This window comes from Cornus florida, unplaced genomic scaffold (assembly GCF_030987335.1).
Source record: "Cornus florida cultivar Cherokee Brave unplaced genomic scaffold, ASM3098733v1 CherokeeBrave_3.0.0_Hap2_Chr06, whole genome shotgun sequence".
NCBI lineage: Eukaryota > Viridiplantae > Streptophyta > Magnoliopsida > Cornales > Cornaceae > Cornus > Cornus florida.
Window position 1 is genome coordinate 90,188,544 of NW_026775576.1, and position 72,089 is coordinate 90,260,632.

The window sequence follows — 72,089 nt, forward strand, 5'->3', positions numbered from 1 at the left end:
TGTCATTATTTCATCAATGATATAAGACTCCAACGGTCACTGATACTAACAAACTCAACTCCAACGTCACATATATATTACATGTACATCTATTCAATACAATATTCATGCCATGCATCGGTCCTACCGTGTCTCAATAAGGACACATCGTGTCTCAAAACTGGACACTTAAGTCACAAATTTTCCATACACATGTGCACTAATATGAAAAATCTAGTAAATGAGGATAATAACTGTGATCACAAAATAAAATTGTCTTTACCTGAGCCAAATACAACCTCCCATTAACTAAGTAAATTAATGTTGTTAAAGAGAAATTTGCATGCTTACTATATAACATTAGCGGCAAACCTTTAGTTATGGGATCGACAATCTTTTGTTGGGCATCAATGTGCTCAATCAGACACTACCTGATTCTGTATCCTCTATTTTACAACAAGATATTAACGGTCATATTGTTAGACCAACTTGAACTCTTGTTGTTTCTTTAAGACAAAAAACTATAGCGGAATTATTAACTTGAAGTCCAAAACTGATATTTTATAAAACATGAAATGTGGCCTTCTAACATACAAATAAACTCCGCTTCTATCACTTATCATAATAGTAAAACAATACTTGAAATGAATTTGTATATTGTCCTGACAACCAGTAAAGTCAGTTTTCATCACTCCTATAAAGATATGGTTCTTAACTGTTTGCAGATACCTTATAAATTTCTTTGCCGCGTACTATAGATCCAAACTAGGATCACTGTGATATCTGCTTAACTAGCAAATGCTATATTATAGTTAACCATATGCAAAACTTGAGCATACATTAGGTTCACAAAGGCGTAGAAAATGTCTTTTACCTAATACTACTATAGATATTTTCTTAGTAATTAGATTACCAAATTTCTCAACTTTTATAATGAGTACAATTCTACCTCTATAGTGTTATATGTCAAATACTTTCAGAACTCTATCAAAGTAGGTTCTTTAATTGTGACAATCCAAAATTTCACGAGATTTATTTAGGTGAAACTTAATGCCAATAAAAAGGCTTCACCAACACCTTCATCTCAAATGTTTAAGAAGTTAAATTATTTAATCTCATGTACAATAATGTCACTGTCATCCACATTTAACTCTAAAGATGAATTTTACTCCCATTGACTTTAAGAATAACTAAAGCCACACATTTACAGTATAATTGATGGGAATATCAACTAAACTTTTCAGAGTTAATTAAATCATGCCTCAAAACAATTAACTCTGAATCGGATCAACATAACATATAATAATCTTTCCTTTGGGCCAAAATTATCATATATTAGTCTCCCACCGGTGAAATAACTTTCACCTTTGAAGCTAATTAATTATAGAAAACACAATAACAATGTATACTCCTTTGGGCGTAGTGAGTCATCAGTTGTGTCTTCTACATTAATTATCTCAATCCGCTTAGTTGGACAAATTCAATAACCCACCTTTGGGCTTGATCATTGAAACTCAATAGCCATGATATATATATAGACTGAACATTTGTAACCCAAACTGAATTTTGGGCCCTACCAGAGTATAACAGTTGTTTTAAGAATGTCTTGATAACAATGTAACGTGAATGTCAATTTGGGTATTCATGTCTCTACAAGAGTATAACAGTTGTTTTAAGAATTGTGATGACACTTTTATAAAGGTATAAATACCCAAAATGACATTCACGTTACATGGTTGTCAACACATTCTTAAAACAACTGTATACTCTTGTAGAGACATGATACCCAAAATGACATTCACGTTACATTATTATTAACACAAATTTAAAACAACTGTTATACTCTGGTAGGGCCCAAAATTCAGTTTGGGTTACAAATGTTCAGTCTATATATATATCATCGCTATTGAGTTTCAATCAAAATTCTCAAAAGTCGTGACTTTTGGAGTACACTCAATATGTATTTCATTTTAATATAAACTTGAGTTCAAAATTAATACTTCTCTTATCTATATGACATATATTATCATATATATGTCGTACTTAACAAGTATTAGTGTCCTTCTCCATAAAAAAAAAATAAAAAATGCAGTGTGTATGTAGTAACACAAATAATATAGATGTATTGAAACAAAATAGAATAAAGTCTTTGCCCATGGTGACACAGTGTAAACTTAAACATTATAATGTTCAGATAATTGCTCTTTGTTCCATCTATTACAGATCATATATAAATGTGTGCTATTTACATTTATCCAAAGTAGATCTAGAACCGTATGTGTATATGAAAATTTGTATTTCCCACTTCAACCAGTGTTCTTTTCTATTAGAAATTTCTAAACACAATCACATAGGAATATATTATATGTAAAATATTCAGAATTTATGCACTAGAGCCATGTTGGCTCTGATACCATATGTAAGCAAATTTCTACACAAATAGAATTCATGGTCTAATGCATAAATTGAAAGAAGAGACATACCCGATATAGAAACTATGTTTGAAGAGAACACTAGAGCGGAAATGATCTTTAACCCTCTCCTATGTATGCAAAACTGGATCATGGACTCCAAGACTATTACGCATATATATAGTGAGGGTTGGGGTCGTTTCATTCATACGTGAAGAGATGTGTTGGTTCCATCAACCGACACAACTCTTAATACGTAACTATTCATTCTAAGGGTGCAACCTTTCTTATATGAATATATAAACAATATATTTATTTAATTATTGATAGACTACTATTTTTCTTACATCCTCAGCCCACTACCCATTTTGTCTTTGTGCTTCTGTTACCTCTATTCTCTCTATCAAAATATGCATACTTGTGCCTTGCGGTAGTATAAGCTTGTAGACAAGCCCAACAACAATTGACAGTATAAGGGCTCGTTCGGCATGCGTTTTGTTTTTGGTGTTTTGTTTTTGGCTAAAATAGAAACAATGTTCTTGTTGTACAGTGTTTTGGAAAAAAATTCGAAAGCACGTTTGGGAACTATGCTTTACTATGAAAATGTTAGAAATGTAAAACATGTTTAGGCACACAAATATATATACATATATATATATTTTAATTTTTGCAATAAGCTTGTTTGGAGGTTTGCCGACTGAGAGAGAAACGGTGAGAGTGACATTGTGGTGGAAAGGAAGCTTGTTTGGAGGTCTTGAGAGGGACCCGGATGGGATTAGTTGGGTTTTGAGGGGGCAAAACCAGCATTTGGGTTGTGGAAGAGAAGCAGAGTTTGGTTTGAAGAAGAAGACAAAGAAAGCATAAGACTTTCATGGCTTTCTGATAGATGGATCAGAAAAGTTTAGTTGGGAAATAGAAATGCAGAGAACATAAAGATCTGTTTAAACCTGGTGATTATTCTGTAAAAGAAGAGAGAGAGCGTGCATGTGTTGAGATGTGCTGCTGGTTTTGGGAACAGAAGCTGTAAGTGAGGGAGAGTGAGAATATTTTATTTTTTATTTTTTATTTTTCTAAACCAAACAACGCCTCCTCTCATCGGATTCAAAACCCATGTACAAAGAAATTTTGAAAAGCATGTGCGTAGTTGCTTTGTTAGGAACCTCTCTCTCATGAACCCCCTTTTTTGCATAGTCGATTTTTTCGTGTTGACATTGCAAGTCTTTTCGACCTAGTTGTAGAGAGAGAGAGAGAGGGCAAGTTCAGGTCTGAGAATGAGAATAGAGATGGAGGCATTATTTATAGGTAACAATAGGTTTTGATTCTTGCAGACAAATAGATAAACTGAAATAAATGGGTTTTGAACTTCTGATTCTTGTAGATTTTGTAGTTTGCAGTTGCAGAGACAGAGAGAGGGCAAGTTTAGAGTCGAGAACGAGAATAGAGAGAGTATTGGGAGAGGAGAGAGAAAATTTGTGCAAAAATGACCTAAAATGTTTATATACCTAAAACAAGTTGGACCGGCTGTTTCTTCTGCTACAGTGAAAATTTGCCCAAACAGTGCTGAAACAAGATAAAACACCATTTTGGTGTTTCAAGTTTTAGGCCTCTTTAGTAAAATGTTTTACAACTGTGCAAAACAAAACATAACCAACCAAACATGTTTTGAGCATCATTTGGGCTACTGTAGCGGACCTGAAACAAAAACAACAAAAACAAAGTAAATGCCAAACAACCCCTAAATTAAAAGGCAACAAACTTGGCAAGTCATATTTTTTCTCAGTTCCAACTTCCATTCGGTGCCCCCAAGGGCTTGGTGATGGTGGTAAGGTAAGGGGCTGGGTTCCAATATGTCCCGGTTTCGAACCCCAACATTCCTATTATAATCCCTGATTTAATCAGTGCTATCGTTGTGGGGCCTGTTGCAGCACTCTCGGTTTGTGACTTGGGATGGGTCCAAAAAATCTTGCCCAAAGGAGTTCTGAGTTCCAAAAAAAAAAAACTTCCATTCGGTTTGTTTTTTGGGCTGAGTTTGAATATTTGGGCTTAAAAGTTCATGTGGTATTGAACTGAGATATTCTATTAAATTTCAATTTCAATTTTTAATTTAACAAATGTCAGGGCTGAAGCCCATGCCCAGCAGATGCGTAGCCCAAGTAAAGGCCCGGCCTAAGCTCTGAAATTGCCGTTTGTTGGGTATCGAAACTCGAAAGGGATTTGCCATTTTGACTTCGTGACTCGTCTCTTCTACCGGCTCGCCCGAGTCGACTCACTTGAGTTGGGCTCCGAATCCCCGCAGAGTCCATTTTCCCCACCATCAACCTCTACGGTGCGATCCTGCTTCGATCAGGTAGGTCTTTGTTTGTTTGGTTGCTGATAAAATGTAGAAAAATAAACAAATAGTGAAAATTTCAATCTTATACTTCTTTGCTTGGAAACCCACCGAAAAAAAAAAAAACAGCCATACACAAAAGTTAGAAATTATATTTTCTTAATTTTTGTAGTTTACTTGGGAACAAAATGGTAGTGTTAATGTTTTTGCCTTTGATTGATCACACGAGAATATAGTCATGAAAAGCCCTTTGATTAGTTGGTATACAACTTGTTATGTATATATGATAGAACTATTTTATAATGTAATTAAATTATATAATGGACTGACAGTGACCCAAAATTCTCCAGGAAGAAAGATACCAAAGAAAATTAAGAGCTTCCGGCCACTATTTGCAAGCAAGTGTTTGAACATTTGGTTCCTAAACACCTATTTTTTTTGTATATTTGGGCTGTTTAGCCCGAGTTTGAGTTCCTGTATTACAGACATATTATTGTTCCTAGTTTTTTTTTTTTTTATTTAATGATTTTCATGATATTGAATTGCATTAAAATTCTTTTCTTTTCTTTTCTTTTCTTTTTTTTTTTTTTTTTTTGGTAATTTTTTAACATAATTGAATATTCTGTTAGGAATTTCAATGTAGTTAGTGCTCACTTCGACCTCTTACAGGAGCAAAATACATATGCAGCTGCAGATGCACACTGTTTGCTTAAAATACTTGCTGTTCTCAAAGAAGGTTTGTGATGCTTAATGTTTCATACCTCTTAACAAAAAAATTGAACATGGCGCCGTAGGGTATTTGAGACCCAAAATAATAATAATAAATCACATTTGAACTCATAAAACTGTCATGAATAAAGAGGACAGTGCTGAATTTTAGATTCTTTAGTTAATAATTTATTTGATCTCGTGCAATTTGAGTATGACTGGTTGCGATACTCTATGTTAGTAATATGAGTATTACTTGCTCAATCACCCAACTACGGATGTGGTACAAGTTAAACCAGAACAAATATTTTCTGGTATAAAAGATTGTGTTTGTATTGTTAGCATTAGGCTTATAAAACATTCACACAGAAAAAAACGATTGGCGAAAAGCATTTACAACGTGTTGGGATGATTGCTATAGTTCAATATTCAAAAAGAAGAAGTTTTGGGACCAAACGCTCCGTTTCCGAGCTTGGATGAAAAGAAAGATTGCGAATGAACAACAAAAGGATCAGGTGTTGTTCTCATTATTGATCTTGATATATTGCTATCATGTTTATAAAATTTAGAGTTTGAAACATAATTTTTGTGTATATGTGCTATTAGAATGTAACATCATCTATAATTTGTTTTTATTGACATTAGGGTTTAATAGACTAAGCACAGAAAGAGAAGAGGATGCTCCTCACACAAACTGCCAAGCTCTTCATATGTGAATATCTATCTGATAAAATATACAAAGCACATATACATATAGCATGGATTAAAGTGTCTTGTGAAAAATGAACAGCTGCTTGAGGTATAAATATAATCAAATACTTTATTGATTGTACTGCTGATGTCTAAGTGTTGACCAAATCCCCCACTCCCAACACAAACTCCTAGAAATAAAATTAACAAGTCTTGATTCATTATTATCTTGAGAAATAGTGAACCTAAGCAATATTCTGGATAGAAGATTTCCACAGTGTGGGGACATTGGACATTAAAATTCTTGCCTCCATCATTTTGTATCATGCTCCTTACAGTGTCAACTTCACATGATATACTTCTCAAAGTCATTGGTGGACTTTAATTTTGTACCAATATGCCTTTACTCTTGTTGATAATAGTTATCCAACTGTATTTGGAAGTTAAACATTGAGGAATTCTTGCAGGTAATCTGAAATTTCCCATAGAAGCCGAAAATGGAGGCTACATTGATGCCGAAAATGGATTCATGTGATACCCAACTGCTTGCTTGACAAGAATTTGGAGTTGTGGCAGTGCAGAGCATTCACAGGTATCTTCTGATCTAGTAGTTTCAAGCATGACCGTGGAGAAGATCCATAAACTTTTTTTCTTTATCGAGTTAATAAATTAGAGAGTAGTGCTACTTATGCCAAAGTGTTAAATAGAGTTGCTTGACCGAACTGTTTTGATTGGTCATGTATGCACTCATGACCAATCAAAACGGTTCGGTCAAGCCATTCACTTCAATTCATTGACCTTAAAAGCATTTTCCTATATTAAAAGGAATCCTTCTGGTGCTTGAAATGTTGGAGAATGACAAGCTTGCCATGTGGCAATCACCTAACCAAAATCCGTGGACACATCAGGTATGTAAATGAGGACCAAAAATCATTTCTTGAGAATAATGGCTAGGGGGGCATAGATAGTGTTTACAAGCTTTCATTTGTTGAGCAATAGAGAGATGACGTCCATTTGCAATATGAGGTTCATTTTTATGACTAGCAATACAAGTGGATAGCAGATTGGGGTGCCTTCAATAAAGGCATATATTATTGACAGCATTTCAATTTGGCTGAGGGATAGCATTACTATAGGAGAGTCTACGCTTTCCTACAATAACATGTTCTTTTGACATTGCACATTGGAATAGTGGGCGAATTTTTTCTGCCAAGTAGAATGTTCTAAAGCAATTTTAAGGGAATGTTACTGTGAGGGATATGATCCTGTTTGATGGGATCTTCTACGTCAGTAGTCGATCCTTGCTGTCCCGACATGTTGTCAGTATGCAGAAATCAACGTGATTCTGAGTTTGGCGAGAACACGTGTCACCTTGAAAAACTTGTGCATTCTCCTTCACTAGAAGTGCCACTCACCTCCCATCTTTCACTTGTCAAGGAATCCATCAAGTGTAATAGAGAGAAATGGAGTTGTTGGGACCTTGGGCGTTAGATTTGGTGTGTTTTAGTCAGATGTTAGAAACAACTAACCACTTATCTAGAAATTGAATATCATCAAACATGACATTTAACACATTTATCTTGTGAATGAACATTATTATGTAGGGAAAGAGAAATGATTCAGTATATGGTTTATTGATTTCTTGCCTCTCTATCGGATAAGACATGCATCCCTCACATTATGGGGTAAGTGGTGGCTATGGTTTGACATCTTATGAATGGATGAGATGAGGCTTCCTTAGGGCCCCGCCTTGAGTAAGTGGTCATCTTTGGGAAACATGAGCCCTGAACCCACCTTCACGTATTATTGTATCAAATACCCCTCATTTAATTCTGCAACTAATGCCTCTACCAAGTCAAATAAGTCCTCACTTCAAGAATTTTGTTTGTTTCCTGCTATGTATTTAGCCGCATGAGACTCCAGCCATTGCGAAGTCTGGTACCTCCATGCCTCCGTATGGATAGGCAGTTTTCAGTTTCGAATTCGTGACTTTCAGGTCAAAATGGAGCAACTTTACTGTTACGTCAAAACCCACTCTCGTTCTCCTATTTACTTGCTTCGATTGAAATCTCACTTCAAACTTGGTACAACTTGTCGATATTATTATTACTAGGAAACACTGCTGAAGTGTGTGTTCTGTTCATCACAGGGAACCCAACACCTTAATTCAGTGCAGAAGTTCATGAATGTTTGCAAGCGAATAAATGAGTGACTTGATGCCAATATGTTTGACAATCTTATTTTCCCTTTTGATTCAATAATGATTAATTATTGGTGTTATATAAAATAATGCGACAATTAGATCAAATAGATGGTTTGTTTTGTTTAATGCAGGGATGGATCAAATTGCTGTGATTGCTTCAATTATAAATTGGAGGAGTTTGGTCATCAAAGCACTAACCTTTTTTATTTTATATTACTGACTGGATTGACTAAAATTTGTTGGTAGGCAAGCACTTTACAGAGGCTAATGGGTTGGAAGTTTCAAGCTTGAGGCTCGTTTGCAATAGACAAAAGTTGAAATCAACTTTATTATTTTGTGGGCCCCACACGTTAATTCTACTTAGTGGGTGGGTCCATCTGTGTAGGACTAAAAGTCGTACCTTTGTCAAGAAGTAAATTCCTTTTATTAGTTAAGCCTTACGAAACTATAAATACGTTATATACCTTTGTCGAAGGTCAAAGAAGATTTCCTTTGTAGGGTCATGTAAGAATACCATATTTTTTTTTTTTTTCCAGTAATTTAGAGAAATACTTGTATATAAGAGTTTTTGGATGTACAATGTGTTTTTATTATAGATGTTTTGCTTAATTTAGGCCAGTTTGGTTGTAAAGAAATGGAAGAAAAAGAGAAAATGGAGGGATATATATTAAAAAATTGATGATTTGGTTTTGTTAATCGCTTAAAAATAAGAGGTAAAAATAAGAGGGAATGGAAAGAAAGACTAGTATTTTTAATAAAACTTTGACAATGTCAAATTTGGCTTTTTTTTTTTTTTTTTTTCAAAAAAAAAAAAAATATATATGAAAAAAGGTATGTTGATAAATTTATTAAAATAATTTCAAAATTTTTCTTTTTCTAAATATGATTAATATTATTATTCCCCTTCATAAATCAATTAAACACCATAAATATTTAAGTATGACAGCATTATCTAAGTCATAAATAGACAAACCTTAAATGCCCTTACCTTATGCTCCTAGATTCTAATCACGTCTGTAACTTCCACTAACTCTTCAACCATTGATTCTAGGTTTCATTCCCTTTTAAGCAAACACTATCCTCTCTTTTGCCTCTTTTTTTTTATTTTTTATTTTTTATTTTTTTATTTCATAATTAATATTATACGTAGTACTTTTTTTCTTTTTTTCTTTCCACTGTACCAACCAAAAGTATAATAAGAGTGTCAAAGTACTGTCAAAGTAGAGACCTGTCTATTGTGGTTTAGAAATTGGAGTATTGGTAAAACCAAAATGGATTTAATTTGTTTGGGTACTTAGTAATATGGTATTTACTTTTTAACATCTAATTAAAGTTATCACTACGTATATAAAAAAGACATAAATGTAATTGTAGACACTGGTGCTAACTAAAACAATGAAAACGACTTCCACCCATTTCTATAAAAAGAAAAGGGTGTACGACATATTCACTTTAAAATTTGGCATGATGGGATGCACCTTGCCGTGAAACAAACAACATTCAGTAGCTACCATGACTTTATTAGGGTTTATTATTGACGACTTATCTGCACATATTATATACATATATTATATACACACACACCAACACACGTAGATGTGAAAGTGAAAGAAGAAACCTTTAAGACATGCGTCCAAGAAAAGACGAAAAGGGTAGTTTTAACTAAAATTGTAGTTCCCTCTTTTAAAAAGTTGAAAGTTAGGTCATTTGGTTAATGTGGGAATCAGAAATGAAACATTTTAATCTTTCTTCTTTATAAATATTTATGTGGTGCATGTAAGAATCTGATGACCGAATTTGCAAATGAGTTGATCCTTCATGCATGAACGCTCGAACTCGGTTTGATGAGCTCGTCGTGGGATGAAATTGAAGCTCTATTGGAGTCTTCTAGAGTATTTAATGAGGATCTTAAAATCGAAATTAAAATAAAAAAAAAAATTAATTCAAAATTAAATGAAGAGTCCATTAATAAATGAATCGAATCCAAAGAATGACTTTTCAATTCGGTTTATTTACAAATTTACAATGCTACCCATTATCACAAAAATAAATGTAAAAACAGTTTGGTTCTTAGTGAGCTTTGTCTTATGTGCTTCCAATTAGTGTTGCATCATGTTTTTAAGCATGAAAAATATGAGAAAAATAAATATTTTATTTATTTATTTTAATTAAATAATAAATCTATCCACCACTCGTTTTGAACTTTAAAATAATAAATAAATTTTTGAATATGCCGAATTATCCGCATATTACGTCAAATTATAATTTATCATAACAATCAGTTCGTAATTCTTTTTCAAAGGTCCGATATTGTTACATACATTCATGAATCGACCGATTTACACATATTTGTTCGACTTTTTTACAGTACTATCGCGACTCATACCACAATTACAAATTATACGTCAAACACAACTTTTGTGAAATTACAAGTATTATTTATCTTAATAGTTATTACTAGTATTAAATAGTGACATTTTTTTTTAGGGAAAAAAAATATATTTTTGGACCCGATGACGTGACACCAATGTCGTCTATTCCTATTAAATCACATCCCTACTACCCATTGCAATCATATAATTGAGGCATGCAACGGAGTTGTGCCAGTCTGCATTGTTGCCCACTCTCTGGTGCTTTCACTCTCTTTCTCTATAACACACGCACACACGCATTTGCTTTTTTTTTTTTTTTGAAAGGACACGCACACTTTGCTAACAATTCTGCCACTAGTGGCAAATTCCTCATTTCCGCCGAGGTCCTGCCTTGCTTATAGTAGGAAAGGGAATTCTTTTAGCTAAACAGGAATGGGGATGGGAGCAAGTTATGAATCCCTGTCGGGACGAGAGCGAGGATGGGATAAACCCGCCCCGATTAAGTGTGAAGTTACTAATATACTCATATATATAATAATTTATTACTAAATTAGATTCATTATATATATGAAAATAAGAAAAAAAAAATATGTTTTTTTTTTTAATAAAAAAAATTATGAGGCGGGGGCCGGGGCTGGGATAAGGAGTCGGAGGCAAAGGCGGGTATGGGAATGGTGGCGAAATTTTAAGTGGGAATGAGAATTAAAAAATTCATCAGGAACGGAATCATGGAGATGGGGAATGGAATTCCCACCCCGTCCCGTTATCATCTCTATCTGCGACTCCTTTCTAAATTACCCGCTTGGGCAAGAGAGAGAGAATAAAAATTATTGGAGGCCATATCTAATCTTGTCAAAGGGTTACAGTGCTTTCTTGTCGGTGCTTTAGAGAGAAAAGCTTAATTGAAATCTTTTTTTTTTTTTTTTTTTTTTCCCCAAAAGTTTAATTGAATTCATTGGTTCAATTTCTCTTGTTTTAATTTAATTTATTTTAAGTTTCATACTTCAAATATGTGCTTTAAATATTTATTTATTGATTATTATTGTCAAAAATCTTAATGAAAGTCAAGTGGAAAGTAAAATTAGTTTTGTATTTTATATATATATATATTTATTATTTCAAATACGAGCATAACAATTAAGCCACTAAATATTGGTCATAATTATTAAAATGTTTAAGTGAGACGAATTTAACAAAATAGAATGGATTGGACTATACCATAAATTGGATTGAAATCCAACTTGATTTGTAATGCCAAAACCCAAACAGTGTTCAGAGTCGTTAAAAAAATGAGTGACGTGTGATGCACCAGCACCAAGTTGAGGCACGTTCATAAGAAGGCATCATGTGACGTCGTCGACCAGACCCCCACAACCGTTCATTCATCAATCTACGGTCGCTGACGATTCCTTATGCTTGGACGGGTAAAACTGGACACATGCACCACCCTCAGATGGGATGGGACCCACACTGACTCCACGACCTAAATATTCACTCTTAAAGGACACGTTTCGCTCTCTTATTCGCTTTTGTGGGTCCCAGTGCTCCCCGGGTAACTTATTCCTCCTACTCTCATGTCAAAGCCGCTTACATTTTCAGCCGCCACCGCCACCGCCACCGCCACTAACCGATTAGGCTCCTTTCCGACCGACATGTCTCTTCACTCATGTAAATAGCTTCACTTATAACCAGTGGCTTAACTCAGCTAAAACCTTCAGGATGGGAGGATTTGGGGATAGGAAAAGAAAAGAAAAGAGATATATATATATATACACACACACACATATATATGTTGAATTGAAGAGGAGGAATCCTTGTGTACTTACTTTTTCAACGCACTGACCACGGTTCGAAACGAAACTTGGAATTACAACATAAACTGCAAGTGCCATGACTTTAGTGTGCCAAAATCCTACTAATAAATAGAAGGAAAAGACAAGAAAAGATTGCATCTATCAAAAAAATAAAAAAGAAGTGCGTTGGATATACATACATACATACATATATATATATATATTCCCTTCAGACTTGGATCACACTATTCAGAGAGTCTCAGCTTGGGGTATTTTCCAATCAATTTAATGTCTCCATCACAGAACTTTCACACTTTAGCCATTACCAACCCACTCCATATTTTAGTGGAGCCCACCTACAGTTTACTCTCCACCTCTTTCATGGAAAAGGGGGAAGTACTTCCAGTTTCAGGATGAGTGGTTTCATGGAATTTTCATGGAATTTATATAGGTCATATTCAAGAGCCGTGAATTATTAGTGAAATGCATAGATATATGCCTCCAAGGTCTATATATATCGATCACTATGGTACTATTACTTGACAACCAAGAAACATTAGAAATTGCTAAACTTTTGTCTTCTATATCAAATTAAATCTTATGTTTGTTGTCTGTATATTGTCCTCCTAATATTTTGTACTACTACCAAACTACCGAAAGTGATTAGCAATCACATTCCATAAAGTTATGCTATCTCCACATCTCATGTGAATGCATACCTAGTCTTTTTAGTGTCTTTATTTTACTTTTTTATTGGAAGCATTTTTAATCAGTCAAGCCCAGCTTTGACATGCTTTTTTTTAACATAAAAGAGACAGATCAATAGAGCTTTCTTTGAAATTTGGTTTTTTTAATCCTATTTTAAGAAATTTTTAAAAGATAATCAACCAACAAATTTGGAAATTATTTTCTAAAAACATAAAATTATTCTTAGTTTAAAAATCAAACAAATCTTAAGTTTTTTTTAAAAAAATTAGAGAAAGAAACTACTGTGCAATAGTACAAATTTTAGAACTTTTTTGTTTTTTTCACTTTAAGAGAGTAAACTGTTGTGAGAAAACAAAATTTCAATATAACATGGAGTTCTTAATTAATTATATATTTATCTCTTAAGTTCCCTATATTTTAATATAATTTCATCTGAATTTATAATATAAATTACATTATAACATGGAGTTCTTAATTAATTATATATTTAAACGCCAATTCTCTAATTATCTACCCATCATCAGTCATAACCAAATCAATGAAGAAAATATTAGATTTTTTAGTCATAGAGACGCAGACTCACAATTTCACCATCCCTTCCTTTCAGGTACAAGTGTCACCTCTTGCCTCAGGTTCCATGAAAATTCATGAGACTGTAGGTCAGTGCATCATGGACATACACACATACATATATATATATATATATGATGAAAAAATATTCAAAACTGTATCACAAATTATAAATATTATGTCGTATTTCTCCACCCGCGTCACTCTCTTCTCAATCTTATCTTTCCAAAATATAAAGTTCCATAACCTTCCTCTAGATCAACATTAAAGCCCATCAAATAAGAGATACAAACAAAATCTTAAATTTTGGAATTATATTTTCAGACCAATACATAAGAATTAGGTTAATACTTGCTTACTTATAGCTGAGTAGGTCATCTCTATTCACCGCTGATGTGGTCTAATAACAAGTGCACAACTAGTCTATAATTATTATCATTATTTATCACTTTCTTAATTTTGTAATTATAGACTATTTGTGTACTTGTTATTCAACCACATCAGCAGTGAATAGAGATGACTTACCCACTGGTGGGTAGACAAGTCTTGTCCAATTACACCACACACACTGTGATTAAGCCAAAATTTAGAACTAAGCGACTATGGTTGCCTCCCGTAACTTCTAAAAGGAAATCTAAGAACGATTCAGGAAAAAGAAAATTTGCTCCCAAAAAAAAATTTCAGTGAGAATTCTCTCTTCCGCTCCTAAAAGGAAAACTTAGGAGCAAAACTAATTACGGCATACCTATGATAAAATCATGAAATATATTGTATCATTTTCCATAATATATATAGATATATATTACATAGGCTAAATTCAGTTATATGTGTAGATAGACATGGAACATAACCAAACCAGACTATCAGACTCCTCCTGCCAAGCAGAGTGAAAGAAAAAAAAGCAGGAGAGAGAGAGAGAGAGACACATAGAAAAGAGAGAGCAAGAGAAAAAAGAATCATCCTGACAACACTCATTCTCTAGTCAGAAAAGAATCCACTACAGTCCACAGTACACAGACGCAAGCACAATCCCACTCGGAAAGAATATGATTGACTAATGAAAAATATGTATATATGTATAGATATATAATGGACCTGTCTATACAGTTATACACACATATACAACATTCTCAATTAGAGGATACTAACTTAATGGCATTAAAATATTATTACCCTAGTAGACCAAATTACCCTCTCTCTCATTCATATAGTAAAGGCAACACATGGAACCACCAAACATACCATATTCTCAAAGTGCCTTTCTTTCTTTCTTGCTTTAAGACCAGCTGCAACAAAGTGTGTCATTTTCCTCTCTTTGAAGACTCCATAGCTTTTTTCTTTTCCTTTTTACCTCCTCTTGATCTATGGATGCTGCTCAGTGGCCACAGGTAAAGAAAGAAACCATTTTTTCTCTCAATGAAATCATGATTTCTGCTTTCTTGAGTTGGGGTTTTCAAGGCTAATTCAGAATACCTTTTTTATTTTTATTTTTTTGGGGGTTCTGAAATTTTCTAGTTTAAAGGTAAATACTTTTTCTATGAGATGATGTTTGTTTCAACCCCCCCACTAATCTTTGAATTTGTGTTGCTGTCTTTGAGATCTTTCTGTTTGTTCATGAAAGTACTGCACTTTTTCTCTTTCTCATTCTCTTTCTCTTTCCACCATCTGATAAAAAGGGTACCCAAAAAAGCTATTGTAATTTGTTTTTATTGTTGTTCTCATCCTTTTCCTCAAAGAGAGTGAACCAATTCCTTTGTTTTCTGTGTCATGTTTGTTTGCTATTTGTTTTCTCTCCATGTATAAAATTAAATTTTCTGTGACAATTAATTCTTCTTGTGTTTGGATATTCATATAGTTAGTTAACTAGTCATGGCCTTCTCTTGTCCTTGTTTTTCTTCTTTTTCAGGGGATTGGGGTGGTGAAACCCTCACCCATGGAGGGCTCAAGGCCTAATAATCTGAGTAGTACTGGAGAGAGGAAGCCAAGGCCACAAAAAGAACAAGCTTTGAACTGTCCAAGGTGCAATTCTACTAATACCAAGTTTTGTTACTACAACAATTACAGTCTGACACAGCCAAGATACTTTTGCAAGACTTGTAGAAGGTACTGGACTGAGGGTGGATCTCTTAGGAATGTTCCTGTGGGAGGAGGTTCAAGGAAGAACAAGAGATCCTCAACTACTTCCTCATCATCACCATCTTCATCATCAAAGAAGCTTCCTGAACTTCATCATCATCTGAACCCTAATTTCTCTCAGTCTGCTTCTCAAAACCCTAAAATCCATGAAGGCCAAGACCTCAACCTAGCTTACCCACCCACTAGTGGTGATTACAATAACATCTCTGGTTTTGTTGAGTTGCCCTACAATAATGGCAATAAGACCACCCACCATCAAAACCCTAACTCTTCTACTACTTCATCTCATCATCTATCAGCCATGGAACTTCTCAAAAGCACTGGAATTACTTCAAGGGGGCTGAGTTCTTTTGTTCCGATGCCAGTCGGCGCCGATGCCAACACAATCTACTCATCTGGATTTCCTATGCCAGAATTCAAACCAACCCTTAATTTTTCTCTGGATGGGTTTGAGAGTGGGTATGGAAGTCTTCAACCCGGGGTTCAAGACACTACTACAAGTTCAAGGCTGTTTTTTCCATTTGAGGACTTGAAGCAGGTTTCAAACACAAGTGAATTTGACCAGAACAGAGGTCAGGGAGGGTCTACTGGTTACTGGAATGGTATGTTAGGTGGAGGATCATGGTAAGTAATCATAAAAGGAAAAAAAAAAAAAAGTGATGATGAAGAAACAAGGAGAGTTTGGCATTTATGATCCTTCTTTTTCTTTCAGATGATGGGTGACTTGTTTGAAGTTTGATTTGAACTAACAGATAGGGTACATCAGCACATGAGTTCCTTTTTCTCTTTCATTTTTTAGGCTTTTCCTACTCTTTACCTTCTTTTCTTTTTTTTTTTTTTTGCTTGGCTTTCTTTTCCCTTTTATCAATGTGAATGTTTTAAGCTTATTTTAGGCTGGATCAAAGTGTCACGCATGTGGGATATTGTCCCAAAAAAAAAAAAAAAAAAAAAAAAACCCTAATCTTGTTTCTTCAGGGCTTCATGTAGCAGAATAGCAAACTGACCTTTCTTGGCCCAATGGTCTATTGGTTCATATGTTTCTTTTATAACAGCACCCTGACCCTAAGGTCTGTTTTAATGTTATGTTGCTGAAACTAATTATGTTCCAGATTTGAGGTGGCAAGAGTTAGTGATATATATGTTGAATGTTTGTAACTAATTAGACTTATTAACATTGTAATTTATTTCAATTTTAGAAGTGATTTGGTGGGTTTATTGGTAAATTTTCTTTTCATTTCTTAAATTCACCCAATGTGGTTGAAATGATGCCTTGCAATTCCTTTCCACTAGGCCGGCTTCTTTTTCTCTTTTTTATTTTTTATTTTTTATTTTTTTTATTTTTTTTATTTTTTCCTTTTCTTTTTGTTTGCCAAACAGGTCAGGATTGTGTCTTAATCACCACCATCTCTGTCTTGAGATTCTTCCAGCCATTAAAGCAACTTCATGAAGCAAGTAGGGATATCTGGAGATCAATTTAAGAATAACCAGGCAGAAGTAGCTAGGTATGATCGATGATTTATACTACTTCACATGGTAAACCACTTTTAGGGAATGATTTTATGTATTATATTAATTTAAATACAATTAATTAAGCTCTACTTTTTCTAAACACTTGAATCTATATATATAATTTAGAAATTAATAAAGTCAATAGTAATATCTTACTGAAAACCAGTTCACCTGTCTCAACCAATAGCTCACCTAAAAAGATTTATTTTTATACCACTACTCAATTCTTGTGACCCATCCATTCACATTGTGTGGACTTGTGTCCCATTTCCATGAATGGTCATTGCTTTTCCTTCCATGCCATATTCCTTCTCTATTATATATATATAGATATAGTATTATATAAAAGACATAGAAACCCTAGCTAGACTGGCAGCCATTCTCTCTTTAGCTTGTGGTGGACCCACAAAACATTCCCCTCGGCAACCGTGTTGAAGAATTATCTGCTCCACTCAGCAAAATCCTCTTAGATAAAGACCCTCCTGCTTTTATAATTATATACCACTACTACTAGCTACTTAGTCTATATATATTGGTGTTAACCACTAACTCTAGGTTTTTGAGTGGTAGATAGAGAATGTACCACCCAACAATGGCGGGTCCTTTTCTTGCCAAACTTTACTTGGGCATCTCCTTCATTAATCTCTCTATGAATTTTTTTTACCCTTGCATTAGTCTCTTCTATATTAAGAAGCCGTCTCGAATTGGTGTTTTAAATTTGAAATTAAAAGAAATTCAGTTTAAATTTTGAATTAAATTTTCTCTAATTCTAATTTAAAAAATGCCAATTTGGTACCTCCAAATGAAACATTAGAGGTTTTGGGAGAGTTAGTTGTCAACGGTGGTGTTGAATTTATATAGTTCTAAGATAAGTTAGTATCCATTTTACCGCATCAATTTTAGATTTGGACATTCAAGTTATTGTTATGATTTTTACCTCTTAGTGAAGCTAGCTTATAGTTTACATGTTCTCTAGTTTTACCTCTTAGTGAAGCTAGCTTATATAGTTTACATGTTCTCTAGTCATTGCCTTGATATGAGCTTTCTCTATTAGCCTTAAAGGTATTGAGTTTCATTCCAAGTTAAGGTCGGTCACAATTTAAGGGTCCTTTGCTTAGATGGAAAAATAGTAAGAAAACAAATGAAATAATGATATTTATAAATAAATAAACACATTTTAAGAGTTTGAATAGTTAGAAAAGAAAATTTTTGTGAGAAAATAACTTTCCAGATTAAGAAAATTTTTGCTTTCTTGATAAAGTTATGTAAACTTATAATTATTCCCATTTTTTTATCACTTTAAAATGAAATGTGTTTGTTATAACGTTTGATAAGAATAGGACAATAGTCTCCATCTTCCTCTAATTCTCTCACAAAACCATTTATTTAGATCTTTTAACCTATTTAATAAAAATAAGTACAATTCACATAAACCATTATATTTTTTTATAACTTTCATGTTATTCGAACTGTAATTTTTCTAATATTTTTTCATGCTAAGTAACTAAATGCATGGTAAAAATTTGATTTTTTTTTTTTTTTTTTTATCGTTTTCACTATTAATTTCCATCTAAGGACTTAAAAAGGTTTCTTAGTAGGATTGTTACCCACCAACTTCATATTCACTTGGGATTGTCTAGAATATATGTTATTTTCACAAGCTGCATGAAGAAATTGTTTATGATCATACACTTAGTAAGCTTGCAAAGAAAGCTTTAGCTTGCTTAAATGATAATGATGGTGATCTTCTTCTACTAGACACACCTAAAATGACTTCTTTTGGAAAATGTCTTAAATATGTAACGGCATTATATTATTGTTTTCCATAATGTCACTATCAATAGAACTTACCTCTCAAGACTCAATTTAACCATAAAATTTTGTTTTTTTTTTAAAACAAATTATGGTTGGATCTCAACTATTATCATTCACGGTCTTCAAAACACGTATACAATTTATATACTAAGGAGGCGTATAAGTGCCAACAACTTCTTCTTCACGCAATGTGGGACATCACAATTATGGTAATGGGTTTGTATTTATATCCTTAATTTTGAATTGCCTCAAATTATTTAGGAAGTGATGTGAAACGTCACAATTATAATAGAAATGGGTGTGTATATATATCCTTATTTTTGAATTGCCTCTAATAATTTATTAGGATGCACAATTTACCGAAAAAGAAATTATTAGGACGCAGAATTGCCCAAGTTGCAGCTATTCCAAATCAAAGAACACAATGGAAAATAACTTAAGAGATTGGCCTAGTTGAAAAAAAACTTGAGTCCTGGTGTGTCGTGAAACATCAGGTCTTGGGATCGATTCTTCCTAAATGCAAACAATTCCTTAGGGACCACGCTCGCGGATATAATTTGAGTTTTATTCTATCCGTGTAAGGGAACTCTTACATGAGTTCCGTGAATTAGTCGGGACAAAGCCCTGAACATTCCGATTATCGAAGAAAAAAGAAAACAATGGAAAATGACATTTATAAACTGTCATGCTCCAGATGGACGATGAGAAAGCAAGTTGAGTTGTGTACCACACTATTACGACCAAAAGGCCATCAGCATCACTAACAGATATACTATTAAAACAAACAGTTGAATGAATGCAACATGAACATGATCAAAATGACAGACAAGCCATGCTTGACATGGAACAGATCCAACATTAAAGGGAAAAACACTCTGGGGGAATAAAACAAAACGATGATCGTTATGCCAATTTGCAATCCAGAAAACATAATTTGAAAAGGAAAAATATGGTCACAAGGCGTTAGCAGGAAACGGAAGGCTGCAGCGCGCGCCCCGACACAGAGAGGTCCAGTTGTTTGGAGATGAGTTTGGGTCTGAGGAAGGAGGCACTTGCATTATAAGCAGATAAAACAAGCCTGAAAGAAAACTGACCAGAGATTTTAATGAGAACATATAATGTGAAACATATTGGTCCTTTTTGTTTAGTATTGTCTAGTTGTGTCAAGTATTTCAGTTTGAATGAAATCACTCTTGGTAGATATGGTGAAGTAAATGCCATGACCTAGAAGCTGCTCCGTTGGCTTTTGATGAAATAATTGAATGGAATGTAGCAACATAGTTGATAGGACAATTTTCCTGCCTGCTCATGTTTGGCAACAGTTGAATGGCGCAAGCAGATTCATGTACAATCAGATGTGGATGTGATTCGCATGTCTACAATGAGCAAACCTAATGGACATGTATACAAAATGTGGTATTGTAAAGCACCCACTGCTGGCTAATTATGGTTCTAACCCTAATTTTAAAAATAAGGACAAACTCAATGCACGAAGCTCTCGTCATTGCAGAGTCTAAAAAGGGTTAAATGTAAGTAAGCAGTAAATACCATGGAGTCTGAAGAGGGTTGGATGTAAGCTGCCTTGGGATAACTTCTCATATAGACGTGATAAGAGTTCTTCAGTTGATGGTGTTTTAACAGGGCAGCTTTATGACGCTTACCAATTTATTTAGAAATTGGTTGCTTGGAGACGGTGTTGTCTATGGTAATGCTGTTTTGGGATAATTTGCAGCAGAAATGGAATCAGAAATAGAGAACACCACATATTATGTCTGTTGGCAAACTAACAAACTCTGCAGGGAGATCGTTCCATCTAGCTAAAAAAACAAACAGGTAATCAAGCATACAAGAATGCACATGAACCCAGGATACAGTTGGATTCAAGATAGAGATGAGATGAGAAATTATTACATGGTCCCGGCTAATAACAAACTATCACGCAAGCAAACAGGACTATCATAACATTTCCAAGTCTCTATTATATTTGTACAATTCACATAATAATACAATCCTCCAGTTTAGATTTCTCAAGTACTTCCACCCGATAGGTTTGAGTTACTAGAAAAGAGCAGGTGAAAACTACATGAGGCACTTCTGTTTAAATTCTTTGGAAATGCACATATGAGTGACAACAACGCTTGGTGGAACACTATTATTTTGTACTCAATAAAAGTCCAGTGACTCAAGAACCCTGCGTGCTTGGATGTGCAGAGCTGTTAGTCTCTGCTCCGGATCAAGGGTTGAGCCAAACTGACTGGCTGCCCATATCAAAGAGGCAGATTTCTCGCCCAGAAGCCGCCTTATGTCATCGTGTATTGTTGCTACGGTAGACCTTTCTCTTCCATTCACATGCCCAATGAGTAGCAGCAAAAATTCTCCACACTTGAGTCTGATCAGAGGAGAAACATCAGTTTCCTAACAGTAAATGTTGAACATGACAGAAATACGGACCAATGTATTACGTCTGTCTCATAAAGTCAACAGAAGTAAAACTATGTCCAGAACACCAAACAATTTCAATTTACGGAAACTAGCTAATCAAATAGATTAGGAAAAGACCAAGAGGAAAAAGAAATGGAGATGGTAGAGTGTTGGGATTAAAAGGCTGCAATCATGTGTCATTTAGCCAAGCAATTTGTAGGAATGTAAACTTATATGGATCTTCCAAAAGTTATGAAGTTCAAATTAGATGTAGGACAAAATTCTGAATAGTTCGACAAGCAAATTAACAAGTCCGTTTCCGACCCGAGAGTGTCTTTTGGGTGGAAACAATGCATTGAGAAAGACTCATTAGCTTTAGCCTGTGGGCCATGTTAGTTTTCGGCTTAAAACCATCGTTTAGGACTCCGAAATCGCCTTTTACTTTGTTATACGAGGCTTGCTAATTATTTCGGGACTTTTATTCAAGGCCTTAATGAACTCAGATTGCTCTAAGATTTTGGATTTAGTATTTTTTATTTATTAGGTTTCTTATTCTATTTTTTCAAATTTTTTAGAGAGAGTTTATTTTTAGGCTTATTTTTATTTTAATTTTCCTTTTACTATTAGGTTTCTTTATGTTTTTAGATTTTTTTTAGCGTTAGGATTTCTTTTATTATAAATACATGTACTGCAAAGTAAAGAATTAACTTTTATTCATTCAATTATCAATAATACATCAGATTTATCTGAATTATCTCTTTGTTTTGTGGATTTAAAGTAAATTGTTCCTTGTAAACAAATTTATCGCTTCCGCTTACGTTAGTTGGTATCAGAGCCTTGTCTTTTCCAGGTCTGATGACAGGTGATCGTTTTCGTGGCAACCTCGCTGGCGACAAATCGATAGAGAGTGGCTTTTTCTAAAGTCGAATTTCAAGACTGTCAACGTAAAACCCAGCAAACGTTGCAAGATATTCAAGCAATGCTTACTAGGCTTGAGTTGGAGCAGAATAACGCGATAACAACAGGTTTCGTAATAACGACGTAAATCGTGTTCGTCCTGTTCGTAATCGCAACCCCTACCCTCCGCATAGTCAGTCAGCCTATGAAGAGAAGGTGTTTGGGAATTATAGAAATGCACGAAGATATCATGATTATGGGGATTATGATTCTAGGAATTTTCCTCCTACAAGTTTTGATGGTCTCTTTCATGTTGAAGATTTTCTAGATTGGCTAGAAGATTTTGAAAGGTTCTTTGATTACATGGGGATTCCAGAGAATAAGAAAGTGGCACTTGTTGCATACAAATTGAAGGGAAGAGCTTCTGTTTGGTGGGATCAATTGCGGGTCACTCGTGCACGACAAAGGAAGGCACCAGTACGATCGTGGTTGAAGATGAAACGCCTTTTAAAATCCAATTTTCTTCCACCTTACTATGAGGAGATCCAATTTCAATCGTATCATGATTGTTGGGAATAGAATCGGTATGTCGATTATTCAAATAAGTTTTACAATAGAGATAGTCACATCAAGTTTAATGATACTTTTGTAGAACCAACCCATGTTTCTCAAGAGTTTGTTCATGAACAAATTTTTGATGCTTCACCTATTGTAATTAAAGAAGTTAATGATGTGAAAACATCAATTCCTTTGCACAAGTTGGTAGAAGAGGAGAAAGAATAAATAAATCACAAGACTGAAGATTAAAAGAATTTTATTGAAGCAACAAGTAATTTTATTGATATTGATCACGAGGGAAAATTTGTTGTTTCACCTCTTGTTGTTGAAGTTGGTGCAGTTAAGGAATTTGAGATAACAAAAGAAGAAGACGGTGACAAGAAGTTCGATGTTGAAATTGAGTTGCAAGAATTAATCGATGATGGGGTCAAAGAAAGTTTTAAATTGCATGTCCAAGATAGTTTTGATGAATTCGGGTTTCAAATTGGCTATCATAGCAGTAAACAATATGATTTTGTGGTAGCCAATACTTTATGTTATCAACGGACCAGTGGCCTAACGATATCAGCCTCTTACTTCCCAAAGGGAGGTCAGCGGTTCAAGTCTCAGAAGAGACAAGTGTGTGAATACCAACTAGGAAAAAAAAAATTAATAAAAAAAAATACTTAATGTTATTCGCAACCAAACTCGAGGACGAGTTTTTTCGAAGTAGAGGGGGACTGATGTAAGACAGAATTCTGAATAGTTCGACAAGCAGTTTGACAAGTCCATTTCCGACCCAAGAGGAGTGTTTTTTGGGTGGAAACAATGCATTGAGAAAGACCCACTAGCTTTAACTTATGGGCCATGTTGGTTTTCGGCTGAAAATTTTCGTTCAGAATTCCGAAATCGCGTTTTATTGTGTTATACGAGGCTTGCTAATTATTTCGGGATTTTTCTTCAAGACCTTAACGAACTCGGATTGCTCTAAAATTTTAGATGTAGTATTTTTTATTTATTAGGTTTCTTATTCTATTTTTTCGGATGTTTTAGAGAAACTTTATTTTTAGGCTTATTTTTAGTTTAATTTTCCATTTACTATTAGGTTTCTTTATGTTTTTAGTTTCTTTTAGTGTTAAGATTTCTTTTATTATAAATACATGTACTACAAAGTATAGAATTAACTTTTATTCATTCAATTATCAATAATACATCAGATTTATCAGATTTATCTTTTCGTTTTGTGGCTTCAAAATACCTACTTTGTGGATTCAAAGTAAACTGTTCCTTGTGAACAAATTTATCGCTTCCGCTTACGTCAAAATCAGGAAAAATAACTTGGATGTGATGGCCAATTAAATTGAGACACATATATCCATGAACTACTTTTGGATGGTTAGTCCTCGTTAATCAAGGGTGCTAGGAGAGGCAGATCAAAGATTACCCCAAAAAAATATAACAGGCAGCAGTAAAAACTACCTTAACAGAGAGAGGGAAAAAAAAAAAAAAAAAAAAAAACTACCTTAGATTTTCATCCACTTGTTTGTCTCTTATGAGAACTGCAACTTCCTCAACACCATTGCATGCCTCAAAATCCTGGTACATTTAACCAATATCATGTCAACAGAAGAAATCTACTTAGACTTCATTACTAAAAAATCAAATATAATTATGTCATAAACACCCAATACATAAAAAATAAAATCCAGTAAAAAGGATGCTTGAATCCACTTTGGTATCTTATTGAACAAAAATGGTGATATGCAAGTCCACAATGATATCAAGAGTTAAAACTAAATCAATTGAGTGCATCTAGGGTTGTGAATGAGCTGAGCTGTGTCACAAACACCCAATACATCAAAAATAAGATCTAGGAAAAAAGACGCTTAAAACGCAAGTCCACAATGCCATCATGATTTAAGCTAAATAAATTGAGTGCATCTAGGGCTGTAAATGAGCCGAGCTGTCGGGCTCGGTTTCTGTTTGTTTGTCAAGTAAACGAACCAAGCTCAAACAAAATTCTTGGGCTCGTTTATTAAACAAACACTGTTCTGCTCGTCTTGTTTGTTTAAACGAACCAAGCTCAAACAAAATTCTGTTCACAAACAAACAAGACGAGCAGAACAGTGTTTGTTTAATAAACGAGCCCAAGAATTTTGTTTGAGCTTGGTTCGTTTAAACAAACAAGACGAGCAGAACAGTGTTTGTTTAATAAACGAGCCAGTCGTGTTCACAAACAAACAAGACGAGCAGAACAGTGTTTGTTTAATAAAAACAAGCTCACTTAAAGGCTCGTTTTGAGCTCGTGAACACGCAAGTATATAAATATATAACATATATATACACACACAATATCATATTCCTGTAAATCTGTGTCATTTTTATCCATAGATAAAGTCCAAGATAAATCTGTGTCATATTTCGCGAACAGCTCGTCTCATTTACAACCCTGACTACTGACATAACTAGCAGCCAAACAAAAAACATACAATTTGGAGCCGATAAATTTTACTATATTTGTAAATCCATTATATCAATATCAAAAAGCATACCAGCTGATTGGCTGAGGAATCCAACATTAATGAGATTAAGGCATCTAAACAGGCACCTTGCTCAAGTACCCCGCGAGTTGATAATATATTCATCAAAACCTGCATGTCAGCAAACTGCTTAATTTGACATTTCAAAAATGGCTATAACAAGTTAAATTTCAGCAGGGAAACTTCAACAAGTTGAAAGAATAAATTCCTCAAAGCAATTTATGCAATTTTTTAAAGGCAGCCGAAGTAATTGAATTAGAAGAACATAGATTTCTCTATTATGACAAGAAACAAAATATTATATGTTTCATCCAATCTAAAGCTGACAATGCATAAATGATAACTATCCAACCGCAACTAAGCACAGTAGCTTCCATCATCCATTTAGTTCCCCCCTCCTTTCTTCATTGTGCAAATAAATTATAGTTCTTTACTATTAGGCTTGGTTCCAACCAAGAGTCCCATAATGTGAAGGTTAAAATTTTGTGCATCAATGTGATTTCTATAGAATCAAGATCATGATACATTTTACGTGGCTGAATGGGTGGGAAGTGTCAAGACTCACTCATCAATTTAACAGGACTCCATAACATACAGTTTCTACGGATTCACAAGTTCTGTATCGAGTGTCATGTTACATTAGTCCTAGGGTTGTCAATTTTCGGACAAGATATATTCCACAGTTCCAATTTCAGCTTGCACTAAGAGTTCAATATTTCATCCTTTTCTTGAATCATTCTCAGCAATTTATAGGTTTTGAATCAATATTACATCATTCTAATAGTCACAAAAGCATGTCAAAACGAGAGAGGTCAGACAAGATATAAAAACAAACCTGTATTGCCTTGTAATTATGGGCCAAAACAGTGCTTTCTGTGTGGAGAAGACAACATCCTTCCAAAACTCGAAGAGCTAGTGCAATTTCATCATCGGTTGAAGGGCTAGTTATTTTCATAGGTTCGACACTGAATATATGATCCAAATTCGCAACTCTCTGATCCTCTGGCTCTTTTAATGAATGTTGAAACAGAACTGGTACAACTGTTACAGATCAAAACAACACCGCATTACACCCATTTTTTTTCCTATTCAGGATTTCCTATTAATATAGTTTGAATCAAATAGTTTTCATTACTTGGCAACGAACAAAACGCCCACCAGTCAACTGAGCCTACTAAACTATATTCCTTGCTTGAACCGATTTCGCATTTTTCAGACCAGAACATAATATCATCCATTTCAAAAAATTAATTTCTTTATGTTTCCTCAATTTATCTCGGCAAACAACCAGAGAGTAAATTGGAGAAAAGACAATTTAGGCCTATCAGTAACATGATTAGAAACCGTATGAGAAAATGGAAGAAAAAAATTAACAATTTTTTTTTTTAACTTTTCCACCATTTCTCAGAAACCAAACAAACCGATCCAGCCACAACGCAAAGTGGTGAAAAAAGATCACACGCATATATATATGGGTGTGAGTGTAAATATATATATTGATTTCTGTTTTACGTAAGATTCAGATCATAGGAAGTGAAGAGGAAGATTGGAAGGGGAAAAAGGGGTACCTTGGAGCTCGGGAATGGATTGACTGTGGCAAAAGAGGTTGATGGTTGAATCGGAGCCGGCGACGGATCGGAGAAATTTGAGAATGCTGCGAAGGCCACGGTCTCGGAGGAACGAGAACTCGGCACGTGCGTCCCTGAGCCCAGTTCGGAGTGCGAGTGTTACCTCTCTGTATAGTCTCTGGTCGTCGAGCGAGTTCACCAGTTCTCCGACCGCCGACGGTGACTGAGTCTGCGATTCCGAGTTCAATCCCTCGCTCCAAAACGGCTTCTTCAGGTACATCTCTCTAGATCAAAAAAAAAAAAAGAAGGTGCATCTCTCTCTCCTCCTCCTCCTCTCTCTGTCTCTCCCCTCTGTTGCGACTCTTGCAGGCTTGCGTAATAGGATAACTAATTTGGGCCAGGCCTTTCGGTATTTGGGCTAGGGCCCCAATTTTTTTACTGGACTGAGCATGATAGAATCAAGTGTAACAATAACCAATGAGGTTTGGTCTAAGTGTAAATAAATCTGAACTTTGTCATTTTTTATCACATTTTATAATGAATATATTTATCAACCTTCATTATTATAAAAAAATGATCAAAAATATCTAAAAATAGCAAATGACTTTTTTTCCCACTAACACTTATCAAATATATATATATATATATATATATATATATATATTTTTGGGAAAACTACACTTAAATAGTACTTAGGAGTCCTAAATAACAAATCAGCCTATTTTAAAAGTTGAGTTTTCAATTTGATTGAGTTAAGCAAAATAATTACATATGCATTGAAAACTATTATTTAGGTCCAAAATACCGCCCAATTATTATTTCAAAATATATCCTTCCTAAATCAATAGTTCTTTCATTCAAGAAATTTAGAAAGACAAGATTTTTGAGTTGATGTTCAACTTTGAGGATATTTTTGCATGTGATGTATATATTACCAAATAAAAAATAAAAAATAATAACATATATATATAGTAAAAAGAAATTGTGTACTTAACTTTAACCGTATCTCCTAATTTATATTGGTTCAAACCTGCAAATGTTAATTTAGAAATGTACAAATAATTTAGTGAAAATTCGTTTTATATATATATAGAGAAAAAATTTTGTGCTAACTTTAATCATATCTTCTAATTCATACCAATATAAACCTTGCAAATGCAAAAACTTTCCTGTACAAAATATATATATATATACACACACACACTTTAAGTACAGACACTAAATTAGCTGCTCACACACACTGGAGATGGAATCATTCTCTCACACGCGGGGGGATGGAATCATGAAACTAATTAAGTGATTGTTGAGTAAATGGTACATCAACAATTATTTTTTAATTTATATATAAAAAAAAGTGTAAATTGAGTCAAATGATGATTATCTCAAGACATACATCAAACCAAATAAGATTTATTCTTCGCATAAAAGAGTTCAATTATTATTTTTTATTGGGAACTATTCTTTAATTGCCGGATTTTTTACATGAATTTTTATTGTTTATATAAATTCTCGTGTGTGTATAATATATATACACACACACACACACACACACACACACACACACACGGAGTATAAAGTTGCAGCAATATGTTTTAAAATTAAAGAAAATATCTTATTTTCCTAATTTTTTAAAGTAAATAATTATATCAAGAAAGTACTTTAAGGAAAATAATTTACGGACTAGCACTTTGGAATAAAAGTTTGGAGGGTATTTTAGACTTGACCAATAATTATTGATGCATATGTAAATATTTTACTTAATCTAACTAAAGTAAAAAATAAACTTTTAAAATGGACAATTTTATTATTTAAGACTCCTAACTCTATGTTAGTGTAATTTTCTCTATTTTTTTCTTCATTCCTCCCTCCTCTCCATCCCCACCAGTACCATCCTGTTGGGTCTTGCTCCGCCCCGCGTGGGTTTGACGAAGTATTGAATAAATGGGCCCAGCCCACAAGTTATTACAATGAATCAAAGCATGGGTTTGGTTACTCGTCTGAAGCGGTGAAGATAGAGAAGAACAAAAAGCACATAACAGTGTGTGCGCGCCCACCGTGGGTCGCCCAAGAGATAGAAAGGTAGAGAGAGAAAGTTTGACCGAAAGATCGGACGGTGCTCGTTATTTCGATTTAAACCTTTTTTTTTTTCATAATTAAAACCTTCTTGTTGAGTTTATTGTTGAAATCCACCTTTGTTGGTGAATATATTATTGTTGTGGGTCAAGAGCATACTTGTCTTGATGATTATATTTCTCTAGTGGTGACTAAAGAATAAACTTGTGTACCCCATTACTTTTGCATAATAAAAGTTGAGATCAAACTGTTGGAAACGGGAGCATTAAAAACATAAATTTTAGATGAGATATGGAATAGATTCCGCTAATAATTTTTGCGAATCTCTAGACGAGCGCATTTCTCTCCGTAAGGAAATGAACGTAGTATATTTACTTTCTCAAATCCGTTTCCGGGTGAATGAAAAATTAGCTCCAAAGTGTGGTGTTTTGATAAGCTTAAATGGGTATGCAAAATATGAGAAGTGTTAAAACAAATTGAAATTTAAATAAACTGAGTTTAAGATTTAGGCTTGGGCTTGGGCCTAATTGTAAAGTCCAGATTATTTTTTTTTAGAATTTTGAATTGGGCCTAATTTTAGGCTGGGCTTATTTAAATGGGTTTCACAAATGGGTTGATTTTTTGGGTGGTTGGTTCTTTGAATTAAAAAAAAAAAAAACTACTTTTTAGTTTTTCTAAAAGGTTACACCTTTTAAATTAAAAAACCACTTTTTAATTTTTTCAAAGGGTTACACCTTTTTCCGAACCATCATAACCCATGGTTGCACCCACTCGAAAAGGCACATTGCAACCTATTGGAATGGATGTGTGTATTGGTGAACAGACACCATGTGAACCATTGCAACCTATTGGAATAGATGTGTTTAGTGGTGAACAGACACCATGTGAACCATTGCAACCTATTGCAATGGTTGTGTCCAATAACGAAGAGATACACCCTATCCGAAAAGACATTTCTGTTTCTATAAATACCCCCCTTTGGATCATTTGCAAGTTATTCATTTTCATTTTCTTCTATCTCCCTCTCTAGACTTGAACCCAACCCAAGTGGGTTCAAACCATAGGTTAAGTGGTCCGAACCACTTAGACCTTAATCCAATTTCATCGAGCCATATTAAGATTGGTCCGAACCATTTGGTTCGGATTACACCCAATTCAGCATTTGTATAGTATATAGATGCATTTTTGAGTCAGAAAGAGTATTACATGGAGGAAGTTTGCCGTATCCACGAGTTTGTAGTGCTGCTACTGGTGGATGTAGACCGTTGTATCCTGGGAGATAGACGTCACTGAGTCCGTTAGCACCATAGCGGGACGAATCTGTCTTAAAGACATAGTATCCAATACTAGCCTCGGTCCAGGTTCATTCCTTACATATTATTATTATTTTATTGCTTTATTTTGCATATTTAATTAAATATAGAGTTGCATATTTAATTAATGATTTATTAACATATTGTTAATTATCTCATGACATATTAGTACAAGGGTTGTTATATCTTAAATGTCACGTGAAGCATATATATTTACCAACACCGGTCATTGTGGTTTTTTTCCTTGGCGGTATTCCGCTAATGGTGAATAGAGAAGAAAATTGTATACCCCATTATTGTTGCACAGTAAAAATTGAAATCAGACTTCGAATTTTATTTCTTTGTGGGTTTTTTCCACATATATCTTGCTGTCACTTTATGGATGATTCTCATTGCTTATTTTATTTGTACTTAGTTGATTGAACACACATCCTATTTTAATCACACAAAGACGCAAAAAGATTAATTCGACATTCATTGTTCTTTCCACTTCTTTTCCCAACAACCATCACTAGAACCATCCAACCATCATCCCACCAACCATTCATCTCTCCTCTCCATCCCACAAACCATCACCACTACCATCCACACAACCATCCTCCAGTCGTAGAACGGTATATGCATATATATGTGTGTGTGTGTGTGTGCATAGTATATACATAATTTCTCCATAATATTGGGGATCATCACTGATCAGTCTTGCAATTTTGTAATCTCCCTCTTTCTCTTTCAAAAACCCTACCTTTACAAATATCTTCTTTGTCTCTCGCCATGCTTTTATCTTCAGGCCACTCACATCGACACCTCTTCACCATCACATTCTCTCTGAAAAACTCTTACAAACCCTAACCATCATTTCTTCAACCCAACCTGCAAAAAACCCTAGCAAAACCCACGCCGTCCTCGATGAGGACTCCTACGTCACCTGTGATACCCCCAATTTTCATGTGTAGGTTGGTCAAGTCCATATCCGAAAACTGGGAATATCAAAAGTCAATCAATAGTAAACAAGCACGTAATACAAAAAGATGAATAAAAATGAATAATAAATAGGGTGAATGAAAAACTAATTAATAAATAATAAAATTTTCATTAACAAATATTCTTTAATCAAATTAATCTCCAAAGTGTACAACTTGGGAATCCATAATCAAGGACCCATAATTAAATCAATAATCTTAAATAATAAATGATTAGTCTAAACCAGTATAGACATGAAGTAGTATCATATGTCGATAAATTCAGAAGAGTGATGAAAAATGTCTCTGCTCAGTACGAACTCAACTCTAGAACTGGAACTAATAAAAACCTAAAAATAAATGTGGGTCATGTAATAAGTATATAGTCAATACATACATATACTCTAATGCCTTGGATTTTTCTGGATTTTGTTTTTATTTTATTTTATTTATTTCTCACGCCTCGTTTTGCGTGCCATGCAGGTCCCAAAGGCCTTTTAGGTTATTTTCTTGAACGAGGGTTTTGTAAAGGTATTTTTAATTATTTTAAATCAATGTGAGGTGATGGGATCATTTTTAGAAATTTTCGGAAGTCATGACGATTTCCGGGCTCGAGAACTTCTCCCGATTTTGCCATCTTAAGTAATGGGCATTGTGGTCTTTTTGCACATATATAGGGGAGATATTTTGGGAACCTTGTTGGCATTGCAAGAGTTGTAGATGGGCAAAAGGGTAAACCAACCAAAAAGGGAAATCAACCACATTTTGACAAGTGGCAAGCTATGGACCACAAGTCAACTTTTGATTAAATACACCCACTATGTACAAGTTGACTTTTGATCACAAGTCAACTTTTATGCCTATGTGTTAAACTTTCGTTGAAAGAAGCTCAGTATTTGGAGAGTCAGTCACTGCTAAAGAAATCAAATCAGTTGTGACAGATTAGGCCCTCGCAAGAGACCAGGCCTGATGGGTTTTCCACCAAGATTCTTACAACAAGTTCAGAGCATTGTGGAACATGATGTGGTAAATGCTGTTGAATGTTCCTTCTCAAATACTAAGCTGTTATCTGCCTCATTCCCAAAACAAGCAATTGTGTTGAAGCTGCTTACAGACCAATCTCATTGTGCTCTAACAGTTTACAGGATTACTGCTAAGCTAATGGATACAAGGTTGAGTTCAGTGCTAAGGAGAATTGTAGGTTGTGAGCAATCAGCTTTTGTGAAAGGCGGGAAAATCCATGAGAAATGCCATTATGGTGAAAGAAATTATAAGAGGGTTTCAGACTACAAAGTTTCATCAGCCAATGGCCTTTAAAATAGACGTCAAAAAGGCATATGACTGTTTGTTGGGACTTGTTTCATGTTCTAAAAGCTTTTGGATTTGGTAATAAATGGATTGAATGGATAACAGAATGCATATCTAACTCATAATTTCCTGTGGTAATAAATGGCACTCCTGCAGGGTATTTCAGCCGAAAAAGGGTTTGAGGCAAGGTTGCCCTTTCTCTCCCCTTCTTTTCACACATATTACAGAATTCTTCTCCTCTATGGTTCAGGCTGAAAGGAATAATGGGGGGTTCACACTAAGGATGTATGCAGATGATCTATTTCTGATTCCTAAAGCAAGTGTGAGGTCAGCTAAATATATCTTGAATATCAATAAGTTCAAAACCCTCTCGGGTCTGGAAGTGAGTTTTGAAAAAAGTAAGGTCTTCTTCTCTAATGCTTCGTTCGGTAGAAAAGAAAAAAATTGGATGGAAGGGAGAGAAAAAGGGATGGGTGAGACATCCCTAGAAAAGAGATTGTGGCCTTCCCTCTTTTTGTTCTGTTGGATGGAAGAGAAGAGAATAAGCTCACAATTTATTATATTCGTTAGGAGAGAAGGAGAAAGAGAAATTTAAATTATTTTTACCATTATACCCATCAGTATCTATAATATTATAACTTATAGAGGATACTATCGTAATTTAAAACTTGTATAATTTAGGATAATATTATAATCAAAAACTTCTATAATAGTCCCACTTGCCATCTTGCCCCTCTTCCGCCTATATTTGGAGGGATGAAAGTTTGTAGAGGAAGAAGGATGGCTCATCCCTCCTATTATCCTTTCTTTCCTTGCCTCCTCTCTACGGAATGAAGGAAGTTTGCTCCTTCCTTCCTATCTTTCCTCTACACCTCTTCCTTCCTTCCTACCGAACAAAGCATAAAACAGTTAGAAGGAAAAAAATTTCTCTGCAGAATCTCAAAGGTAAACTGAGGTTCCTTGCCTCTTCAATATTTGGGGCTTCCTATGATTGATAAAGGCTTGAAAAAGAAGAATTGTAAAGCTCAGACCGACAAGATTGCTGCAAAACTCAATGGGTGGAGCTCTCTTAATCTATCACTTGCTGGTAAGGTTGAGTTGATAAGATCTGTGATCTATTCTATCATCCATTATTGGTGCGCAGTAAGCTTGCTTGTGCAAAATCTGAAGGAGGGTTTGGTTTAAGAAGAGTTGCAGAAATAGACAACGCCAAATGCAGTTTATTTTGGGACAAAGAAAGGGTATAAAGCAGATTCCATGGTTGAAGAATCTTTACCTTAAGCATGATTCTATTTCATCTTGTTCATTGATGTATAATAACTCCACCTTCTGGAAGATTCCGTAAGGGGTCAGGGAATTTATGTCAGCAAACGTCCAATTTCAGATTGGGGATGAGCTAAGATCAGTTACACAAGAATTCATGGTGAACGAGGTTACAGAAATTTGGAATCTTACTACTTATGTTCCTATCAATCAAGGCTTTGATTCCATTAGATGAAAATATGGTCAAGCTAGTTTTAAGTCTTTCTGAAAATACTATAGAAATGAAACCCCCAAGAGGTACTGGTCCGAATTGTTTGGAATGGTGGAAGACTGACGGCAAGTGTGACCTCTTGTTTGGCCATCCAAGACAAGCTGCCTACTTTGAACAATTTGCAGCAAAGAGGTATATGTGTTATTCCAATATGCCATCATTGCATGTTGAATGCTGATTCAAGAGATCATATGTTTTTTAATTGTAGCTTTGCTCAAGTTATACAGAGGTGGTAGGTTGATCTGTTCAATTGGGATTGGAGCAGGGTGAATAACTATGATCAGTTGGTGGAAACGCTCGTTTCTCAGTTCAGGACCAGAATGCAGCAAGCTTTTAAAGTTAACTATCACTTTAACATTCTGGAATATGTGATGGTATAGGAACTTGAAACCTCGTGACAATGTCTTTGTTAATCCTCAGCAAACTACTACTCAAATTATTTGGAATGTAGCTGACACTTCAGTTATTCAGCTGCAAAAGCTGGTGAGAATGTTTTGAGAATGTTCAGTTTTTAATGACTCGAGTACTGTGATTGAATTGGTTAATGTAAAGTGGTTAAGGTGCTACATTTTTCCTTTGCAAGATTATTTCTTGGTAATCTCCCTGCTTGCCAATTTCTGGAAGCGGGTGTATTTTAATTGTTTTGTAATGGGGAGGTCTTCCTCTCCTCCTTTTGCGGTTGTGGCTCCTTAATAGGGGGAAAAAAAGATAGATCACTCACTGTTTCAGCCATTAATGACTTCAATCAAGATAAAAACAAAGAAAAAAAGTGCTAGTATAGGATGGAAGATCAAAAGTCACAAGATATAGTCAGGAAGTGCATATCAAATATAAAATTGGTTGAAAGAGAAAAAGATAGAAACTCTACAGAACTCAGACCCAAATCAAACACAGACCTCTTAAAAAATAATAATAAATATATAAAATAAAATAAAATAAAATAAAACTTCAGTTAATTAATATCTGAACAACAGAATGAAACAACACACAATTAAGACAGGGAAAGTAAGGTGGAGATAGAATTAATGGACACGGTTAGCAAGCAACGACAATTTGCTATCTGTTTACACACTATATTATTCATCATTTCAAAATTATTTTACAAATTTCTGAACGATTTCACAAATTTCTTAACGATTCAAAGATGAACTTGATGAAGCTAAAACTGAAATGAGTTTAGTGAATTCATAGAACTCATGGCAATAATATGTATGTGTGTGCACATATAGAGAGAGATAGTGAGTAGAAAACCTGATTGAGCCAACAATACTTGATGCACGCGATTGAATATCGAAGTTGTAGTTGATCCAAGAACTGATTTGATCAGTTGGGAAAGAGCAAAGAAGTGATTTGATTGCCCAAACATACCGCGATCTAAGAGGCAAGAGCACCAACATGAGAAAGTGGGTTCTGCTCAGAGCACCCTAGATCTTCTCCTGCCAAGAGAGTACAAGAGGGTTCTGTGTAAGAACTCTAAGACCTTGACATAAGCAATACATAATATTTGATTGTCCAAACATACGGCTTTATTTGTTGGGCACTCTAAACTGCAGGGCAAAACTATAGAATAACATTAATTCAGGCACTTCTAGAACTTCTGGTGAAAAACTGCCGGTGTAGCATAAAATTCTGGTAGTGTACACGGACGGACAGGAGTAAAATACATAACAAAATTAACATTTGAACAGGGGATACTGATTACAAAAATAAAAAAATGACAACTAGTGCAACTTAGGCATAAAATTGGAAGAGCTTTATTCAATCACATTTTTATATATCTTATACATTTGAATTCATCTTTCAAATTCGATTTATATATCTTATAAATTTCAGCTCATCAATTCACAATGCAGTATTTGGGGCATATCATGTCTTCTAATAATTTAAATATAACACACTTGGTGTTGTTACGAGGAAGCAACACACTGAAAGGCAGACTTAATTTCAGTACGATACCAAGAGCATAGTATAAAAATAACAAGATTTTCTAAGCATGTCATTATAACTGCAAACTCCATAAATCAATCAATTTCATAAATATTAAGATAGAAATTGAAATTACAATATTTGAAATAGTCATAACCCAAGTGCTAAATTAGCTGGAGACAAACAACCATAGAATGAAATTGATGGACAATAAACACTGAAATAGTGACCACCCAACCCAACCCAACCCAAGTGATACTCAAACAGGAAAGAGTGTCTCAACGTATTGATGGACACTAGAGTGTTTAAACCATGAAAGGTCATGAAAAGAAGATACAGGATGGCGTGCTACATCATCAAGCTTCTTAAAGGTGTTATCCTTCATGTTGTACGAGATTATCATATTGGGGGCTACAAATAGCACCAAAAACACATCCCCTTCATCTTCTCCATGAATTAAACTAAGCACAGAGACCGTATCATCACGGACAACCATCTCCTCCTCCTTTGAAGCAAGATCAACCACCATTGGGTTAAGGTCAACCCGACACTTCAATGTCCACTTGGAGTAATCACTTTCCATCTCAGAAACGTTGACATTAAATCCGGTAGCACCATAATAATCGATAAAATGCAAATGACCTCTGGACTTCCCAAAATGAAAGAATTTATGAGCAACAATCTGAAATGGTGGAGATGGTATTGAGAAGAATCTTTCTACATCAATATCAAAGTATATGGAATTTTCGACTGGGCTTAAGGAAATCCAATGAATGGAACCATTGCAATAGACTCCATTATTGAGGCTCAAACTTAATGCTGCCGGAAAAGGATGCTGATCGACAATATTGGGCGGTGAAGACTAGGCATTGGTTTCTGAAGAATAAATACGCATTTGACACTAGTACCCACACTTCTCTAGTTCACTCTGAAGCAAAACAACTTTGTAGTGAAGTGATTTTAAAGGATCAAAAACCAAATATAAAAAGTCGTCAAGTGTTGATGATAGTTCGTGAGCAGGATGAGGAGTTCGTTCCACGTATGCCAAGAGATCTGAGATCAGTATCCAAGTGGAGATCCAAGCAACACAAGGGATTCTCTAGGTACGGAGATTGAGAAAAGGAAGGCCGACCTCGGTACCATGCAAACTCGAGCTTGTCAGAGGATAAGTATTAATGTGGTGGTTCTTCCTGTTTTAAAGGCTGATCAACACCCCATAGTGTTTACTTCCTCGGTCAATGCCTTTTAGTCCTTTGGCTGAGCCCGCTCTTATCCAAAGGTTCGATGGCTTCTTCGTCTGACGGATGAGACATTGATGGATGGGCCGCGGCGCTTTGCCCTCCGGTCAAAGGAGGTAACGGCGCTCCCTAATTAATGCGGGTCTTATCAAATGTCTTTCGTAATTAATGCGTTTCTTATCCTTCATCGCTCGAGCTTAGGTACCGGGTATCTTTTCCCCCTTGTGCTAGCCTCGGACTAAGGCAACCTCTTAGATCTCAACCACCTATCCACATGTCTTCAGATTCCCGTGCTTCAGTGGGGATAGGCCCCTTTCGAGGTCCTGCCTTCATGACCTCGCAGGTTCTCATCCCAGTTCTATCCCGAGGTCTTTTTTGCCAAGAAGGGAAATGTGTAAACAGGTTTGTCGAGGTTGCTCTTTGAAAGAGCAACCTCGAGCGAGCCAGGGGGGGGAGGAGCCCATCTGACTGGAGCGGGGCGCGTCCGCGGTAGAGGAAGGGTAGCGACCCCTTCCTCGGCCAGTAATCTCGGTTATTGGATTGGTAGCTCGAGAATACCTAATTCACCGTGGGCACGCCAGGTTAGCACTGGCCAGTCGTGCCTATGTTGCAGAGGTGGCGCCACGTAACCAGGTATTGTGGCGCGGTCATCAACACCAGGAAACCTGAAGGCCTTGGAAAAAGGGTAGGGGAGAGTAGAGAATTGCTTGGTAGTAGGATTGTAAACGTGGTAAGACCTCCTGGAACCATTATTATAATTATAATTCTTGTTTTCACAGCAGATGAGTAGAAAACCATTACAAGAGTCTTCTATGGTTGTAGTAGTATTCATATCAGTAAATACAGCAAGTGGCTTGTTTTCTTCTCCGCCATTAATAGTATTAGAACCATTACATCGATTCATCAAGTCAGAGTGAATGAGAGGAATGAATTTGATGAATACAGTTTCGGATCTAGAGCTGAAGAAAAGGCCGGAGATTTTGGGATCATGGAATTGTGGATGTTGGTGTTGCCAATGAAGGAAAGAAAAACTATAACTGGAGATGAGAAAGAGCCATGTTTTAGAGACTGACCTAAATCGAATGAGGGATTTCGCCGGCAGACGCTGAAGGATCTCCGCCACAAGGTCGGCATTGTCGCCAATGATTTCAGCGGCGGCGACAGTGACTATGACAGAGATTTGGTCCGCCAACGACGGTCTTTGTGCATTATTCCGGTGGCACCTTTTCGAGTTAGAAGCCATTCGCTCAACAAATTATTTCTCTTGATAGATCTCAAACGGACGCCCTTTCGATCCCAACCGACTGCCCACCTTCTGCTACCTTGTGAGACCTCCTATATAGGCAAACGATATCAAAACTCGGTAAAGATATACTCATATAAGTGAAATCCTGATAAAACAGTGACTGACAACGGACCGGATTAGTTTGTTCGGTCTTTTGGTGGTTATATTCAATTTCACGGTTTCTGCTTTATATATATGTAAGGGTACAGGCGTTTCAAATCACATTTATAAATAAAAATAAAATAATACGGGATTCCTCACAGAAATCATTGTTGTGAATTGGGCACGTTTATAAAAGCCTAAGCATCATTGTTGTGAATTGGGACTAGTCTTGATTGGTTCAAGTGACCAATACTTGGTTAGAAGTGAAGCACCTTTAAAATCGCATCCTCAATGAAATTATTTTGAAATCCATTTTACTGTTCACCAGCACGAGGGCACCATGCAATCAAGTGCCACAGGCCTCCCCCATCCCGAAAGGCCCACCGACCAATGACCATCAACACATTAATGACTCTCATGACCAAAATAAGACTATTAATTATTCAACCAATGTAAAACAGATATTTTGTCCTCGGATTCGGGTGAGAGGGTGAGAACCGATCTAGTATCACAGCCCACTAATTATTCGGATAATAAAAGTAAAATTCTATTGAGGGTTCAAATCCGGGGCAGAGTAAGTGTGTATTCTTTGGGGCTAAAACCTAGCCCAAACCATCTAGGTTCGGTCCTAGGTTTAGCTCATTGAGGACAGGTCTGAACTGTGACCCATTGGTCCTCGATTTAGCTCATCGAGGCCTGGTCTGTGACCCAATGGGCGTTCATGTCTTATACCAATTCTTATCCTAACAAAATCGCTCTGTAGCATATTAAACCCTAGCCCAGTGAACCAACTTTTGAGATATGTTTATCTACCATGAAGGAAATAAATCAGAAAAGGAGTTGTAGATGGTTCAACTTGAAATTCACAATAACAATGATAACAACAGATAAACTGTGTATGAAAAATAATCATTCATCACTATCCCTGATGTCATAGGGGAAAATACTGAACACGAATCTAGTGGCCCTGTGATGGCACTAAGCCAGAAATATGAACAACTTTTCTCTGAATTTCTAGCTTAGCTCAGCCAACCAACTCACACTTGCTGCCTATAACACACAGCAAGTAAAACACTTTTACACACAAGTATAGTTGCAAGAATATAAAGACAATAACACCCACGAATTTACAGAAGCACAAGGCTTCCAACCTTTTACTATTATTCACAAAACAGTATAAGGAAATGCCTCAACCTGCAGAAGCATACAAGAGTCTCTCACAACACAACTCTGTGTCTCACTCTCAATCTACCCTCTCTACAGAACCCACATTAGCAATATATAGGCAAACTCTCAAAACCGCCCACAACTGCCCACTAAAGTGGTGGATAACACCCCCATCCACCTACAACTACCCACTAAAGTGGTGGATGACACCCCCATCCACCTAGGGTCATGTTGGCACCCACTAAGTGTGTCACCACTACATATGTAGTTGACAAGCCCAACTACTAGCTTGTTGGCACGCTCTGCTCATGCCACTTGTCCACAGGAAGTTACACATTATTTGCCACCTTCTATATATCAGCATAGTGGAAGAAACCGACTCTAACCACCTGTGTGTTGTCCCCTCAGATCTGTGCCATATGCATGGGAAGTTACTCAGCACACCCCCACTCCCCATAATATATGCATATGAGTGGGAAGTTGGGAAGTTACTCAGCACACCCCCACTACCCGTAATATATGCACACTAGTGGGAAGTGTTAGTAACTTCCCCCAACCAACTGAGCCCACTTAGCCATCTTCTGTAACCATAAGTAACTTCCCCCAGCCAGCTGAGCCCACTTAGCCATCTTCTGTAACCATAAGTAACTTCCCCCAACCAACTGAGCCCACTTAGCCGTCTTCTGTAACCATAAGCCATGACTTATGTAGTCCATGCTTTAAGCAACATCTGAGCCAACCTCGTGAACCTAGCCCATGCCAAGCCCACTAATCTGCACCCACATATAAATGTCTCAAAGTGCACGACATCCAAATCGAGTACCGTCTGCGCCAACCATCTTCTATGGACTCAAGGTACCCCCCATAAAGATCCCAAGCCAAAACTCCAAGCTTCACTTTTTCGCCATATTTACGAAAATGCCATTAGGCACCCCCAGTGCACGCTGACAGCATCCCATGGCTGTCAGGGGGCTTGTCAAGGTCCCAACCTCGTAACACTTGACCACAAGCATTTAAGCAGATATTCAAAATTGCCACAACATTTCTCTAAGTTGGCAGCTCCATAAAAAAAACTTAGAAACCAACTTTACACCCATTTAGGTATTTACTGCATCTACATCATTGAGAACCATAACTATTTTTTCATCTGCTAGACAAGGAAATTCTCTTCAGGTTGTCTTTGCCACAAATAGTGTGAAGCTTCTATCCACCGAAGAAGGACCAGAAACTTCTTCTCCTGCACTGCCCAACGGGACTTCTCCGTTCAAGAGTCTTTAGACACCACGTGTGTCACTGAAGGATCAAGTTCTGTGGTGATTATGGCTCCCAACTCCTCTGCCATCTTCCAGAGGGGGTGATTTTCAGCCTGGAATTGAGTTGGGAAAACCCAACTAAATACAACTTTACACATTTCTAGAACTTCCTTCCGCACTGTTTTCAACACTTATCAGGAATCATTAAACATTTTATCAGGAACCATAATCTATTTCAAGTCTAAAATTTTCTTGCAAGGTGAATTAATGAACAATAAGAACACATTCTGATATGAAGTGCTCGTGCAAATGGCTCATTAATTATGATAGTTTTGGAAAAATCATAAAATAACCAATAAATGAACAATAAAAATATAAAATAACATTTCTGAGAATCCAATAAATTTTGGAGAACACCAACAGTTGGGAGTCACTGCAACAATGAATAGTTGGAATAGCTTACAGAAACAGTTGGAATAATGGATTCAATATTGCAACAACTGAAACTGCCCGCTAAACCTTAATTTAGTTTCCATGAAGGGTGACAAATTCTCATTGAATTACACTCCCACCCTATGGTCAGTATTAAGCTCCAATACTCTCAAAGTGGCACATTAGCGCATGGTGAAGCTATAGGGGCAAGAGACACAGTCTACTAGATAGTGCGCTGTGCTCCAATGAAGAGCAAGTACAGGCACACGTGCTGATACATTTATGTAGATGTGCATTCTAACGAAAGACCACTATGAAATTCAAACCCACCCCCAATCAGATAAGCAGCAGCAGCATCAACAACAACAACAACAACAACAAAGACTTTTCCCAAATCAGCTAAGCACCAAATTGGAAATATATGATGAAACTCTTGATCCAAAACCAGACCAAAAATAATTGTAACAAAAATAAAACACAAGAGGTCAAATCTAGTCATTGTAAGATTCATTTACCTGCCTTGCGTCTCTGTTCTCAAGATTGTCCCCAAGTTCCTACAAGGAAGAACCCAATTAGTAGAAGTGAGTGAAGAAAACATTTTATAATATCATAAAAGAAGCAGAAACAGGGCATACCGGGTCGAAGAAAATACTGTGGATGCACCTGAGAACTTTAAAAACGGTACTAAGGGCTCCATCAACCTCACTTTCATCACTTTTTAGCTCAGAAAGAGACTTACAATTGAAGCCAAATTGTCGAGAACTCGAAGCAAAGAAATGATAGCTGTCCATCAGTAACAGATTCTACTTATTCTGACTTCACCCAAACCTAAAATAAAGGACACTGACATATATTTTTAGGCTTCTAAATGGTATAGATCGACTCCAAATGAATGTGTTACCAAAGTAAATAACATGCATGTAGAAACGCAATGGTATTTACAAAGGTCATTACCCACTGTGGTCCCAGATAATTAAGGATATTTGCACAAATAGGCTGCTGTCAGGGCTTGAACTCACAGCCTGAGTAGTTTGCAGTTACTAAGCAATGCCAGGATTAAATGTCTGCAGATGCTAGGGAGACGTAAATTTTGGACAATATTCAAGCAAAAAGAAGAAACGTATAGGGCCACGAGATTCTCCAAGAGTTTCTCCATCAGTGAACTCTCACTTCTCAAAGGTTGCCTAGGCTTTCACCCTAATCATTGACCTGGGACCACCATTATCATATTACAATACCTACATCTCATTTACCAGACCCAGACACACACAATGTTTTTTAAATCGCATCAACAAAACATATATATAGAGATAGATTAGGGGTGGAAATTTCCACCCAATTCTTTCCACAAAATTTTAGCAACCATCCAGTAGACTAGTATTCAGCCATTTACAGAAGTCCACCAAAGTATTGGACAAAATTTATCAGCTATACAGTACACTGAAGTTCAGGCCATTTGAAAAGGTAAAAATGAACCATTATCCAGTAGTCCCCGTTAATCGAGTGCAACGGACGGGTGGACTGAGGTACAGCCAGACTTTGGCTTTGTTAGAACAAAATGGCTGCTGCTATAGTCAGCCCGGGCTTTTATCACTCACTAAGCAACCACCCCTACCTATTTAAGGAGGTAAGCATCCACAATATGAGTTTAAAAGCAGGAAATGATCTCCATAGAAACAGATTTACCGTCAAGCAATATGGAAGGATGCCAAACTACTTGAAGAATCCTATAGAGTATACTGAATACAACTCACAGCTTTAGTTTTTAAAGAAGATTCTATTTTCAATGGGTCCATATGAACTGATTTTCGAGTGCAATAGGAGGGTGGACAGAGGTACAGCCAGACTTTCCCTTTATTAGTACAAAATGGCTGTTGTTAGAGTCGAAACTGCAATTCTCATGCTTGCAGCCCGAGCTTTTATCACTCACCAAGCAACCACGCCTGCCTATTTCAGGGAGTAAGCATCCACAATATGAGTTTAAAAGCAGGAAATGATCTCCATAGAAACAGATGTTGCCTTTAAGTAATATGGAAGGATGCCAAACTACTTGAAGAATCCTATGGAGTGTACTGAATACAACTTAAAGCTTAGTTTTTAGAGAAGATTCTAGTTTCAACGGGTCCATATGAATTGATTTTCCATCATGGTTTCCAATCAAATTCTTCTTCTAAGGATAAATTCAAACCTAGATCATTTTTCAAATATTCCTACAAAGAAAGTAATAATTTAATTTCCCCCTATGTAGTAAGGAATTAAATAAAATGAGGATATTCAGATTAAAAATCATTGAAGGAGAAAGTAACAGTTGAATTCTGCTCCCATGTATTATGGAATTGAACAAAATGAGGAGATATGTATTAACTATCATTGATGAAAGAATGTACAGACCACTGATTACCCAATACACAAATTCCAGAAAAACTTAAAATGAGCATCCACTTTCAAATAGGTCAAACTCCCATTCTTCTTTTGTTTTTCTCATAAATGAAGGTCAAAGTCCTCGAGCTATGACTGATAAAGGGAAGGAATATCAATTTGTATCAGCAGTTTATTTTCAAAATTGGTCCTTTAAATAAAACAAAATTTAAAATGTGATGATAAACATTACTAATTTTTTTTTTGATAAGTATGATGATAAACATTACTAATGAAATGAATTATAATGACAAAATAGTTTGGTAACATACATTCCCAAAGCCTGTGTCCTAGTGGTATATTCTCTCCTTTTAAAGTGAAAGGTGGAGAATTTGAGTCTCCCCAAGAACATAATGGTAGTTCTTTGCCCCCCGCCGCCGGGGGGGGAAGGGGGGGAGAGACCCTAAGGGTATAAAATGAATAAAAAGTTTCTTGGCATGTTCAGTAATCACGAATTCAGTTCCTCCAAAACTAATCAAATTCATTCTTAATATAACTTACATCGTCCATAATGTTCTCTAAAAGGGTGTAAAAAGATTAAAAGGTACAATGGCCATTTGGCATTTCACTGCTCATGAGCTGTATTCTTGATTGCAACTGCATTTAGCACCCACAATCCATTACCATATTACTCTTCAGTAATATTTCTGACCAATTTAAAATTTGATAAGGTTGCACTGCTAGAATGAATATGGGGAAAACTTGAACCACCATTGCAAAAAGGCAGTTAAGTTACGTTGTGAATAAATCAAGATAGCTTTCAAATTCAAAACTGATGACTGATATAGGAATTTCTCAGCAAATAACTCCTAAAATAATTTCAAACGGTTAATACTATAATACCAATGACTTCCAACTTCTGTATACACGACACTCCCAAAGGTGTAAAGGCATCATCCGATTTTCAAAAAGCCTGTAAAATTATCAAATATTAAAAGTAAGAATATTGTTGCCAATCATAATGGATAACTGACTGTCTGGGCCAACATTACAATCCTTTTGGTGGCAGACATGCATAATCTCTCCATGGAAAACTACATACTCCGTATTTAGTTATTTACTTAATGATTGGCCTCAAGCAGATTAAACTTGCTTTCTAGTACAAGTAGCTACGGGGTTCGCTATTACTTTTTACATCGTCCAACCACCATAACTGAAGCTTAGGTTCGGTACATTACATAGTGACTGCATTACGAACTTGATTGTGGGAATCAACAAAAAGATGTGCACTACATGTCCCTTTAAATTTAAAAAAAAAAAAAAAAAAGGCGTCTCAAATTATCTTTGCTTAAGCATTTCATAGCATCCTTTTGTCAGGAAGAACAATTGCAGGCAAACACAATAAACAGACAAGTGACCAAGTGAATAGCCAGATTCGAACACAACATTCTCTGCTAATAACTACAAATGCATGAACATGAACCACATGATATGATAAACCACCCAATAACTAAATATTTAAGCAAACATAAAGTTTAGCTGATTACAAATTTACTTGCTCAGTATCATCAAGGATCAGCACGGCACTTTCTGGACCGAGCACCACATCAAGACCTTTCTGATGCATCCGTGTGCAATTTTCTTTTGCAATGACTCTAGAGTAAAAATACAACTTTTCAGGGTCAAGCAGCTTTGCCATTTCCATTGCATATGACTGCTCACCCATTGTGCAAATGTACATCACAAATAAGTTGCTTGCTTCTTTTACAAATGTGCGAACAAAAGGCCGCAACTTGGTCAACATGTGCATGAAGTCTAAACTGAATAGGCTACCTTTTGAAACATCACCCAATTTACATATTGAATTCCATAAAAAAAATAAAAATAAAAACATGTACAGAGTCAAAATTGTGAGATAATAAGTAATTACGATGAACATGAATAATATGAAATACTGAGTAAGAATCCAAGAACCAGAATTGATTCACAAGGACATAATAATTAGCTTAGTTGAAAAGTGAAAAATCAGGAAATTGATGATAAGATTAGTCATTTTAAATTTGAACTTTAGTTTAAGAGAGACTACTAAGTGAAAACCAAGCTAGGAGAATTTGTAGCCCCAATGTAACTACATTTCCCAGTTAGTACTCAACAACACAACAAATGTTTCAGAAGATCACATTATCCATTCTATTATGAGATTTGAGGAAAATACCACTTCCCAATACTATATCCACGTGACTCTAGCACAATGACATACTACATTTTTTTCACTTCTTCCTGAATTTTGTTAAAACTTAAATGCTATAGGCAAAACAGAAAGATTATCCAAGAATATTCTAAAAAGTTTCCATTCACAAAAGATTATAATCTTTCACGAAACCATGCCTTGGTAGACGGTGTATAATGTCTATAGAAGATTATGAAGACACCATAATTTTAGCAATACAATATTCAGTGAATAAAGCCTCACAAATCTTACTACTAAAGCAAAAGCACATAACACATAAATAAATCATACCTTGCAAAGAATCGCTCTGGCTCTTTAAATATTCTTCTTCGGGTGTTACATCTAGGAAACTAGTTGAATTACGCAGTATGTGATCTAAATCAAGCACCAAGCAAGGGCAGATCCAGGAATTGTCAATGGGATGGGTTAATATTTCTTTGGGTGGGCTAATACTAGTAATACTTTTTCTTTTTTTGGGCTGGGCTAAAATTGCCCATAATAAAAAATAAATAAATAAATTTTGGGGTGGGCTCTGGTGGGCGGATCCAGGAATTGTCAATGGGATGGGCTAATATTTCTTTAGGTGGGCTAATACTAGTAATACTTTTTCTTTTTTTTGGGCTGGGCTAAAATTGCCTAGAATATAAAATATATAAAAATAAAAAATAAAAAAAATAATTGGGGTGGGCAAATCCGCCCTTGGCATCAAGTAAAGCTTTTTATGACGTAATAAATTCTTGAAGTCTCTGTTGCGTAATAGATTGCATAATAGAGCTTTTTCATCCTCAGTGAGCCTTAAATTCTGCAAATAGAAATGCACTTATATACAAACACAAATTAAATCAAGAGAGAACAGCTATGGAGTAATATGTATGTTTAGATGGATGTCCTGAAATCTCTAAAAGCTGATTTGAAGCTCTCCTTTTTAAATAGCAAAAATAATTTAGGATGTTCAAAATGAAGATCTATAGCATTTTTTAATATGTCATTGCTGATTGAAAGTACATCATTTTCTCAACATACTGAATCAAAGAAGAAAATCCACTTATTCTTTTCCAATTGGCGAAATAAAAGAACTATATAAAATTAGAATAAATCGTAACTCCATGACTAAAATTCAAATAAGATGACCTTGTGTATATATCCCAATGGCACACCAGAACCATCATGCATCTTTTTGTTGCAATGTACGCACATTCCTCCAATATAGCCAGGATGTGCACACATATCCTTCTCTACAACCACTTCTGCACACAAACAAGAAGTTAGGAAATGGTGTCCAGACACACCCACACAATAACACTATAGACGAATGTGAACCTAAATGGTGCATATATGCAGATGTATCATAAAACCTAATTCTTGTCAAAGAACAGAAAATTACAGAAAGATACAGGTACTGTTTGGATAATGAAATGTGCTCTGCAGAAATATTTAAACACAATTACTGAAGACAAATCAACGTAAAAAAAAAAGTGAGAGAGATGCACACCACTTGCATGCTTGAGTCCATTAAGCATCCATTAAACACTCTTTCCAAAAAATTCGCCATCTCTGTTATGGTCCATAATTGTCAGGGTCAATGAAATCAGATTGGTTTTTTTTTTTTTTTTTTTTTTTAATTATTATTATTATTATTTTACTTTGGCAAGAAACACACTCACATGCCCACTCACACACACTTTATTGCCCACAACTGGGCCCCTCCCCTCCTCTTTGAGGACGGGAAGGCCAGATTGATTTTAACTGCATTGTAGACAGTTTATAATGTCTAAATAAGCAGCAGTATGATACTCAGTAAATAAAGTTACTAATCCCTTATTACTAAAGCAAAAGGTGACACATTGTTTTTCCTCCAAGTTATGATTACCCTTACCTTCTTGCCTTCGGTAGCCTTGACCAATGCAAAATTCTCTCATCATAATATAGTTTCACACTTTTACGCCAAAAAGCTTGGGTGGACTATCAGAGTTCTTAGAATTCTCTGGCCCGTGTACATCATTTTCTCAACACACTGAATCAAAGAAGAAAATCCACTTACTTTTCCAATTTGTGAAATAAAAGAACAATATAAAATTAGAAAATTAGAAAAATCACAATTCCATGACTAAAATTCAAAAAAGATGACCTTGTGTATATATCCCAATGGCACACCAGAACCATCATCCATCTTTTTGCCGCAATGTACACACATTCCTCCAATATAGCCAGGATGTGCACACATATCCTTCTCTACAAACACTTGTGCACACAAATAACAAGATAGGAAATGGTGTCTAGACACACCCACACAATAATACTATAGACGAATGTGAACCTAAATGGTGAATAAATATGCATATGTATCATAAAACCTAATTCTTGTCAAAGAACAGAAAATTTGCAGTAAGATACAGGTACTGCTTTGATAATGAAAGGTGCTCAGCAGAAATATTTAAACACAATTACTGAAGAGAAATCACCCTAAAAAATAAATAAATAAAATGTGAGAGAGAGATGCACACCACATGCATGCATGAGTCCATTAAACACTCTTTTCACAAAATTGGACATCTCTGTTATGGTCCATAATTGTCAGGGTCATTGAAATCAGATTGGTTTTATTATTATTATTATTATTATTATTATTATTTTACTTTGGTAAGAATCACACTCACACACAATATTGCCCACAACTGGGCTCGAACCCCTCCCCTCCTCCTTAAGGATGGGAAGGTCAGATTGATTTTAATTGCCTGGTAAACAGTTTATAATGTCTATCTAATAAGTAGTATAATACTCAGTGAATAAAGTTACTAATCCCTTACTACTAAAGCAACCCTAACCTTTTTGATCGACTTTGCAAAATTTTCTCCTCGGAATAAAGTTTTACGCCAAAAAGCTTGGGTGGACTTATCAGATTTCTTAGAATTCTCTGGCCCTTGTGGTGATGGAAGTGCCAGATTGATGCAACCTCCCATGGATTTACAAATTCTTCTTTCCGGATGGGATTATCCCATGTAACCTTTACAACCGGTCAATTCAACATAACAGCTAACAAACTTATTTTTCTTAAGCGAAAACAACTAATTAAGATGCATATTAAAAGAACACAGAATAAAAATAGACGTTTTATTTGACTTGAATCACCTTCAAAAGCTTCCAGAGTGAATGCCGCCTGGGATTAGGATAGGCCACAGTCCCCTCGAACCGTTAAATATCTGTAGAATCCTCGGATTCAAAGTGCATTCTAAACCTCATCCCCGACTGCCAATCAATATTCAATGTTGCGGTTACAAGTAAGACCGGCACACAATAAAGTGGACTCAAAGATCTTGGGTAACAAACAGCATCGAATGGTTGCCTGCAGACAGCCTTGGTGACTCCTTCAGTAATATGTCAAGTCCTCACTATACTTTTGCCTTTTTTGCGATTCCTACTGATATAAGACATCATTCTCACCCCTCCTAAGCAGGATTACATCATATTTATGAAGTGGTTTTCGTGTTCACAAATTCTTTCCAGTTTTTACTTAAATAAACCCCTGGAGACCTCCCAAGGTATACCATGGATATATCGTGCGTGTATGAGCTGGGAGGTCTCCGGGGGTTAATTTTGGGAAGATATGACTAATACAATGCTGGTGACTATAATTTTGAAGTTACAAATTAAAATTTTTACTAAAGTCGACATCCTTAATACTCATTTTCCCTTCACCGTCATAGTTTATTTAAGTAAAAACTGGAAAGAATTTGTGAACACTAAAAAAAACTTCATAAAGATGATGTAATCGTGTGCAGGAAGGGTGAGAATGATGGTCTTATATCAGTAGGAATTGCAAAAAAGCGCAGAAATGTAGTGAGGACTCAAGATATCACTTAAAATATTGGAAACTCTGCAAGGGATCATGGCTGGAGCTATCCTACGACTCTCAGCGCCCAAATGCTCAGCGTGTCCTGAGCAAAATAGTAAACGTATGAACCCACGCATGGCAATAGCACCATCTTCCCAGCGCATTCGAACCATAACAGCTTATCAACCTCAACCTCAACCTCGACTTCATCCATTTGGCAAAAAAAACCTAAAAAAAATCACCCATATCTACACAGTTATAAATCTACAATGAACTGTAACTATTAAAACCCTAACCAATTTTGATTCACCAACATCAGATTCATGGGAAGATGAATACAAAAATCAAACCAAAATATTAGACATTATAGATTGAGAATCAAATCCTAATACCCAACCAAATTTTACTCGAAATCAAACTTCAAGGGAAAAAATTAATATTAAATGACCAAAAATAAATAAAAAGACTAGTAGCTTTCATCATCAAATTAATATTAAATGACCAAAAATAAATAAAAAGACTCCTAGCTTTCATCATCAAATCAACGCATTAAACATTAACACAAACTCAAATATTGATGTGCATATATATGCATACATAAACTAAAGTGCCGTATGTTTCAGCAAATTGATTCCCAACATATAAGAACTCCAATAAGAGGCATGACTAAAAATAAAAAATTATACATGGATGAAGCTTTTCTTTCTTTCTTCTAACTTTCCCTACTAACATCAATGCGTTATTGATCTGCTAATTAGACTTTTCTACACTTTTTCACATGTTCATTTGTTGTAGGCAGTGGGCTTTGATTTAGACGAATGGACCCATTAAATATGGGCATAATGTTTAATTAAGTTATTTAATTAGTTTAAATTTAATTTACTTAAATTATTTAATTAGTGTAGCCCAGATGGTTAAATATAAAAGTAATTATTCCTAATAAAATATATTTAGAATAATTAATTTTAAGGATAATTATTATAATATAACCGGCCTGGCCCAGTTATTATGTTATCCTTATCGGGAGATGACACATGTCATCATCCTATGGATCCAAGAAGCCTATAAATAGAGGCCCGGAGGAAGAAGAAGGAGTACACGAATTCATAATTCAGAAATCCAAAATTACAGAGAGAAATACAAAAACTCTCATTCCCAACAACCAAACCTAAAGGCGAAGAACACTAATCACATCAAATCGTGCCGGTCTTCATCAAATTCCACGGTGATCGACAATAAGCACATCCAAAGTCGTGCCGTTCGTCATCCAAATTCCGCGGTGATTCAAGATCAAGCTTGTACAGGCCTTGGATCCAACCAACCAACAAAAAAAATGAGATTTAATCAGAGGACCAGTTCTTTCTTTTTTAAAGAACATTACAGATGATTGTACCTCAATTTCTCAAATTAATAAAATTATATTATTTGCTCCATATTTTGTTTCTATTGCAGACTTACAAAATTTGTGTGTACAAATTTCTGGCACGCCCGGTGGGACTTCCTTTGCCTCTCATCTCTTTCTCCTATCAGCAAGTTTCTTCTCTATCCAACTCTATGGCTCCCCCTAAGACTCCGACAGAGAAAAAAGCCCAAAAGAACATCGTTACCGCAAAGGTCAACGCCAAAGCCACCATGAAAAGTGGCACGAAGACCAAATCAAGTGATGGAAGTACCTTGGCAGGCCCTGTGACACGAAACAAGTCCTAAGCGATGGCTTCATCCAAACATCAGCAAGACTTGGTGAAAACCAATCCTGTAAAGCCGGCAAACGTAAAAACCCAACATGTCAAGAACCCTGACGTTGTTCCAGAGGAGATTCCGCCACCAGATTCACCTCATTCCATCCATGATGCTCGCTCTAGTGTCGGTTCACCCCCAGAGTCACCACGTCAGACTTCAGAGTATTCAATCACTTAAAGAAACGTTGACTCTCAAGGCCTATCATACTCAGATGTGGTCGTTGCTATGATGACTGGAGCTGCCACAATGGAGGAACAACTAGCAACTATGTCTCGTGCCATTGAGAACCTCACAAAGACTGTTGAAGAAAAGGACTTACAAATCGCTACACTGATGAACAAATTAGAAGTTCAGACCTTCGGTGAATCACCAGTACAATCTGGGCATCCTACATCTTCCACAGCACCGCCAACTGGGAATCGTGCAACTTTCACACCACCACCGTCTGGGAATCTTACATCTTCCATAGCAATACCGACGGAGAATCTTAATTCTACCGCACAAGGTACTCGCATGGAGGACCCTAAACAGACACCGGTCATAGAACATGTGGCTAATCAAAACCAGACGCCGGTGACTGAACAGGCAGCTAGTCAAACCAATCATGCTTCTTCAGTCTCTTCATTATCTGTCGCACAATTGCAAGATATGATAACGAATACAATCCGAGCCCAATATGGAGGCGTCTCATAGAGCACTCTCATGTACTCAAAGCCCTATACAAGGAGAATCGACAGTATGAGGATGCATGTAGGATACCAACCTCCGGAGATTCAGCAATTTGACGGAAAAGGTAACCCCAAGCAACACATTGCCCATTTTGTCGAAACTTGCAACAATGCCGGAATAGAGGGGGACTTACTAGTTAAACAGTTTGTTCGCTCCCTTAAAGGAAACGCGTTCGAGTGGTACACCAACCTAAAGTCAGAGTCAATTGATAGTTGGGACCAAATGGAACGAGAATTCTTGAACAGGTTCTATAGCACTCGTCGTACTGTTAGTATGATAGAGTTAACTAACACGAAGCAATGGAAGGATGATCCTGTAATCGACTACATTAATCAGTGGAGAGCACTCAGTCTTGACTGCAAGGACCGATTGTCAGAAATCTCTGCTGTGGAGATGTGTATGCAGGGAATGCATTGGGGCCTTCTTTACATTCTGCAAGGTATAAAACCTCGCACATTTGAAGAATTGGCAACACGTGCCCATGATATGGAGATCAGTATGAAATCCCATGACGGCAAAAGTCCCGTGGCCATAGAACCACGCAAGGATAAGAAAGACTGGAAGAAGGGCGATAAGTCGTCAAAGACCGCTGTTAAAGATTCCATGGCTATCTCAACCACCCCAATCAAGATATCTGTTAAAGATGACAAGAAGGATGATAAAAAGCCTCGCCAGTTTCAAGAGAGGGAAAGACAACGTCCTACGCTAAAGGAGTTAGAAAAGAAGGAATACCCCTTCCCCGATTCCGATGTCCCTGGCATCTTGGAATGTTTACTCGAAAGTAAAGTTATAGAACTTCCTGAATGCAAACGCCCTCAAGAGATGGGACGTGTCAACGATCCAAAATACTGCAAATATCATCGTATTGTTAGTCATCCAATTGAGAAGTGTTTTATCTTCAAGGAGGTGGTGATAAACCTGGCAAAACAAGAAAAAATCTTGTTGGACACGGATGAAGTTGTAACTTCAAATCATACTACTGCTAATGTGACAACCTCTGTCGTGGGGAGTGCTCATTCTCAACTTTCAACTTCTGAGGTATATTGCACAACCATCCAGTTTGGCTCATTGGAACCAATCTCCATCTCTCTTGGCAAAGGGCACTTGATGTTTCAACTTTTGGAAGGGTCTTCCCTCAGGATAATGGAGAAGGATGGACTCTGATGACAAGAAAGAAACCACGGAAGCAACAAGCTGACATTTTTCAGACTAGTTATTCTAACAGGGGGCAAAGGAAGAAGAAACCTCAATATCACTATAAGTAGTCTGGCCATAACAGAAAATGGGTCAAGAAGACACAGTCAACCAAACACGCCTCTATAAGCACAAGGATCCAGAAGCCCATTACTTTGCAATAGTTCTTTCCAGAAGGATATCTAGATGCTGAAGTTGTGACAACTTACATGGTTTCAACTAAAACAAGCCCTGATGGTGAGAATAACAAGGATCAAGATGAAGCCCAGACTGTGGAGAATCATGCAAAGGACGCTGCCATCATTGAAAAGTCTGATGATAATGAAGTAGTTGGAGGTACGCTGGATTCATGTTATGCACCAATTATTTTTACTGACGAAGATCTTCAATTGGGTTTGAAGCCCCATAATTGTCCTCTTTTCGTTTCCGGTTACATAAAGGAACAAAGAGTTACTCGAATTCTTGTTGATGGTGGATCAGCGGTGAATCTCATGCCAAAATTTACAATGAAAAATCTTGGCATCACAGTCGACGAGTTATCTCGTAGCCGTCTTATTATTCAAGGTTTTAACCAAGGAGGACAGAGAGCTATTGGCATGATTCGGGCAAAAATGATTATTGGCGAGCTCCAAGCTGAAACCTTATTCCATGTTATTGATGCAAAGACGTCCTACAATTTGTTGTTAGGAAGGCCTTGGATACATAGTAATGGTGTCATTCCATCGACTCTTCATCAGTGCTTCAAATTCTACAAGAATGGCGTACAAACAGTTGTGGCAGACCATAAACCATTTACAGAAGCAGAATCTCATTTTGCCGATGCCAAGTTCTATATCCATCCTGATACACCTTCGGAAGTGCCCATCCCAAGCCATCCGTCTACACGAGATTCAATCTACAAAAACAAAAGAAGCGTTAAGTGATCCATTAGATGTTTCAGTGACAGACATTGTAAAGGTAGCTAAAACGCGAGGGGTCTCAATAAAAGCACATCGGACGAAGCCTATTTTAAAGTATGTTCCAAAATCTCAACGACAAGAAAGGCAGTCACCTGTCATCGAGATAATTGAAACCAAGGAATTTAAATTGAAGATGTCACAAACCAAGGAAAAAGAAGATATGTAAAAGCTGCAAGGAGAGTTAACTCTTCCTCTCATCAAGATTCAAAAGTCTTTGCCTTCCAAGCCTCCGTTAAAAGGGCATGGATCACTTCCAAAACAAAGAACTGATGAAGGATTCGATCCTAAAGCATACCAACTCATGACTAAGTCGATGTATGATTTTACAAATCCTGCAAACCTTGGAAAACTGAATTCAGAGGTCACCGGTGAGAAAATGCATGGCCTCAATGAGACACAGAAGAAGTTGAAAGATGAAGGGCATAAAATCATTCCACCCAAGTCTGGTATCGGTTTTGTACCTTCTGAGCCACTTCGAATTCACATCACAAAAAAAGATAAGAAGTCAAACACTTTTTACATTGGGTTTGAAGAAGTTGCGGATGAACAAGATCAACAGACTATAAATCAAAAATCAGTCTTCGACCGTATTGGAGGTCCATGTGATCGAATATCTGTATTCAACAGGTGGTCAAGCCAAGAATCAAATGTTTCAAGTTCTCATGTCAGCAGTTTGCCTCGTGCCTCTATTTTTAACAGAATGAGCTTTCATGACCAAGGAAGAAAATCTCCACAACCTCAACCTCGAAAGTTAGTATTTTCTCGAATTGGTACTATCAATGATGCACCGCTGAAAAGTAGCAAGAGTGGGAAGTCAGAGGAAACAAGCATTGACGTGGTGAATAATAGTGATGTTCAGAGCCTAATACCCTCACGAATGAAACGTAAGACAGAGGTAGATGTCACCAATGATGTTACATTAAAAGCTAGAAGGCGAACCATTGTATTCACTAATCAAGCAAAAGGACTGGAAGACATTGGCGAATTATCTTGTGTTACTTCATACCACATCACTATTGAAGAGGAACCTGACGCTAAACAACCAGATGACATCGAGAAAGCACCAGCAACACTAGAAGACGGGGGGCAAGCTACCGTTGATCAACTCAAAGAAATCAACTTAGGAACTGATGATCAACCCAGACCAATTTTCATTAGTGCATTCCTAAGCCCCTTAAAAGAAAATGATTACTTTCAATTATTGTCTGAGTACAAGGATGTCTTTGCTTGGACATACAAAGAGATGCCCGGTCTTGATCCTAAAATTGCAATGCACAATCTTGCTGTCAAACGTGGGGACACGTTCGATTAAGCAGTTTCAACGTTTCTTCCGTCCAGAGCTAGTTCCGAGGATAGAGGAAGAACTCAACAAATTGATTGAAGTAGGGTTCATTCATGAGGTCAATATCCAACATGGATTTCGAGCATTGTTCCAGTGAAGAAGAAAAATGGACAGATTCGAATTTATGTGGATTTTCGTGATTTAAATGAGGCATGCCCAAAAGATGATTTTCCTCTTCCCATCCCCGAACTCACTGTAGATGTAACCACAAGATATGAAGCTCTCTCGTTCATGGATTGTTACTCTGAGTACAATCAGATAAGAATGACTCCAAAAGATGAGAAACTAACTGCTTTTCGCACTCCTAAAGGCATATATTGCTACAAAGTTATGCCCTTCGGACTCAAAAATGCGGGAGCAACATACTAGCGCGCCATGCAAAGGATCTTCGATGACATACTCCACAAGATTGTTGAATGTTATGTTGATAACTTAGTAGTAAAGACGAAAGAGCGAAGAAATCATTTATAGGATCTACGTACAGTTTTTAATCGCCTCCGAAAATATCAGCTCAAGATGAATCCCCTTAACTGTGCATTTGGTGTGACTTCAAGGAAATTCCTAGGATACATTGTGCGTCATCGTGGTATTGAGATTGATCCTAATAAAGTTGAGGCCATTCAAAAGATGCCGCCACCAAAGAATTTGCGTGAGCTTCGAAGTTTACAAGGTCAACTTGCGTTCATTTGTCGGTTCATCTCAAATTTAGCTGGTCGTTGTCAGCCTTTTAACCAACTCATGAAGAAAGACGCCCCATTCATCTGGGACCAATCTTGCCAAAATGTTTTTGATTGCATCAAAAAGTACCTTCTCAATTCTCCGGTATTGGGAGCACCTGTACCTGGAAAGCCGCTCATACTTTACATTGCTGCGCAAGAAGAATCATTGGGTGCCTTACTTGCTCAGAAAAATGAAGAACATAAAGAAAAGGCATTGTATTACTTAAGTCGTAGACTCACCCCAACAGAGCGAAATTATCCTCCAATTGAAAAAACATGCCTCGCACTTGTCTTTGCCTCTAAAAAATTGAGGCATTATTTCTTGGCTCATACGATACATTTTGTTGCAAGGGCTGATCCTCTCAAATATGTCATGTCTAAACCGGTCTTTTCCGGATGCTTGGCGAGGTGGTCAATTTTGTTCAACGAATTTGAAATTGTTTATGTGCCACGAAAAGCAGTAAAAGGACAAGTCCTGGCAGATTTCTTAGCTGACCATCATATTCCAACCGATTGGGAAATTTCTAAAGATTTTCCTGATGAAGAAGTCTTCCTTGTGGACATCCTCCCTCCATGGATGATGTTTTTCAATGGGGCAGCACGAGCAGACGGGGCCGGAGCAGGAGTAATGTTTGTCTCTCCAAAAAGACATGTTATTCCGTACTCTTTTGCACTCGCTGAAAACTGCTCAAATAATGTAGCTGAATATTAAGCCTTGATTATCGACCTTCAAATGGCAAATGAGATGAAGATCATGGATCTCGAAATATATAGAGACTCTAAGTTGGTGATTAACCAACTTCTTCAAGAATATGAGGTTTAGAAAGATGATCTAGTGCCGTACCATCGTTATGCCTCTTATTTGTTGGAACGATTTGATAGCGTTATGCTTGAACACATTCTGAGGAAAGAAAATCGGATAGCTGATGCTTTGGCAAATTTAGCTACAACATTGGCGTTAACTGCTGAGGACTTGGTTGATGTTCCAGTATGTCAACGATGGGTCTTGCCACAAGTCTTGGAAGATAAATTTGAAGAAAGTAATTTGATTTCTTGTTGGACACAAGAGGAAGAAGACTGGAGACTCCCTATCATTGATTATCTGGAACATGGAAAGCTTCCCGAAGATCAACGCCACAAGACTGAAATACAAAGACGAGCACCTCGATTCATCTATTACAATGATATGTTGTATAGGCGTTCATATGAGGGCCTTTTCCTTCGCTGCCTCACAAATGATAAAGCCACCCATGCAATGAAGGAAGCACATTCTAGGATTGTGGAGCCCATCAATCTGGACCAAAACTTCACTTTCGCATCAAAAGAATGGGTTATTATTGGCCCACCATGGTTAAAGACTGCTTGGAGTATGCGAAGAGGTGTCAAGCCTGTCAATTCTATGCTAACTTCATACACCAACCACCGGAGCCGTTACACCCTACTGTGACGTCATGGCCATTCGATACATGGGGTTTAGATGTAGTGGGTCCTCTAGAAAAGTCTTCAAAGGGCCATTGTTACCCAAGAATTGACTCTAGAGGGGGGGTGAATAGAGTCAATGGCCAATTTTTGCAAATTATAAAAGTACAATTTCTAATCAATAGTATAACCAATTATGTAATAAACAAGATATGAAAGTAATCAATTTAGCATAACTGTAAAAGAGATAAGGGAAGAGAAATTGCAAACAATAACACGGCGATTTTTGCGAGGTTCGGAAACTCCTACTCCTCGGCTCAAGATCCCTCTTGAGACTTCCCAAATTCCTTAGAGCTTCTCCTTAATGGTGGAGAGCAAACCTTCAATTGAAGCAAGACCTTGCTTCTCTTTCTTGCTAGGAGAACACCCTTCTCCTAGGCTTTCTTTTGGGTCACACCAACCCTTTACAGTATCTTTGCTAAGAGACCACCTCTCTTAGTTTTACATAGGCCACACCAGCCCTTACAATTTCTTTGCTAAGAGAAACTCTTCCTCCTAGGCTTATAGCAGATTTGTAGATAGAATTTGTAGTACAAGAAATCCTCTCAAGAACTGATACAAATCAAACCTCACAATAGAGTATATATGAAATCAAGTGAAGCTCAAACTCTAAGTATGAAATGTATGAGAGATAAGGAAAATGCAGAACAAAAGCTCTGATGAAATACTAGAACAAAAGTTCAGCAAAGGCTCACTAAATGCTCTCTGAAGTTCACTCTGGTTCAGCTATGGAAGCTTGTATATGAGATGAAGATTGATGTCTAAACAGAGGCTCTATGAGTGAGTAAAACCAGAACAAAAGCTCTGTATAAAGGTAGAGCCAAAAGCTCTCTTTGATGCACTTGAATGAATGTTCTTGAATGCTCTCTCAAGTAGTATAATAGAGCAAAAACTCTATGAAGATTAAAACAAGAGCAAAAGCCCTGTTAATCTTTACTGGAATCTCTCAAGATAGAATAAGAGTGAAATGAGAGAGATGAAGAGAAGATTGAGAACAAAAGCTCTGATTGCAATGTGATTTAATGTCTCTTAAATGGTGTGTTTTTTTTGCAGACAAGCCCTCTGTATATATATAGAAATTCGTAGCTCAATATAGCTGTTAGAAGTGGTTAGAGGAATTAAATGCAGAAAAAATACCGTTGTAATTCAAAACCCTCAAAGGAGCCGGCTCTTTGCAAAAGTGGAGGCGGCTCAATTTCAAATGGAGGCGGCTCCATTAGAAAAGTGGAGCAGGCTCTTTTTCTGAAAAGGAGACGGCTCAATGGAAAAGTGGAGCCTTCTCTAGATTTTTAGAGCCTTCTCTACTTTCGTAGAGCCTTCTCTACTTTTTGGTAGAGCCCTCTCTAGTTTTTCATTGAGCCTTCTCTACTTTCCTGAGCCGTCTCTAATTATGTAGAGCCTTCTCTAGTCTTTGAGAGAGCTGGCTCTATTTTTTATAGAGGCTGCTCTTGCTTCATGAAGGCTGCTGCTAAATTGGACAGAAAAAAGTGCATGACTTCAAATAGACATAACTTAGTCCATGAAACTCCAAATGAGGTGAAATTTGAGTCTAAATTTATTGTCTTGAAGTCAGCTATCTAAAGCCACCGGCCTTGCTCAAAAATTCCAACCATAGAAAAAGTTATGGCTGTATAAGTGCAACCTGGTCAGAATTTTCGCAAAGCAGAATCAGGTATTTTGTGAAGCTCATATCTCAGTCATTTTTAATCCAATTTAGGTGAAATTTGAGTTTAAACTCAAGGGCTCAAAGTCAGCTTTCCAATGCCACTGGCCTTGTGTAAAAATTCCAACTACACAAATAGTTATAGCAGTTTTAGTGCAAGCTGGTCTGAAATTTTCTAGGCTGAAAATAGCTTCTTTTGAGATATCCATCTTTCTAGCACCTAGGACTTTGATGAATGATTCAATTAAGTTCAAGGCCTGTTTCTAAGAGTCTAGGGACATATGAAGATGATAAATTTCAAGTGCATTGTGTCCTAGAGTTATTTACCAAATTTTAGCAACAAAGGCTTTAAAGATGAAAAATTAATTCAATGCCTTTTCCTTTTCTTTTTAGAGACCAAAATAAATATAATGATTAATGTGCATGGTCCTAGAATTTCTAGCTTAAAAAATGAGTTCTTTCAAAGCTTATCAAACTTGAACTAACTCTTTCTTAGCAAAGATTTCGTATGACAATATATATAAATGAAGTTCCTAGTCTATTGCTAATGGTCATAGGAGCATATGAATGATATATGATATGCATGGTCCTATAATTTTGAGCTTCAAAAAATATTCAAATATACTTTGACATTGAATCTTAAGCTCTCACCATCCTATCTACCATTTTCTTCATTCTTTGACCATGATCGTTTAGGCTTGATGAAGACTTGCTTTCTTTCTTTGAAATGCTTTATGTGATCTTTGAAGTCCAAGTTTTTTTTTGATTTCTTGCAACTTTGATGCTTCCTTGAATCCATTGCTTGAATGTTTGGAATGCTTTGGAATGCTTGGAATGGATCTTCTAGCTCATCATTGAGGATTGAATGTTGATCAACTATATATCACTCAATTAAAACATTAGTACTTAAACATCATTAGTGGTTTGTAATCATCAAAACATAAGATTGACCTTTAGATAAAATCCTTAGGCCAACAACTTGTATATCTTGGCTGCCACTGATTATTTTTCCAAATGGGCGGAAGCTGCACCCTATAAACATGTGAAAAAGGAAACAGTGGTGGATTTCATCAAGTCTAACATTATCTATCGATATGGTGTTCCTTGATACATTATCACTGATAATGGGACGAATTTCAAAAATAGTTAGGTAACTGACCTTTGTGATAAGTTTGGTTTCAAACAACGTAAATCCTCCATGTATAATGCCCCTGCAAATGGTCTCGCGGAAGCATTCAATAAAACCCTTTGTGAGTTATTGAAGAAAGTAGTCAACCAGACAAAGAGAGATTGGCATGAGCGAATGGAAGAAGCATTGTGGGCATACCGTACTACGCACCGTACACCTACTCAAGCAACTCCGTATTCTCTGGTCTATGGCGTAGAAGCGATTCTGCCATTGGAACAACAGATCCCTTCGTTAAGGATTGCCATACAGGAAGGCCTTACAAGTGAAGAAAATGCCATCTTACGTCTTCAAGAACTGGAAGCATTGGATGGGAAGAGATTAGAAGCTCAACAACAACTAGAGTGTTATCAAGCTCGACTTTCTAAAGCATTCAATAAGAAAGTTCGACCTCGGTCATTTCAAGTTCGAGACTTAGTATTAGCTATTCGGAGACCAATTATCATGAATCGCAAGGGAAATAAATTTGTATCCAAATGGGATGGACCATATGTTGTTCGTGAAGTTTATACTAACGGCGCATATCTCATTATTGATGAAGACGGAGTAAGAGTGGGGCCCATTAATGGCAAGTTCCTGAAGCGCTACTACCCATGAAGGCAATGCTCCTGATCGTACGAGCTTAAACTGTACTATGTTCCTGGCCCGCATGAGCTAAAACTATGCATGGCTCTCTTAAATCTGCGAGCCAAAAACGGAAGAAAAAATTAAAAATAAAAAAAATAAAAAAAAAAACAAAAATCAATATTAAGTAATAAACTGTGAATAGCAAAATAAACAAATCAAATTCATTACTTTGTCATAATAAAATGATATTTTATTACAAGGTATGTGGGAAAAAAAATAACTTCTCATTAAGGCAACAAAGGGAGATCTTCAATTTCAGTTTGAGCATTTTGTAACAGTTTTTCCATAAAATTCAAAGCTTTTATATCATCATCAGTGACAACGGAGGTCTCTTCGATTGAATTTTGTTCCTCCTTGAATTTTGCAATGTTAGTTTTTCTTTGGAGAATTCGGTTATTAACTTCTTCAATGGTGACTTTATGTCTTTCCATACAAGCATGTAAAAGTTCGATTTCTCTCTCCCAATTATGCAGAGCTTGTTGAGCTGATTGAACTTGTTTCATGTCTGCACAATCTAAAGCAAGAGCTTCTTTAAGGTGAGAACCAACATCGGCTAAACGTCGAGAGCGTACTTCTTCAGATAAGGCATGATCATGCTTGAATCGAACTTTGTTATATTCTTCACCATTCTGAATGTATGCATCAATTCTATGGCGGAACTCCGGAAAATCCACACATTGTTTAGAAATTTCAAGAAAGATCTCGTCAAACTTTGGTTTAAGAGATGAAATCTTCGAAAGCGGTGTACACCTCACTTTACTCTTAATGATATTCCCAAATGCTTTGGCAGCTGTGTGCTTAATCTCAGAAATGGCACTCCTCGGGTCAAAAGTAGTTGCAGAGGGTGTGATTCGGTGACATGTCTAGGCATCCCTAAGGTGATGACTTTTAGTCGATAATGCAGTAGCAGTTGCAGGAATCTCTTCAATATTCATAATCATTTGTTGGTTTTGGACGTCCTTTTCAATCAAAGAGGCTTGGGATTGTGAATGCCTCTCAAGGGACTCCACCTCTTGTAAGAGAGGGTTGTTCTCATCTTGAGTAATTGTACGGTTTCTTTTAGCTGCTAAAACAATTGCATAGGGCCCATAAGTAGATTCCCTACTGCATACAAGATTAGTATCCATAACAACATCTTCTCCAAGAAAGCCTTCATTGCCTTTTGTCTGAAAAAAAATTGAGATAATGATATAAAAATAAATAAAAAATAAAAAAGAAAAAAAAAATCTTTACTTGGATGGGTTCCAAACTGCTATTAACTCCTTCAAACAAGCAATCTAAATTATGAGAAATAACAACCCGATCATATGGGAAGTTATTTACACCTACATGTTTCCAGTTACGGTATTCATTGTCAGTTTCTTTATCTGAATGGACTAACAATTGAGAAAGTTGTCGAGATTCTACTGGTGTCAGAAATTGCTCCGTTGGCGGGTCTGCATTGATATTGTTGATCTTGTGAGTTTCAATGGCTTCTTGTCTACAACGAGAGTTCGACTTGAGTCCACTAATAATGACTTTTCTAACTTTGGCTGGCGATTCCTTTGGAGATATTGTACGCTTAGTCGACAATGAAACCAGTCTTTTAAATGGATCAACATATACGTTGGACCACCATTTAGCATATGCTTTGGTAATTGAGGACTTCTGGTGACTAGATGTTGAAGGAAGCAACGCGTCGCAACCAGAAGAGTAATGAACGGAGGAAGTCCAACACTTCAAGAGTTCTTCTAAGGTACAATTACGAATATCGTTCTTCAATTTTCCAGGAACATCTTGGTGGTATCCAAATTGTCGACTAAATCTCTGTGGACTATATGGCTCAATGATAAGACGGTCATCTTGGCGCAATGTCAAATAACGTAATCGAAGACTGATTAGGTAGTCAGAGTCAGGCTTTATCATTTGGCCATTATCCACAATGAGTCGCTGTTTTAAAGATCTTTTAGACAGATTAGTTAAAATTACTCCTTCACATGATCTGAATAAATTTTGTGCTTCAAAAACGTCAAAATGTTTTGCTCCTCCTTCTCCTGCATATAATGTCATTCGAGGCCAGTATTTGGTATGGGGAACGGTGAAATTAGTTTGGAAATAATTACTCAACCATCCGAATACATAGTGTACAGGAAATATCGCAGAGCAACGTCCAGGATCTGGTGAGGAAACAATCTCGTTCAAACCTCTGTAAATACTGGCCAAAACTGGGATGGAAAGACAAATGTTACAGCCATTTGCTAACATGTTGGCAACCTTGAAGGTTCGAGGATGAATTACGTTACCAGGGTGTGCAGGCAAGGCGAATTTACAGAGCCAACATGCTAAAAAAGCGTCTAGATAAGTGGTGTCTCTCGATGCTTCATCTACACTAAGGTTAATAAATACTTCATTCTCTTTGGTGGACATTGGCCGGACAGGAGGGATTGCACCAAAAGGGTTCTGAGTCTCCTTTGGACGATAAACTTTATTTTTTTTCATTCTCTTTGAAGGATTGGCATGCCTTGATGCACCTTGAAACCATAAACTAATCCAGTCAGATATCTTCACATTCTGTTCTCCTTTGTACTTTTTACGGAGTCTGTGGAAAGCCAAAAATAGATGTTAACAACTCAAGGAGAGAGAACGTTTGTTGTTGCCAGCTCTCGAGAGTTCATCTGCACACGGAATGACTTCATCATAAATTCTTCCTTGATGGGGGAGACCGCCTAGCGCATATAAATCTCGAAGGGAAATGGACAGCTCGCCAATAGAACGATGAAGAGTATTAGTCGCTGGGCACCAACATTCGAGGAATGCTTTGAATACCTCTTCATGGTGATCATATGAAAACAGGGAGGCGAATAGAGCATCATATAGATTTTGTTTTAATAAGAAGTCATGGAAGCGCGCCAAGACATCTTCTAACCATTCCCAATATAGTTCGGTGTGTGGCAATTCAGCAGAAGGTGTACACGGAATACTCCATGACACTTTCTTCGCTTGAACATTGTGACCCAATAGTGAAAACTGGTTCTCCTCAACTATTCTCTCATGAAGTGGAGAATTTAATATCAAGGCCTCTGAGACAAGGGATTCTTCGTTAATCTGATCAAGACCAAAGTTGGTAAGGTCCCCTGTAGCCTTGCGTGTCCAATAAGAAGAACATTGTTCATTGTCGGGATCAGGCATTTGAATGCGTGTCCAATGAGAAGAACAATGTTTATTCTTGGGATCAGGCATATGAATGGCATCGTGACCGAGAAGTGAATCGAATACGCTTAATGTGGTTCCTTGGCTTCTTCGACAATTTTCGCCCTCTAATATAGTCACCTTTTGCTTCATAAAACACTTGAATACCACCATGATGGAACACCAAACAAATTTTGAAGCTCGATCGAGGTTGTCTAGAAGAAGGATTTGAATTTCTGCTGCGGCTGACACAAATCAAGTTGCTATACCCAATCAAGCCCTTTAAAAAAAAAAAAGAAAAAAAAAATGTTGTGGAAAAAGAAGAATAGGTGAAAAAAAAAAAAAAAAAAAAAAAAATCGTGAAAGAAAACGGGGGTTAGAAAAAAATTAAGTGAAAAAAAGAGAAGGACAAAAAGGTGTGTTAAAAAAAAAAAAAAAAGGTGTGTAAAAAAAAAAAAAGGTGTGTAAAAAAAAAAAAAAAAGAGGAGCCAAGAAAAAAAAAATCGTGAAAATATATATATATATATATATATATATATATAATTTATTGTATATGCTTAATTGTTCCGTGAATCTGGATATGTTTACAGTAATATATGTGGTTCTATGCATATGGGTCTAAGTGATGATTGTAAAGTGGAAATATTGTGAATCTGGGATGTTATAAATATGTGAGGAAAAAGACAAAAGTTGTTATGTGATTTAGTTTTTGTTAAAAATAGAAGAGATCCATCAGTTTGTGCATTGAACTAGTGACGGAAGAATTGTGTGAATAAAGTGATGGAGGAAAGAGACAAAATAGTGGAAAGTATCTTGAATGTGTGTGTGTGTATATATATATATATATATATATATATATTAAAGACATACCTTTAGTTTAAAGAAAGAAAGAAAGAAGTTTTTTTGTTTTATTGAGAATTCTCATGATACAGTACCTTCACGAAACAAAGAAGATTGAATAGCAAAGTTGACTATCAGAATGTCTGGTTGTGTGCGTGAAGTTGATCCACGTGACTCAGTACCGCGAGATATATTTGGGTCTAATGCATACTTTCGAAGCTTTGAAGTGATATTGTTTAACCTATGGCATGGAAACATATTTATAGAGAAAAAAATAATCCTTTCTATAATAGGATCTTTAGACTTATTGTTCAAATTGGAAAGTGAAGAATTACAATCCAAGGTTGAATAGAAAAGTGGAAAAAAAAAATTTCCAAATTCAAAGCTGGATACTTCAAGTCCCACTTGAAAAAAAAAAGAAATAAATCCTGTTACACATAGGACTCGAAGTGGGGGCAATTTGTAGACACTAATATTTTAGTGGGCTTTGATTTTGCCGAATTGACCCATTAAATATGGGCCTAATGTTTAATTAAGTTATTTAATTGGTCCAAATTTGATCTACTTAAATTATTTAATTAGCCCAGCCCAGATGGTTAAATATAAAGGTAATTATTTCTAATAAAATATATTTAGAATAATTAATTTTAAGGATAATTATTATAATATAACCGGCCCGGCCCAGTTATTATGTTATCCTTATCAGGAGATGACACGTGTCATCATCCTATAAATCCAAGAAGCCTATAAATAGAGGCCTGGAGGAAGAAGGAAAGGGTACACGAATCAGAATGAATTCAGAATTCCAGAGAGAAATACAAAAGTTCTCATCCCCAACAACCAAACCCAAAAGCGAAGAACACCAAGCACATCAAATCGTGCCGGTCTTTGACAATAAGCACGAGGTGATCCACGATGATTCAAGATTAAACTCGTACATAGATCCAACCAACCAACAAAGAAAAAGGAGATTTAATCAGAGGACCAGTTATTTCTTTTGGAAAGAACATTACAAAGGATTGTATCTCAATTTCTCAAATTAATAAAATTATATTATTTGCTCCATATTTTGTTTCTATTGCAGAGTTACAAAATTTGTGTGTACAAGTGTATACACATTAGAGAAAAAAAAGCCCTTAAATCGTGTGAAGCAGGAACCAAAAAGAAAAAAAACATATAAAATGGTATGTTCATAGGAAAAAATAATTCAACTAGTGAAACTTCGAAAACCCTAACCTTGAGGGTACCGAAACAGAGAGATGTGTATGGCCAATGTCCGAAATTCAATAAAAACAGTAAAATTCAATAGAATATCCGAAAGAAAGAAAAGCCCTAGCCTGTACTGAAATAACAAATCAATAAAAACTAAGGAGAAGAAGGAAGTGTCGCACCAGTCACAGAACGAAGATGTGAACTCTCCTCTTCGTCCCTTTTCTTTGTGTGTATAGTGTGTGTTAGAAATTCAATAGAAGACTAAGAGTAAAATTCAATAGAATAGAAGGTGTCGCACCAGTCACGAAACGAAACCAGCAGATTTGCTTCATTCTTCTATTTTTTCCTTTTCTTTTCTTGCATGTCTCATTTACAGGAAGGGGAAGAAAATAAAAACTCCACCTCGAGGGTACTGAAATAACAAATCAATATATAAAGAAGGAGAAAGAAGTGTTGTACCATTCACAAAACAAAACCACCACATTTGCTTCTCCTCTTCGTCCCTTTTCTTTGTGTGTATGGCTTCCTTTTCTTTGTGTATCGCCTGTGTCTGAAATTCAAAGGAAGCCTGTGTGTAAATTGAGTAAATCGAATAAAAAAAAGCCCTAATCTTGAGAGTACCGAAACATACCGAATGAAGGAAGAAGAGGAGGAGGAGGAGGAGGAGGTGTCGCACCAGTCAAGAAATGAAATGAAAAGTGAAGTGGAATGAAGAGTGAAGGGGCAAGCTTGAGAGTTGAGAGACAGCGGGCCGGCTGAAGCTTTGTGAACGGCGACCGAGCAGGAACAGTGGGTGATGGAAACTGATAGATATGGGTTTTGATTTTTTTAACCATCTAAAATGATACGCCGACATGGGTTTTGATTTTTTTTAGGGCTTGTTTACTAACAGGAATCATTCCTGTTTTTTACTTTCAATTCCAAAAAGTATAAAGTAAAAGTACAAATTATGTTTATTAAGATGATTTTACTTTTCAACTTTTAGAAAGTACTTTCACATTTAATGAAGAAAAGAGAAAGTAAATATTTGTTACTTTCTATATTTTCTCGACTGTACACATACAATACTTTTTGTTACTGTCACTGACCCAGCCGAGCATCACCCATCATCCTCTCCTCTCCCTCTCCCTCTCTATCATCATCATCTCATCCCACCAACCGGCAACAATGGAAGACACTAACCACCGACGACGATGGAAGACACCACCCGGCCACCACACTCTCTCTCTATCAGTATTGCTCTCTGTCTATCTGGACGAAGACGACGATGCCGAAGAAGACGATGATGTAGCTTCAGTTTCTCTGTATTCGATATTGGATCAAGCCCCAATTACTTTTTCTCTGTATTCAAAATTGGATTGAAGCACCAATCTCTCCTCTCTCATACACACCATCAACAATATACCCAAATCCATCAACCAGTCACAGAAGAAGAAGAAGAAAAAAAAAATCCCTAAAGGGCAGACCCTCGCCGTCGACAACCACCGCCACCATCCCCATGGCCGATAACCACCTCCACCATCGCCACATCCGAAATCTTCTTTAGTTTATGTTAGAACGCCTCCCTTCTATGTCTCTCTCTTTCTCTCTCTACAAACACTCGCGAAACCCACCATCAATTACAAGGCAATTTCGGCATCAATTGCAAGGCAATTCTTCAGTCCAGAATTTCTTCCCGTGCCTGGTGGTGGTCCATTCCGGTGTCAATTGCAAGGCAATTCTTCAGTCCAGAATGAAGACTTATGAAAGAGAATTTTCGAAAGGGTTGAAACAGTCTCTATTGACCAGAAAGACTTGGGCCAGGCAATTGACAAAGATTGGAGCATAGATAAACCCAAAGAGAGGGAGAGAGACCTATGTCTATAAAAGCGAGATGTAGGTTTAGAAACCAAATACTCTTAATTTGTGGAACCCTGGGATTGGAAAACAATTCTTTGTGAACTTTCAAGTTTCCAGAACAGAGGTACGGCATGATATTTGACCGATCAAGACACCCTAGGATTGCAGCAATGATAATCTATATATATATATATATATATATATAACATTAATGGTCAAATAGAAAGCAAAATCAAAATTATATAATTATTAAACTTACTTTTTAATTTCTTACTTTAAAAATATTGAAAGCATAAAGAATTAATAAACATAATTTTACTTTATATTTCAACTTTATGAATGAAAAGTATGATTTTACTTTTAAAGAAAGTAAAAGTAAAAAAGTGAAAGCGTTAGTAAACGGGCCCTTAACAAACTAATTCTTGTAGATTTAGAGCAACCGGTATGGGTAGCTTTTTGTTAGCAAATGGGTCGGTATTGCTAGCCTTTGAATTGGTATAATGCTAGCAATTTGTGGGACCCAGGAGGAGGATAGCAAAATACATCGCAACTGCTAACAATAGCATTGCGAGCCAAACACTGCAGAACGGCTATTTTTTCTTTTCTTTTTTTCTTTTTTTCTTTTTTATTGGCCCCAACTGCTCGGCTCTTTTTTTTTTTCTTTTGGTTTTTTTCTTTACTATTTCTTTTTATATGTAATTTATTTTTATTGTAAAAAATATATTAATTTAAATGTATTAAAAGATGTTTTCTATTCAAATATATAATAAAAAAAATTTCAAGTGGTTGAAAAAGTAGCCGTTTTAAAAAATACAAGCAAAAATAATAAAATAATAGATATCAATTAACCCATACCGTGACTGAAAGATAGCAATATATAATATAAAAAAATTCAAGTGGTTGAAAAAGAAGCCGTTTTAAAAAATACAAGCACACAAAAAAATAAATATGTTTTTAATTTTTTTTACTCAAAAAATATTAAATGTATTAAAAAAGTACAACAAAAAATAATAAATATCAATTAACCCATACTGTGCCTGAAAAATAGCAATATACTGTTGCTAGCCACATCAGCACAATTGCTGATGTGGCTAGCAATCCAACAAAACTTTGCTAGCCTGTATTGCTAGCACTATACCACTTGCCATTACGCCCTGTTTGGAACCAAATCCTTCGGGATTTGGATTTAAAATTGGAAAAGGAATTGGATTGGAATTAAAATGGAATTTTATTTATGTGTTTGGAATAAACTAAAATTTTAACTAAATGAATTATCTTTTTATGTTTGGATGCAAAAAGGAATTGGAATGAAAATATTATTTTTTACCATTTTATCCTTATAGAGAGATGTGTGTACATATATTTGCAAGACATATATTGATACTTAAACCATAATTTTTATTGATAATAATTTTGGCAACTTAAACTACATATTATGAAACAATATTTTAATATACTTCTTTTACTCTTAAATTTTTTATTACCACTATAAATATACATAAACATATACATAAAAATATACAAATAATAATATGTATAATTACATGATGTTTTGTTACCATATATATAAATATTTAAAAAGAGTGAAATAAGTCTTTGGTCAAATATTCTAAAACATCATGGTCAAACATTATTTGAATTATTAATCAATCCTAATAACAAATAAAATACCTAAATGAACTAAGTACTTTATTTTTCTCTCTTAATTAGCGTCAAAGATTGAACAAAAATAAATAAAATAAAACAAACTAAAAAAAAAATCCATTCAAGACTTCATAGTCATTTTCCATGACAACCAATCTTTACGCATATGAACTGGGCATCCAAAAAATCCTTCAACAGCTACCGAATCCGAAATAAGAAAATCATAACCAGCAAATAAAAAAGTTTTGTCAATTCTCTCCATCGCTTATAACTCTAAAAACACTTATTCTCCCGAATAAAATCGCCATCTACCTTTCTCAGCTACCGCATTTGCTTTCTTAGCCACGACATTTGCTTTATCAAGAGCTTGCAATTTTGCTCATCCGTTTTGGTTGTCTTTTTCTTATTACCCTTTGATGAAGATGCAGATGCAGATGGAACGTAAGCAGTAAAGGATTGTTGAATTGTATATTCGTCTTCAAAATTTTCAAGATCAATCTCGTTTCTAGCCAATAAGTCATCAATGTCCTCGATTGTTTTTCCTTCATTTGCTAAACGACGTTCATTTTCTTCATTTGTCCAACGACGATTTTTTTCTTTCGCACTTTCAGTTGCTCCCCCGTAGCTCGATCTTTTTCAAAAATTTCATGAAGCAGATTAAGGCATGGAAGTGTCGCATTGCACACTTTTTTTGCATCAGGATAAAACTGTTATTATACAAATACTTCACAAGTTGGAACTATAATATAAGAAAAGTGGGGAAAAAAATGCATAAGAAATTTTTTTACTTACTTTAATTAAAGCATCACACACAGAATTTGTTGCATCTATTTTTTTGGTAATATCGCCAAGCAAATCCACTACCACGTTTGAAAACTTCTAGGGCAATATCCATTTTCCGTTTTAAAGTCTTTAGTCGATTCTGCACTTTATCTATATTCACTTTCACAGGAAATCGTGCATTGATAGCATTAACAGCTACATCATAAGCGGAAGGGTTAAAATTCCTATCAGGCTTTTGTCCTTGTAGTTTTTGTTCATACAACTGTTCAAGAAGATACAAATCCATTTGAAGTGTCCACACCAAATATCCATTTGTATTTGTTCTTTCATCTCCTTCTTGTATATCCATTTTTTGGGCTATTACAAACCGTCATCAATAAGTGTAGGCTAAAAATAATGAAAAGATAAAAAAACATTCAACGCATCACTATCTTAAAAGATTTAAACAATTATATGTTAATGCCAAACAATAACTAAGAATTATCATCCATTTATTGACTATAAATAAAGATAAATAAGAAATTACATTTAAACAGGTGGGGAAAATTTAAATTTGATTCCAAACAAATCAGAAGATTATTTTAATATATGAAAATAATACTATAACTAACAACTATCTATTAGCTAAATAATTAACCCACATGTTTGCAGCTACATGATCTCTTTTCATTGATCCTTGTCTACCTTTTTGGATGTACTTGTGCATGTTGTACTTTCTCATTCAAGAGATCTTCATCAACTTTCTGCAATAAGTGTATCATCTGGTTCT

At 36.1% G+C, this 72,089-nt stretch overlaps 2 protein-coding genes and 2 long non-coding RNA genes across 6 annotated transcripts; 2 read left to right on the top strand and 2 right to left on the bottom strand.

Moving 5' to 3' along the window:
- Window positions 1-4,590: 4,590 nt before the first annotated feature.
- On the top strand, window positions 4,591-9,206 carry LOC132312782 (uncharacterized). The gene is made up of 3 exons (XR_009483328.1): window positions 4,591-4,737; window positions 5,389-5,455; window positions 6,585-9,206. It is a non-coding gene; the product is annotated as an uncharacterized LOC132312782 (long non-coding RNA).
- A 5,721-nt stretch (window positions 9,207-14,927) lies between these two features.
- LOC132312783 (dof zinc finger protein DOF4.6-like) lies at window positions 14,928-17,097 on the top strand. Of its 2 annotated transcripts, none has more exons than XM_059811284.1 (2): window positions 14,928-15,151; window positions 15,670-17,097. In XM_059811284.1, the coding sequence occupies exons 1-2, from the start codon at window positions 15,128-15,130 to the stop codon at window positions 16,525-16,527; spliced, it is 882 nt and encodes a 293-aa protein (XP_059667267.1). In that variant the 5' UTR covers window positions 14,928-15,127; the 3' UTR covers window positions 16,528-17,097. The 2 variants fall into 2 exon arrangements, with proteins under 2 accessions (XP_059667267.1, XP_059667268.1); XM_059811285.1 differs by lacking the exon at window positions 14,928-15,151 and adding an exon at window positions 15,158-15,285.
- A 4,059-nt stretch (window positions 17,098-21,156) lies between these two features.
- Window positions 21,157-27,542, bottom strand: LOC132312784 (uncharacterized). The gene is made up of 5 exons (XM_059811287.1): window positions 27,187-27,542; window positions 26,454-26,659; window positions 25,631-25,729; window positions 24,601-24,674; window positions 21,157-21,612 (listed from the first exon to the last, which is right to left on the bottom strand). Exons 1-5 carry the CDS (start codon window positions 27,464-27,466, stop codon window positions 21,387-21,389), a joined length of 885 nt encoding a protein of 294 aa, XP_059667270.1. The 5' UTR covers window positions 27,467-27,542; the 3' UTR covers window positions 21,157-21,386.
- A 3,301-nt stretch (window positions 27,543-30,843) lies between these two features.
- Window positions 30,844-51,042, bottom strand: LOC132312785 (uncharacterized). Of its 2 annotated transcripts, XR_009483330.1 has the most exons (6): window positions 48,493-51,042; window positions 47,857-48,378; window positions 42,412-47,611; window positions 42,292-42,330; window positions 35,625-35,809; window positions 30,844-31,549 (listed from the first exon to the last, which is right to left on the bottom strand). It is a non-coding gene; the product is annotated as an uncharacterized LOC132312785 (long non-coding RNA). The 2 variants fall into 2 exon arrangements; XR_009483329.1 differs by having other exon boundaries at window positions 42,412-48,378.
- Window positions 51,043-72,089: the final 21,047 nt, after the last annotated feature.

Coding starts and splice junctions, on each gene's coding strand:
- LOC132312784 (XM_059811287.1), bottom strand. CDS start 27,466: ATGTACCTGAAGAAGCCGTTTTGGAGCGAGGGATTGAACTCGGAATCG. Junction 26,660..27,186: donor ATCCATTCCCGAGCTCCAAG/GTACCCCTTTTT, acceptor GATCTGTAACAG/TTGTACCAGTTCTGTTTCAA. Junction 24,675..25,630: donor ATTCCTCAGCCAATCAGCTG/GTATGCTTTTTG, acceptor TAAATGTACCAG/GATTTTGAGGCATGCAATGG.
- LOC132312783 (XM_059811284.1), top strand. CDS start 15,128: ATGGATGCTGCTCAGTGGCCACAG. Junction 15,152..15,669: donor ATGCTGCTCAGTGGCCACAG/GTAAAGAAAGAA, acceptor CTTCTTTTTCAG/GGGATTGGGGTGGTGAAACC.